The sequence below is a fragment of the Pangasianodon hypophthalmus genome, chromosome 26 (assembly GCF_027358585.1).
Source record: "Pangasianodon hypophthalmus isolate fPanHyp1 chromosome 26, fPanHyp1.pri, whole genome shotgun sequence".
NCBI classification, from domain to species: domain Eukaryota; kingdom Metazoa; phylum Chordata; class Actinopteri; order Siluriformes; family Pangasiidae; genus Pangasianodon; species Pangasianodon hypophthalmus.
This window is the reverse complement of record NC_069735.1, coordinates 1961334-2033422: the sequence shown is the minus strand read 5'-3', so window position 1 is coordinate 2033422 and position 72089 is coordinate 1961334. Positions and strand designations below refer to the sequence as shown.

The window sequence follows — 72089 nt, the reverse complement described above, 5'->3', positions numbered from 1 at the left end:
GTATTTTTGAATATCTTTTTTTATAATAATGCTTTTTATAGAAATTGTTTTTTAATATTGAAAATTAGTGGGGAAAATGCCAATTTCTTTCTAAAGAATTTTTGAAATGCATTTTTATAATATATATTTTATATATATATTTTTATGACATAGAAAATAAATATTTTTATTAAGTGGTAATCTTTTATTATTTTATTTATTGAAAAATAAAATTTTCCAATTATTTTTATTTCTCATATATATATTTTTTAAAGTAACATTTTAGCAATATATGTTTTAAATAAATTCTTTATAATAGTTTTATTTTAAAATCTAAATTATAATTCTTTTATAATGTGGGTTTTTTCAGATTTTTTTCATATAATTTGATATATATATATATATATATAAATATATATTAATTAAAAAATATAATTTTTTATAATAACAATAAGATTACCAATTTATTTTTAAAAATACTTTTTATAATATATTTTAAAAACAATTTTACAAATATTTGCTATACATTTTTATCATTTTTGACATATTTCTTTTAAAACGCTTTACCTCTGACTTTTACAAAGAGCTGACACTGGAGACTCCTTCCATGGGTGTATAAGATCTCCTCACAGAAAACATCTCATTGATATAAAGCTAAAATATAAATATTAATAGAAATCAACAACCTCTGGCCAATCGGAATCGAGAATTTAACAGCGCTGTGGTATAAACAGGTTTATTTACATATTTAACCTTATTCTATGAATGTTTATGGCTCGATTTTGCACCAGTGTTTTAAGTCTGATTTCTTCTTCATTACCAATGAATTAATGGACGAATCTTCATATCTGCATAGCTGTGTCACGCTGTTCCAATACGGCCAAGCTTTATGAGACCTGTCCTCACCCCCCACTCCTTGGGAAAGGCATCATGGGTCAGCATCGACCAAAGCCATCTTATAATGGTCTGAGAAGTTTATGTAGCTTGTCAGAGGGGAAGATGTAAGCGAGACAGAGTCCTACTAAGTCATTATCACGGCTTAAATCTTCATTTTATAGCCTATTATAACCGCAAAAGCAGACATAGGTAGAAGGTTTTTTTGTGTTTAAATACTGCAGTCTCTGCATCCAATTTGCTTTTTTCCCCACAAAATGCTTCAGATTTCACTTTTCTTCTATCGCTTCTCATGGATTCTTTGTGACACCATGTTGAATTCAGTCCTGTGTCATTTTCAGGTGAACACTCCACACACAGAAATGCCCTCGAGCCATAATTCCAACGCCGTGATTTTCAATATGCAATTATAGGAAGGCTATTTACATCACATTATATATAATGGTCGCAAAGAAAACTCAAAAGCCAGACTGCACGGCCATTTTGAAGTCAGAGCTATTCATCTTTGTTGACAGGTGGGCAGAAAGAAAAAAATAATATATGCTATATCATACATACATACATACATACATACATACATACGTATATACATACAGCTATGCTGTGTTTATGTTTGTTTATTTTCGACTGCTGGTTAGGTTATCACTTGCCAAATGTCAACATAAATATATAATTTCTAAAAATATCTCTGCAATCGGATTTGAATAATTGCGTCAACAAACATCATACACATTCCATACGATGTGCTGATTAATTTTCTATAACAGTAACTCAGCTGCAAATCGCAGGTTTACTGTATATTAAGTCGCTCCTTTTGAATACGTTATCATTTCTTATCATTCATAGCAACGTACGCAAACTTGTAAGACGGAACCGTGTAAACAGATCAACATATCATTGATAACGGTGACATTTTCTACGAGAAGATGTTTATTTATGGAAGGAGTCTCCAGTGTCAGCACTTTGTAACAGTCAGAGGTAAAGCTGTAGCTTTTCCAACATCTTCAGGACAGACGAGTTTACGCTTTTTAGGGTTTTTCGGTAACATGACTATCTGTGTTTTTTTTTTTTTTTGTGGCTGTTTATAGCTACTATAACATGCGTGATAATAGAAACTTGTACAAAGTTAATAAGTATAAACAAAGTATAAACAAATAACAATTGTATAAATAAATATCAGGTGTACAAGTATAAACAAATAGCTGTAATCGTTCCAAACTGCTATCATTATAAGAGGAACATGCTGGTATTGGAAAATAATCAACTTTGGAGTGGTAACAGTCTGTCGTTGATTATTTTCCTATAACAGCAAGTCCCTAAGTGTTTTCTGACTTGTAAGGCTTGTAAGGAAGTTGGTGTCAGAGCACAGGTTCAGCCCCTGGAGTAGCTGAGAGTTAAAGGCGCTTGCTCGAAGGTCCAACAGACATGAACTCTCATGAAAACCTTAACCGCTGAGCCACAACTGCCTCAGGGGGCACCTGTTTTGATGTTGATGTATAGCCTATGTACTGTATGTAGTGAATAAGGTGTGGTTTGGGACCCGTCCAAACCGGTGACTGGAGGCATGGACTGATGGTGGTGAGATGTTTGTGATGGTACCACAATTTCCGTTTCGCATGTTAGCATGCTAAATAACGCTCCTGATTTTCCACTATTGAACAGGGTGAGATTTCAGACATCTTTCTCTCATTTGCGTTCCTTTCCGCAAAATTTACATTCTCTTTCTCTTTTTTTTTTCAAATCAGGTATTACATGGCATGTTCTTCCTCCAACACTGCTAATACACTCCATCTAAATGATAGCAGGTTGTACATGTGTTATTCACAGCTGCCTGTTTTTTTTTTTCCTCGACTACGCTTCCTCCAGCCATGTGGAAGGAACGGTGAATGCATTACACCTCATTACACAGTGCTGCTGAATCCAGCCACAAAACACACACACACACACACACACATCGCTAACTACCTTTCACAGCGGCTGATATCATTGAAGCACTGACTTAACTTGATAAAAGGTGCTCAGGTTGCTAAGAAGAGTGTGTGTTTTTGTATTGTGGGAAAGCAGTAGGAGAGGTGCCAATATTTTTACCAATATAGTGTTTAGGATTTTTGATAGCTAAAACAGCAATAAGACCAACTGTGAATAAAATCAACACAACAGGCAAGTCTCTAAAGGGGAAAGGACGCAGGGTTTATAAGATGAACTTTGACCTCGGTTTTGTGAGGAAACAAAATGGAGGAGCTGCTAATTACTAACTAGCTTCACACCAGACTCACTGTTTTTTTTTTGTTTGTTTGTTTGTTTTTTGTTCCTTGGGGCACCTCTGGTAAAAAAAAAAAAAAAAAGCATTTCTCATTCACTGACTTACATTTCGAGTTTCTGTGGTAAAAATTTTGTGGTAAAAAGGTTTTTTTTTTTCTCTCTCTGCCTGCTAGGATTTTTCTGTTAGCGATGTTAGCAGTAGATAAAGCGCAAATAGCTGTTAGCATTTGAATGAAAGCTATGATGCTGATTTGGGAAAAAAAAATGAAGCACAAATGTGAAATAGAAGTGTGTTAGCTGTGTTACGTGTAACCTCTGACTAGCTTGTTTAGCTAGTCATATTAGCTAGCTGTTAAATATGCTGTATTAGCTTATAGCTAATATAAGTTGACATTCCTGTGTCACAAAGAAGTAAATCATCTTTGACACACTATATACAGTATGTACATGTTCACAAAAAAAAAAATAATAATAATAAAACATTTTAGCTTTCTTAGTGACGGTGACTGGGCTTTTTTTAGCACTAATGCTAATTAGAATTCATCGCTTCAAACCTAGCATCTAGGCTAAACTAATTATACGCCACATTTTCCTTAATGACCTCAGGGGGAAAAATAGACAATTCGTTATTCTAACAGCTGAATAGTAAGAAAATCAATTTTCATGATTCCGCCATCTTTCTTTTTTTTTTTTTTTTTTTTTTTTTCAGGTCTCTGAATGAGCAGGTGTTCCAGCAACATTCGAACAGGTCTCTCACACACACACACACACATATCACACACACCTTATCACACACAGTTGCTCTGTGCCCTTGTCTGGCACACACACCGCCTACACACACACACACACACACACACTCGGAGACCCTGTCAACCCACAAGAGTATGCTCATAAATATTTAACATGCTGTCGTCCACGTGTGCTCCGTACGTGTCACCCAACACACACTCTTTACTTCAGAGTGGATTATTACCAGTCAAGGACAGATTTCCAGCCAAACGTTGTTGGGTGTTCCGTGTGTGTGTGTGTGTGTGTGTATCTAGGTCAGGGCAGAGGGCTTTCTAAGCAAGAGGAGGAGGAGGATATTGGCTTTTTTGGAGAAGCAGAATTCACCTGCTGAGGGAGAACGCTCCGTTCAGGTCAAAATGACCCATTTTCAGTTTTTGCTTTTTTTGTTTCCATCGAGAGTGGAAAAAAGTGGAAATTTATTGCGGCTGAAATCAAAAGAATCCAGTTTATTGAAATTTTCAGTCAGCGAGTGAAAACATATCAATCAATTCAAATTGAAAATGCAAGAATAAAAGTGCAAGTACACAAACATAAATCCTGTCGTAAAAATTGAAGTAGTGCTTCACTCAGGTTAAAGTAGAAAAGTATAAACTCTTGAATTTACATAAAGCATGAAAGTAAGAGTACCAGAAAGATTCACAAAAGAAAAAGAAAAAGGCGTCTGCCTCAATTTCAAATCCCACTGATTTTATGATGTTTACTGACGCCAATGAATCTGATACGATACGATTTCAACTCAGTTTTTGACAATACCACTGAATCTGCCATACTGTGATAATATGATTTTGATTCAAAAGGCAATGATTCAATATTTGACATCATCACTGAATCAGATATGATATGATTTTGATTCATAAAGCAACAATTAGATATTTGACGTCATCACTGAATCATATATACGATACAATTTTGATTCATAAGACAACAATCCGATATTTGACATCATCACTGATTCATATACGATATGATTTTGATTCATAAAGCAACGATTCGATATTTGATGTGATTCCTGAATCAGATACGATACGATTTTGATTCATAAGGCAATGATTCGATATTTGACGTCATCACTGAATCAGATACGATATGATTTTGATTCATAAGGCAACAATTCAGTGAATTTGTTCCTTACCATGAATTGAATCTTTTTTTTTTTATTCATACTCAACTTCATACTCTCAGCCCAGCTTAAAAATTAACAATATTAACGTGCAATATTTAGCGATTTTCATTCTGTTTTTTCGTTTTTGCAGACAGTAGCATCTTTAATAAGAAACTTTAGAATACTAGAGGATTCAGATTGCTCTACACCATGGCATCTACCAATGTTTTTTTTTTTTTTTGTGCTCTTTCACTGTAACACAAACCACTTTGGGCGATCCATAACGTCAGGAAAGACATTAGTTGCTCGGTTGCTCGCAGAAATGGGCAGTTCGTTCCAGCCATGTATGCTTTCATGCCCCTAAGAAATTGCATTTCAAAATGGACGTCTTGGGCTCGTGGGGGGACGCTAACCGCTAAGCTGTTCGACCGCGCCGAGCATGGACGTGACAAACCCGAGCTGATGTTACTGTATATATTACAAAGCAATAGAATATGAACATGTTGCTCAACATCTGGAATGTGACGTATACTGTGATAAGAAAATCGTAAATACCTAACGGACGAGTTATTGGAATAAAACATTACATTATAGGAAAATAATCTGACTTTTACAAAAACCTTGACACTGGAGACTCCTTCCATAAATATTAAATAAACATCTTCTTACAGAAAACTTCACCAACAATGACGTTTTTGTTTTTTTTTTTAAATACGTCTCTGAGGAGCGTCCATCATGCATGTCTGTCTGCTAGAAATTTCTCTTAAATAAATAATTTCCATAGTAACAATATTACATATTCTGTGAAAACGTGTTATTACACCATGAATGTTTTATACTGTAACCATTTTTTTAGCTATACTTAAATCAGACAGACCCGTAACGGAAGGGACTATATTTTATTTAAATTCTTAAAATATGTGCTGATAAATATTGATATGAAATATATTTAAACGCATGTAGAAATATTAACACTAGACTCCATTACATATACCTTATATATATTTTTTATACAGCTTGATATACACATGATATATTTGGAATTTTAGTGCTGAATTTTATATGATGTGCTGTATATTACATACATAATGGATGTAGAGAAATAATATGTTCATGTATATATATATATATATACATACACAGTTGAGGTCAAAAGTTTACATCCCCCTTTCAGAATCTGCAAAATGTTTATTATTTTACCAAAATAAGAAGATCATACAAAATGCATGTTATTGTTTATTTAGTGCTGACCTGAATAAGATATTTCACATAAAAGATGTTTACATTATAGTCCACAAGAGAAAATAATCGTTGAATTTATAAAAATGACCCGTTCAAAAGTTTACATCCCCTTGATTCTTAATACTGTGTTGTTACCTGAATGATCCACAGCTGTGTTTTTTTGTTTAGTGATAGTTGTTCATGAGTCTCTTGTTTGTCCTGAACAGTTAAACTGCCTGCTGTTCTTCAGAAAAATCCTTCAGCTCCCACAAATTCTTTGGTTTTTTTGTGTATTTGAACCCTTTCCAACAATGACTGTATGATTTTGAGATCCATCTTTTCACACTGAGGACAACTGAGGGACTCATATGCAACTATTACAGAAGGTTCAAACGCTCACTGATGCTCCAGAAGGAAAAAACTTGCATTAAGAGCCGGGGGGGGTGAAAACTTTTGAACAGAATGGAGATGTGTACATTTTTCTTATTTTGCCTAAATATCATATTTTTTCATTTAGTACTGCCCTTCAGAGGCTACAGAAGATAGTTACATGTTTCCCAGAAGACAAAATAAGTTAAATTTACCCTGATCTTCAAATTCAAAAACCGGCTCTTAATGCATGGTTTTTCCTTCTGGAATTTTTGTTTTTGCTATAATTTGAATTATATTCAGTATCAAGCAGATTCACATACAAGAACGTTTTCCTGTAAACTATTAGCTAAGTAAATCCCTGAAGTCTATGACATGTCAGCCATCATTTCTCTGACATATTCGTTTTCTTTGATAAGATTTCCCACCAAGCCAAATCCCATATTTAATAGAATGTTAATATCTTTGGTTAGGTGATATCGTCAAGCCAAACATAATTGGTTTCGTCACAAAATATTTGATTCATGCCGAGATCAAGGCTTCTAGATATATAGCAAGATAGAGATCCTGTCTCGAACAGGAATGACAGTGTTAGAAGAACAAGGCCATTCTTTATTTTTCGCCAGTATTATTTCGAAATTCTGACGGAGAGATCATGTAACTACCCCCAGGTTGATTCTTTCCCTATAACAACACAGCTCAAATTCTATTATCCTTGGGAGTCTGGGGTTATTTTGTCTGTACTGCAAAATAAATGACATCTTTGCAAGTCAAATGTATCTAGTAGTCCCTGTATGGGTGTTAAACCTATTTCTAGACATGTTTACTGATAGAAATGGTCTAATTTTAAGCACTGATTTCTAGAAAGAAGCAATAGAATGTGTACATGCATCTAAAAACAGGCTGGATGATCTTATATTTAATTTATAATAATCTCATACTAAGAAATAGTAGAATTTCTTTTATTTGCCCATTGTTTTTGTTTGCCATGTAAAAAAAATTTTTAGCATGCAAGTATCGGATTTTTAATAACGTAGCTAATATGATGTGATACTTATTTATTTTTTTTTTACATAAACAAGCTGTTTTAACATACTGGACCCAAAAACAGAAAATCGGCTGTAGAAGATGTTCAAAACAATAAAAAATTGGCAAAGATATTCCAATAAATTCAACAGCTCTCCTGTGGCAATCAAAACAAACATGAGACGATGTTTATATCAACTTTAACTTACGACATCTCCGTTTCTACGTATTGTGTAGACTGACGTTGCAAAGTTAACAAACAACTCGTCATGCTTTGGAGCAAGTTCTCATTTATATTCTCTCTTGAAATTAATAAAACAAAAAACAAACACAGCTTGTCATGTTACCCGAGAAACCACCAAAAGCGCAAAAGTACTGATACTGGAGACTCCTTCCATAATTATTATATAAACGTCTCCTCACAGAAAACATCACAATATTTATACAGTGTTTAAACCATGTTTTATTTTGTTGAAAAACAACACTTTATTATCCGTTTATTAGCCTTAGATTATGTGGCGCGTCCTCTATACAAGTCTCTGTGAATGAGCTGTTACTATAGAAACGATAACATATTAAAACAAGCACTTAATTTTGTTACGTAAACCTGTGATTTATCTTACAGCCGGAGCTACTGGACAAAAATTCAACAGCGCCGTGGTATACGACTCGTTTCGTCTTTACACCACAACATATTGATTGTGTACGCTAAACCACATAGACACAACAACAGCCAAAAAAAACCCAAAACGACACACACAAGACAACTCCAATTACCCAAGCAGCCATCTATCAAAATGGAGTCCATCAGTTTGACTTGTGTAAAATAACATTTTCAGTCTTAGCGTAGAAGGATCGATGCGCTTCACGCTAACTCTAATGTGCTTTCGGCGAGCAAATGCAGTCTAATGGCGTAAGGACACGCGTCAATTAATAAACCCGGCACTGAAATGGACTCCAGGAAAGCACCGAAGGGACATGACGAGCATCAGGAGTGTGAAACATCTCGGCTAATTCCTCATGCAGATCTTTTTCGGTTTCGTGCCGTAGAAGTTGAAAGCTCTCTTTGATCGTACACTGCTGGCTCCCCATGGTGACATTACAGCCGAGCAGGCAATTAGGGAAGTGGAGGAGCGCTGCAGGCCAGACGGTGTGTGCGTGTGTGTGTGTGTGTGTGTGTGTGTGCGTGTGCTGGAAAGTTACAGTCAGACAATCCAGCTGATATGGACAGGAATATGTTTTCTTGTTATCTTGCGACAAACATGGTAATAAAGATGGAGACAATAGGGAGCGCTTTACAGATGCGATCCACGTTTCCAACTAGTTTAAACCCCAAATTATTACGATACATACGACTTTTCTAATAAACAACGTAAAAATAATAAGCTTTAAAGTTTTATATCGCATCGTTAATGTGCTTTTTTTTTAGCACATAAGGTTTTTTTTAGCACATAAGGTTTACGTTAATGTGCTCATACTGATATGTTATCGTTTCTATAGTAACAATGGAAGTTACACAGGAAGTTGGGTTCTCCACGTAAATTCAGATTAACAACGTGTGTAATTTTTGATATGGTGAAGTGTTTTGTAAGGAGATGTTTATTTAACAATTAGGGAAGGAGTCTCCAGTGTCAGCGGTAAAGCCGTAACGTTTCCGTTGTACTTTGTATCTGTTTATAGTTACGTTTAATGTCGTGGAACGTCTGTGAAAGAAGATTTCACTTAAGTCATAGCAGCTGTAAAAAGTCGTTAATAAGAAAAAAAAAACGAAAAAAAAAACGTAAAAAACTCTTCTGTCCTGAAGATGTCAGAAAACTTAACGTGACTTTAGCTTTACCTCTGACACCAGAGACTGTTTCTTTACAAATCAATGATGATACGTGGTTTTTTTTAGTTATATTAATGAAGAATTCGACGTTGAATTCTTCACCTTCGTAGGTTTATTTGCTTACGAGCTATTCAAATCTCTAGGTAGCTCAGGTCGAACAACACGTGATTTCGCAAAGCTCCGAAAGCGCCCTTATCGCACCGAGTCACGTCAGCATGACTTTCACAGCTCGTTCCCTACACAATAATGTTGAGCAACCTGGTGCATGATGGGAACATCAATAAATAAGCACGCCTCGAGCTGTGTGCGAGGGCTGCGGGCAATCAGACGGCTTCAAAAGGACCCTAATAAAGAATGCACACGTTTTGCCTATTAAGGAGGCACACACATACACACACACACACCCTGTCTTTAGCTTCTAAGATAAACAGCACGCTCCGATACAACCCATTACGTCCCCGTCTACAGTGCCGAGTCAGACCCTAATGAACTTCCTCCCTTGGGAGCTCTTATGCTTGGGATATGATCATAAGGGTGTTATAAAGCATCGTTATTATAGCATGCCTATAAAGCTTCTACTTTTATTACGCCATGCATTAATACTGCATGCGCATCACACAGGGTCTGAAAAAAAAACCCACACCAAACCACGCAGCCTTCGTCCATCATTCCTTGCAGCATAAAACACAGGGAATTATAGAAATCTCAGCCATAACAGGTTTTTTTTGCCCCTAGAAATAAAAAATAATTTTACCCTGAAAGACAGCAGAAGTGGGAAAATAAACTTTTCCTCATCATACAGCGTGTGATAACTTGTAGGCTGTTAATGAGGAGGAATCAAAGACCTTAATTCGGTGATACGGTGGATGTACTGTAAAAAGTTTACACACCCCTGTTAAAACTGCAGAAAAAATGTACAATGTATGCACACCCTTTGATAATAAAGGATTTTCTTGGCATCTTCTTGGTTTCATCCACCTGCTGAAGCCACAGAGCTTACAAAGCGTGTATCAATCAGGAGAGGGTTAGAAAAGAATTTCAAAAGATGTCCCATGGAACATTGTGAAGGCCATCATCAACAAGTGGAGAAAATGGGGCACCACAGTGACATGAACAAGAACAGGACGTCCCTCCAAAATTGGCAAAAGGACAAGAAGAAAACTGATCACGCTGACTGCCAAGAGATCTACGGTAACATTAAAGGAACTGCAGGAATATCTGGCAAGTACTGATTACTCTCTGCATGTGACAGCAATCTCTTGTATTCTTCACACGTCTGAGCTATGGGGTGGGGTGGCTAGACGAAAGCTCTTTCTCACGAAAAAAAAAAAAAAACATCCAAATCACCTCCAACCCATGTGGCAAAATGTGTTAGGTTGTGATGAGACCAAGATAGAACTATTTGGACATAATTCTAAAAGATATGTTTGGCACAAAAACAATAACATCATACCCATGGCGAAGCACGGTGGTGGCAGCATCGTGCTATAGTGCTGCTTCTCTTCAGCTGGGATTGCGAGATTCCCTCGCAGTTTGATAGATCTGAAGCATTTCTGCAAGGAAGATTGGAATAAAACTCTCAAATCAAGATGCGCTATGTTTATAGACTCTATTCTTTTATTCTTCCTTCCTTCCTTCCTTCTTTCTTTCGCCATGGTTAAAGGTTTAACAGTGATGCCAAATATATCAACTGAAAATTCCAGAGCTGCAGAAAGAAAGAGTTTTGAGGGCACCAAGTACATTTTCAGTTCACATGCTGGGTTTTGTACATCCTGCAAAAAATCGTTCTAATATTTCACATTCGCTCAAGGCCGTATTCATTACATTTTTTTTCCCCTCTTCTTATTTTTCCTTGTTAGACTGCTTCTGTCAGGTCAGATTCCTTATAAATGAATCTAACTTTTCCTGTAAAAGCAATTCTGTTTCTGAATCACAGCACAGCTCTGACAAACTGAATAAAAACACAATTTCATTTATTCTCAGTAAACACGGCGTCGTGATGGAACAGGAAGCGTTTCCATGACAGCTCCATCTCCATCTCCGCCTCCATGCTGGGTCTGTTTAACCGGCATCCATATAAATGCAGTAAAGGCGGAAACGCTGGCGTCCAGCTGTGTGAGGTAATTTTTTGATGGAGCGGCGCGCCATGAGGTTAATTGATGCATATGAGTACAGCTGGGTGTTTTTTTATGACTTGTTGAGCTCTAGATTACATGAACTACACCAAATTGACATCCATTCACTATATAGTGTGTTAATATATAAGTCCAAAAGCACAGTGAGGAGCATCCAGTAGAGATAATCTGTAAGGAGAACATGATTTGTCTCAACTGCAGGAAGTAAAGCAAACATTTTTGGCTAATATTTTTTTTATATCTAATAGTTTTTTTGTTATCTATTGTTTGACTATTTTTGTTTGACAAAAATTGTTTGACTATTTTTGTTTATTATTTGTTTGTTTGTTTACTGTTTGTTGGTTGGTGCGTTGGTTTTTGTTATTTATTTAATGTTTGGTTGATTGGATGTTTTGTTTGTGTGGTATTGTATTATTTGGTTTTACTGATTTAGTCACTTGTTTGTTTGTTTGTCTGTTTGCATATATGTATGTATTTATGTATGTAGGTTTGTTTGGTTGGTTTTATTCAGTTATCTATTTTTTTGTTTGCTCTGTCTCAAAGCTTTCTGGCCTCAGTTAGTTTCTGTGATGTAAAATCATACATAAAAATTTTTATATTTATTTATTTACTTACTTTTTGTGTTCAGTAGTCAATACAATATTATACTAATATAGAAATTACAATATTATACTAATATAGAATTAGTATATACTAAGATTGGTACTACTAAACTAATATTGTTCTTTTTTTTTTTTTTTTGTTCCTCAAAGGATCTTTGGATGGTGAATCATTCTTGTTATCTAAAAAGGTTCTACTTGAGACCTTTTGTTAAAGGGAGAGAATGATTTGTAAGGTTTTATGTTGAACTTTTTAGGGTTCCGTGAGGAATCTTTTAAGGTGCTAGATTTGTATTTTTTTCTCTAAGTGTATATTACTGTGTTATGTAGTGAATAATATATAATATATATTTGTGTAACAGCAGTGCCTGCCTATCCATCAGCACACTGTCAGGAAAACACACACAGCCAAATTCCCCCAGGTGGAATTAACTCTTACGATGTTCATTTGTGCACCTTGATGAGTCATAGAAATGAAAGTGTTGCCATCAGCAGGACTTTATTTTTTTCTTAACCACAGCTTCCAAGTGAAATTATTCCCGAAAGGATCGATCGCCGTGGCTCTTTCTTTGGACGCAAGCAGAAAGTTCATAAGCGAGACGGAACTGTAGCTCTAAGCTTTATGGTCCGATTGACTATCAGCTCCCCAAGCTCTTGCAAAGTCATCCGCTGCAGAGTTTATGCTTTCATTTCCTCTGAGCCTTCATCATCATCAACATCATCATCCTCCTCGCCGGAGTCACTAACAAACTATCCAGGTTTTAATGCACCCTTAAGGTCGAAGTATTCGGATCTCGATTGTGACCTTCGGATCCGTTCCAGTACTTTCGGATGTGAAAAAAATTGTTACATGATGACACCTTTGAGGCCTGAGGAATTGAGTCAACATAAAAGTCAATGTCAAGAACAGAAAATACGAAGATTGTCATTTCATTACACCAAATATGACAAATCAGTTAGCTAACACGCTAGCTAGCTACATAGAAAGACAGTAATACAAAATTACAAGGTGAAAATTTGGCTTACTTTCCAAGAAAATAGCAACAAAATTAAAAAAAAAAAAAAAAAAGTCAGTGACATTTAGTTTTGCAATCTTTCAGCTAGCGAAAAAGCTAAACAGTGACTAAATTATCCACTAGCAACAGTGTTTATTCAACTACGAAGCTAATTTTAACCATGACATATTAAATAGAGTTGAAATTGAAAGGTAGATTTTTTAACACTCTTTCAATACAAAGGAAAAACATTAAGCTGCTGAACTTTGGTCTCGCTCCAATTCCTTAATCTGGAAACGTGATGGAGTTCCATGTAAGCAGGAGTGAGAGAAGTGTGAAAGGTTATCAGGAAACCTTATTTGACTTTCATCTTGGAGATAGTTGAGTGACATAAGGAACTGTATGAAAGGTGTGTGGAAGCATAATGTGAGAAAAGACCACGGAGAAGATCCAATTTGTTTAGTTTTCTAGTGTTCTGAGAAGACTTTTGTGTCTCTACAAAGGAGATCTTCTTCTATAATAGGAGATCTTCTTTTTAACCAACAGGCAAACTCATAAACTCTAATGAATGATTGTAATTTTGTTGCATTTCATAGAAATTCTATGACTTTCAACCTCTAGTAACTCCTTCTGAGCCGTATTCAAGTTAAGTTCATGAATTCTGTCAAGATGTAAGCAGGGAAAGTTCCTCATATTCAGAGCCGGGTTACGCAGGTACTTTAAGTTGATTCACCTGCATGTAGTTTATACCTCCAAGGGTGCCGGATTTTTCTTTAGTAGAAATACCCGAGACGAGTTTTTTTTTTTTTTTTTTTATATTGTCTAGACAGCCACCTTTAAATACAAGCTTTTAAACCTGAAAAAAATCATGGGGTAGAAAATGCGGCCTGAAGAAGGAAATAATGTTCTTATTCCTTGCTGTTAAATGAAATCCGATGTAATATAAAAGCAAGACACAATTTAAAAATGAAAATATATAGTGCTACATGAATAGTCCTAGTTGTAATTATCATTAATTATATTAATCACTGGTTTAATTTAACAAAATGGCTTCCACTCTCCTTTTTCAGCAGCTTATAGAATAGCACTTGATCCAGCACAAGCTGTGTTGTGCACACAACTTAAAGAAGCCGCGAGATACTAAATCGAGGTCATGAAATCGTAATGTGTGCGCTATTTTATCCCTGTTTTAATTACGAATTATTCTTATGCTTACCCACTTTAAGAGTTTTCATAATTTTATCTATGAAAAAATTCAGGATAATAAAAAGACGATGCCCCTGATTAAGATTAAGATGCTGTCTCTCTTGATATCCATTAACTAAATTGAAAATTAATGAATTGTGTCATACTTATGCATTTATGCAATGGAATTCTATAGTTGTTTTTTTTCTGCCCAAAATGTACATTACAGCGTGACATATACATTATGGTTACATCAAACTTATGCTGGATTTACTACTGCTCCCTGCTCGAGTGTGTTCAAATGTACAAAAAACAAGTGATTTGATCAACAATAATTTGATCAACACACTTACATGCACTTAAGAAATCTGATAATGGTTAAAAAAAGAAGAAGAAGCAGAGCTTTTAGCTTAAACTACATTTCCCATAGTGAGATTAGTGTCGAAACATTTCACATGCACTAGGTCAATTATTGTATCATCTAAGTAGCAGAGTAGCACTGAGAAACGCTATGTGTTTTTAATTTACACAGCAGTAAGGATTTTGTTTCTTTTCGTACACATGCGCAGGTGTGGAAAAAATGAACAATATCAGATTAAGGGTGTACATGCACTAGATAATCTGATTACTGAGCCCTAGTGTCTTTATCAATTTTTTTGAAATCCAACTACAGCTACCACTTGGGGTAATATAGCAACCATTTGGTAACCACCTGGAATACCATGGCAACTACGCAGCAACACCCTAGCAACCACTTGGGAGGGTAGCAGCCAACTGGAGTACCACAGCAACTGCTTCAATTCAGATCAATTCAGTTTTATTTATATAGAAATTTTAACTACAGATATTGTCACAAAGCAACTTTACAGCTTTTCACCTGGGATACCATAGCAACCAACTATCGACACCCTAGCGACCACTTGGGATACCAGAGCAACCAACTAGCAACTCCCTAGCGACCACTTGGGATACCAAAGCAACACCCTAGGAACCACTTGGAATAACATAGCAACCACCTAGTATCACCCTAGCATCCACCGGGCGTACCATAGCAACCGCCTAGCAACATCCTAGCAACCACTTGGGATACCATAGCAACCTCCTAGCAACACCCTAGCAACCACTTGGGATATGGTAATTGACAGCTAATGATTAGATTATGAGTGTGCCTAGATAGATAGATAGATAGATAGATAGATAGACAGGCAGATAGATAGATAGATAGATAGATAGATAGATAGATAGATAGATAGATAGACATTCCGCTTTTCTTAGAATATTGGTGATAACTAACGCCTGTGTTGGTTACAGTGACATTAAAATCTCTGTTTTATACAATTTTCATTGTTAAATTCTTTCATTTTTATAGACGCGCAGTTAACGATATATAGTTTTTTATATTTGAAATGTGAATACCTGATGCATGTTGCGTAAATATCTTGATATGTTTTTTGAAACTTTTCAGAACTATTATTCACTGTCTGCTAATTCCAAAGCTTTGGTATCTTTTCAACATATGTAGTAGTTTTCCTTTTTTTTGTTACTTGTCTAAGCCAGTTGAAAAACAATTAACTGCTGTAATATTATTTATAATGTCCTTTACAACATTCCTCAAGCAGCCGCATCACATTAATGTTAATAACAGCCCAGGCTTTGAGTCATGAATCATTAACTCTCCCCAAATGTCATTTGCCCCAAAGCATAACTGCGATTCAAAGGTATTGATTTGCATACATTAGCATGCACTTAACAAGCTATTGATAATAGATTATGAATGATTGAAGACTGGACGTGCGGGAGGCTTCTGAAACTAATTCAAGCCACTTCAGGGTTGCATATTTTTTTATTGCGCTCACAATATAAAAATAAAATGCATAATAACAGGAGGTGCTGGATCAAGTGCTATTCTATACGCCGCCGAATAATGAGTGTGGAAGCCATTTTGTTAAAGCAGTGATAACTAAAACTAGGACTATCCAGTCAGCAATATACTCTTATTAGACTCCTATTAGATTTTCTTCAATGCTTACCATCCAGTCATTCATATTTAAAAAATATGACTATGTCCTTCTTCAGTCAGCATTTTCTATCCCCTGTTTTTTTTCCGGTTTAAAGCCGGCGGTCTAGAGGTTATTGAAAAACCCAGTCTGGGAAATTCAAGAAAAATCTGGCAACGCAGGTGATTTTAATAACCTGACTCTGAACACAAGGAATTTTCCCCTGTAAATATTGACACAAAACTCACAGGAAGACAGAGAGAGAGAGAGCGCAGGTACTAGACATACGGCACAAGGCAAACGTGTCAAGTGGTCAAATGTTGGTGGGCGTTCCACTGCCAGTCTGGTCGCCCTTCTCCTGCTGAAATGCCATGTGGAAAGCACGGTGCCAGGGCGGCGAGCCAAGCTAGCAGAGCATAATAATGGGATTACAGCACTCTGGGATACTGGGTTGTGTACAATCACATAAGCACACTTCAGCTATATCGTGCAATATTAATAGGAATTGCAATGGGGAAAAATTATTTTGTTGCATGTCATGTTTGGCGAAAAGCTCCATACAGGCCATCAGAAATAGTACAAATTGAAATATTAAAAAAAAAAAAAAAAAAAAAAAGTAAAATGTGAAAATTCATGAATCATATAAAACTGTCAACTGCTGTAAAAATCAGGTGCAAATAAATAAATCAAATGAAAAAAGAAATCACAGGGGAAAATAATATAGAGTCATGTGAAAATGAATGAAAATAAATGATTCATTTGAAAAAAAAAATCACGTGAAAATTAAAAAATCATGTAAAAAATCTATTAATCAAATGACAAAAAAAATCATTTGGGAAGAAAAGGAGTCACGTAAATAAATTCTGGTTCATTTGAAAATTCCCATGTGAAAATGAATCATTTTTGTGTCAAAAATCTAAAAAGGTCAAAAAATTGCACGTTAAAAAAATAAATGAATCGTGAAAATTAATGGATCTTATGTAAAAAAAAAAATAGCGTGAAAATAAATGAATCATGAATCATATGAAAATAAATGAATCATGAATCATATGAAAATGACATGAAAATAAATGAATCATGAATCATATGAAAATGACATGAAAATAAATGAATCGTGGAAAAATACGTGAAAATAAATATATCATCTGAAAAAAAAAAAAATCATGTGAAATTGCACACGTGAAAATGTGTGGTTCCAACCTTCAGAAGATCAACATGACGACTCGGGAAAAGGAGGAAGTCTTTCTAACAATCGCTATCACTGAGGTATTCATGAGATTCACACAGCTCCCATCCACACAGGAAGCAGATGAAAGAAGTGTGATCCATACACACACACACACACACACACACACACCTACTAAACCACACGTCTTGTTCCTACCAGGAACATGAATAATTCAAAATGAGACGGGAAGCTGAAAAGCACAAAAAAAAACTTGTTCCATGATTCCACAGATGATGGGATAAAAAAAAAAAAAAAAAAAAAAAAAAGGAGAGCAAAAAGCAGGAAGAAAGATGGGGGGCTTTTTTTTTTTTTTTTTTTTTTACACAATCCTCTTATCTCATTACACGCTTAAAGTCAGTGAGATCATGCTTATAGTTGATTTTATTTCCACGCGTATAATACCACCAGGAAAAGTGTGAGTGTGTGTGAGTGTGTGTGTGTGTGTGTGTGTGTACTGAGGGCAGGATTTATGCCGTGTAGATGATGTCATTTTATATCGAAAGGAGCACTTCAATCCAGTTTGGTTGATTGAGTGTTTTGTCGGGGCGAGCTGCCAGACGTGACTGATTGCTTTTTCAATAACACAAATGACCTGTCATATTTTTCTCTGTCCATTTAGTCGTATTAGTATGTACGAGACGTGACGTGAGTGTTGGTACGTACGAGACGTGACGTGAGTGCTGTAGGTACCGAGACATAACGTAGGTGCTGGTATGTACGAGACGTGACGTGAGTGTTGGTATGTACGAGACGTGACGTGAGTGCTGTAGGTACCGAGACATAACGTGGGTGCTGTACTTACCGAGACATAACGTGAGTGCTGGTATGTACGAGACGTGATGTGAGTGCTTTTACGTACGAGATATAGATCGTGTGTGCTGTGATTGCTGTACGTACTGAGACGTGACGTGAGTGCTGGTGTGTACAAGATGTGACGTGAGTGCTGGTGTGTACGAGACGTGACGTGACGTGAGTGCTGGTGTGTATGAGACGTGACATGAGTGCTGCACGTACGAGACGTGACGTGAGTGCTGGTGTGTACGAGACGTGACGTGAGTGCTGGTGTGTACGAGACGTGACGTGACGTGAGTGCTGGTGTGTATGAGACGTGACATGAGTGCTGTACGTACGAGACGTGACGTGAGTGCTGGTGTGTACGAGACGTGACATGAGTGCTGCACGTACGAGACGTGACGTGAGTGCTGGTGTGTACGAGACGTGACGTGAGTGCTGGTATGTACGAGATATAGAGCGTGTGTGCTGTGATTGTTGTACGTACCTAGATGTTACATGAGTGTTGGTGTGTACGAGACGTGACATGAGTGCTGTACGTACGAAACATGACGTGAGTGCTGGTATGTACAAGACGTGACATGAGTGCTGGTGTGTACGAGACATGACGTGACGTGAGTGCTGGTGTGTACGAGACGTGACATGAGTGCTGTACGTACGAGACGTGACGTGAATGCTGGTATGTATGAGATATAGAGCGTATGTGCTGTGATCGCTGTACGTACCGAGATGTTACGTGAGTTATGGTATGTACGAGATGTTACGTGAGTGCTGGTACGTATGAGACGTGGAGCGTGTGTGTTATGACTGCTGTACGTATGAGACGTGATGTGAGTTCTGGTATGTATGAGACGTTAACACTCTTTAATGCACTAACACTCTCTGACACACACTGATACTTTGCTCTAATACACACTCTGTCATGCATACTGACACACACACACACACACACACACACTCTAATGCATTCTAACACACAGTAACACTAACACTCTTTAATGCACTAACACTCTCTGACACACACTGATACTTTGCTCTAATACACACTGTCATGCATACTGACACACACACACACACACACACACACACACACACACTCTAATGCATTCTAACACACAGTAACAATAACACTAATGCGCTAACACTCTGACACACTGATACTCTCTGATACACACTTACACTCTCTGTGATACACACTCTATAATGCATACTGACACACACACACACACACACACACACACACAAACACTTGAGTTAATTAGTTAATTAAAATATCAATATCTGTTTTTTTCTGTGTGTAATTAGTAAATAATTGAACTTTTATTAAGCAAATAAAATCTAAAAATAAATGTAGAAATCCAGTGCGCTTTTTGTGTCAGTATGTTTTATGATGCAGACACGCGCACGAGCCTGAACTCAATGAACTCGCGACGTCGGGTTTCTTCTTCTTTTATATACCGCTTTAATATAGCTCTCGGCTCAGGGACGTGATTGACAGCCCATTGTCCAATCCGCTTGCACTATTCCCTTTAGCGCCTCCTCTCATCAGCGTGTGGCCCCGCCTCACGGACTTATCCGGCGATACGGTTCCAACCCCCATTTTTACCTTATTTGGTCACGCACTGAGAGCTGAGTGGCAGGTGCGCGCGCGCCTCCTCTCTGCTCGTTCAGTCGGTACGCGCGAGGCGGCCGGCGCGCGATTCCTCTCCCATCACCACCATCTCCATCTCAGCGCTCTGTGCTGGTACCTCTGCTAACTTTCACTTCGTCTTTTCTGCGTTTATTTTAACGATTTATTCCTTTCATTTGAAAAAAAAAAATCGACCTCCCTTGAGCGTTTAGGGTTTTTTTTTTAGTATAGAGGAGAAAAGTGATGCTGAATGTTCCCGCGGGACTCTGAGGACATTTTTTCCTTGGATTTCTGGCGTCTCGCGTTAGCATCATCAGGAGCATCATCATGGACGTCCTGGCCAACTACAGCATCTTCCAGGAGCTGCAGCTCGTCCACGACACCGGCTATTTCTCCGCCATGCCGTCTCTGGAGGAAAACTGGCAGCAGGTAGGAACTTCTCGTCGTTTCTTTTTTCATTTTTCCTCTTTATCATCCACTTTTTTTTCCTCCCACTCCTTCATTCAGCATCAGCAACTTGTACAGAGATGCTGAGAGTCGGGCGCGCGCGCACGCACGCACACACGCACGCTGTAGTGTGTTCATCTACTCTAAATTAAAGCGGGTGTGAAGGGGACTAAAGGAGCAGGATAGAGAAACAGCTCTAACACACACTAACACACTGTAACACACTAACACACACTGTAACACAATAATGTACTGTAACACACTAACGCACTGTAACACACTAACACTAACTGTAACACACTAACACACACTGTAATATAATAATGTACTGTAACACACTAACGCACTGTAACACACTAACACTAACTGTAACACACTAACACACACTGTAATATAATAATGTACTGTAACGCACTGCAACACACTAACACACTGTAACACACTAACACACACTGTAACACAATAATGTACTGTAACACACTAACGCACTGTAACACACTAACACTAACTGTAACACAATAATATACTGTAACCCACTGTAACACACACTAACGCACTGTAACACACTAACACACACTGTAACGCACTAACACACACTGTAACACAGTAATGTACTGTAATGCACTGCAATACACACTAACCCATTGTAACACACACTAATGCACAGTAACACACACTGACATACTGTAACGGACTGTAACACACACTAACGTACTGCAACACGCACTAACCCACTGTAACAAACAAATGCACTGTAACAAACAATAACGTACTGTAATGTGCTGTAACACACACTAACCCACTGTAACACACTAACGTACTGTAACACACTGTAACACACTAACGTACTGTAACACACTGTAATGCACAATAACGCGCTGTAACGCACACTAATGTACTGTAACACACTGTAATGCACAATAACACACTGTAATGCACAATAACACACTGTAACACACACTAACGCACTGTAACACACTAACACACATTGTAACGCACTAACACACACTGTAACACAATAATGTACTGTAACGCACTGCAACACACACTAACCCATTGTAACACACACTAATGCACAGTAACACACACTGACATACTGTAACGGACTGTAACACACACTAACGTATTGCAACACGCACTAACCCACTGTAACAAACAAATGCACTGTAACAAACAGTAACGTACTGTAATGTGCTGTAACACACACTAACCCACTGTAACACACTAACGTACTGTAACACACTGTAATGCACAATAACGCACTGTAACGCACACTAATGTACTGTAACACACTGTAATGCACAATAACACACTGTAACACACACTAATGCACAGTAACACACACTGACGTACTGTAACGCACTATAACACACACTAACGCACTGCAACACACACTAACCCTCTGTAACACACAGACAGACTGTAACACACAATAACGTACTGTAACGTACTGTAACACACACTAACCCACCGTAATGCACAACAACACACTGTAACACACACTAATGCACAGTAACACACACTGACGTACTGTAACACACCCTAAAGCACTGTAACACAGAATAACGTACTGTAACATACTGTAACACATACTAACGCACTGTAACACACACTAACATACTGTAATGCACAATAATGCACTGTAACACACACTAATGTACTGTAACACACACTGACGTACTGTAATGCACTGTAACACTAACCCACTATAACGCACACTAACGCACTGTAACACATACTAACCCACACTAACGCATTGCAATACACACTAATGCACTGTAACACACACAATAATCCACAGTAACACGCACTAACATACTGTAACGCACTGTAACACACCAACCCACTGTAACACAACTGTAACACACTAACACACACTAAGACACTGTGACATGCACTAACGTACTGTAATGCACTGTAACACACTACCGTACTACAACATGCTGTCATGCACATTAACACACTGTAACACACACTAATGCACTGAAACACAATGTAACACACTGCAACACACTAACACTGTAACACACACTGTAACACAATGTACCATATACTGTAATGCACTCTAACATACTAATGCACTGTAACACATATTAATGCACTGTAACATACGCGGTAACACACACACTAATGCACTGTAACATACGCGGTAACACACACACTAATGCACTAACACACACTGTAACGCACTGTAACACACACTATCACACTGTAACATACTGTAACACACACTAACACACTAAAACGCTAATGCACTTTAACACACTAACACAATGTAACATACTGTAACACACACTAACACACTGTAAAACACTAATGCACTCTAACACACTGTAACATACTGTAACACACACTAACACACTGTAAAACACTAATGCACTCTAACACACTGTAACATACTGTAACACACACTAACACACTGTAAAACACTAATGCACTCTAACACACTGTAACATACTGTAACACACACTAACACACACCAAAGCACTGTAACGCATTGTAACACACAATAACACATTGTAACATACACTAACATACTGTAACACAGACTAACACACTGTAACACACTAATGTAGTTTAAAAAACTAATGCACTGTAACACACAGCAACACACACTAACGCATTGTAACACTGTCACACAAACTAACACACTATAAAACACACTAACATACTGTAACACACTGTAACACACACTTTAACACACACTAACACATTGTAACAGTGTGAGACACACTAATGCACTTTAACACACTGTAACATACACAATCTCAGTGTAACACACTGCAACACACCTGGGTCAGGTAGCTAATAATCCCTTTACAAGTAAGATATTCCTTTATTCCTTTAAAAGGTAAAATGTGTGCACTGTTGTGTGTTAGGGCAGAACACACACTGCCTCTAATACACAATAACACTCTCTAATACACACTAACACACAGTCTCTAATACACACTATCACACACTAATACATGCTAACACACACTCTCTAATAGGCACTAACACTGTCTAATACACACCAACACACTCTCTCTAAGACACACTTACACACACTAATACAAATTAAAACACACACTCTAATACACACTAACGCTTTCTCTAATACACACTAATACATTCTCTCTCTAAGACACACTTACACACACACTCTAATACACACTAACACGCACTAATACATACTAACACACAACTCTCTACTACCCACTAACACACACTTTCTAATACACACTAACACACACTCTAATAGACACTCTCTAATACACACTAACACACTCTAATAGACACTCTCTAATACACACTAACACTCTCTAATAGACACTCTCTAATACACACTAACACACATTCTCTAATACACACTAACACACTCTAATAGACACTCTCTAATACACACTAACACACTCTAATAGACACTCTCTAATACACACTAACACTCTCTAATAGACACTCTCTAATACACACTAACACACATTCTCTAATACACACTAACACACTCTAATAGACACTCTCTAATACACACTAACACACTCTAATAGACACTCTCTAATACACACTAACACACTCTAATAGACACTCTCTAATACACACTAACACTCTCTAATAGACACTCTCTAATACACACTAACACACATTCTCTAATACACACTGTCTACTAGACACTCTAACACTCTAACACTCTCTAACACAATCACTAACTCACACTAACACACACCTTAACACTTTCTAACACACTCACTAGCACTCTTACACTTTCAGTTTCACAAATGCTCTAACACACACACTGTCTAATACACACTAGCACACAATATAATACACATTAACACACACTCACACACTCTCCACTATACCCTAACACTCACTATACACAAACAATCAAACACTTACCAACACTATATGTACACTAACACACTCTTACACACTCACTAGCCCTGTAACACACTCTCTAACATTCTAACACACTCTCCGACACACTCTTACGCTAACACACTCTAACACTCTAAAATTCTAGCACACTATGACACACAAACACTTTAACACTCTTACACACTCTCTAACACTAACACACTCTAACACACACTAACACTCTTACACACTTTAACACACTCTCTAACACACTGTCTAACACTTACACACTGACACTCTCTAACACTAACACACTCTAACACACTTTAACAAACTAACTCTATAACACAATCTTACACTCTCTAACTCACAATCTTACACTCTAACACACTCTCTAACACAGTAACAGACTTACACAATCTCTACACACTAACACACTCTCTAACACAATAACACACTAACACACTCTCTAACACAATAACACACTAACACACTCTCTAACACTCCAAACTGGTATATTTGATTGTGTAATATTAATGAATATGTAATTATTGTTTGATGAATAATGAGTCTGAGGGGTTAACAAGGTTTTTCAGTCAGTTGGTGATTTACACACACGCACACACACACACACACACACACACACACACACACTTCAGCATTAAATGAACTTAAATGTATAAAATTAATTCTTACAGTATTAACCCTTTAAATTCTGAGAACTATACCACCTTGTAGATTAAACCACATGTTTATTACTGGCCTTGAAATCGTGCTTTCATTTCCGGCCCAGAAATTAGCTCCGCCCACACAGGCCCACGGGATCAGTCAGGGGTAAGCACTTACACATCTACGTCTATGTGGATAAAATGATAATAATGTGATGTTGGGACAGAAACTAGTGTTTTATGTAAATAGTTATAAATACAGATAAACACAGAGCTCCTGGGACGCTGGGACGCTGTTTCAGGTTGGACTGGGGGTTTTTTTTGTGTCTATTTTTGGCTCTGAAGGGAAGTCAAAGCCTCTTTTGTTCTCGCTGCATCCATTTCAGAGCGTCCTGTTATTTTTAGATCTCTGAAATCTTGCTGTGGCTGCAGTAACGTGCTGAGGAGACACGTGAGCACCAGAGAGGTTTGAGGTCCAGAAGAAGATCTGCGGTACTAAAGCACTACTCACAGGTCCAACACCAAACTGTGGAAAAATGAGCTTGGAAAAAAAAGTGACAATTTTTAATTAAAAAAAAAAAACTTTATTTCTATTTTCTAGCTTCTTCTGAAAACAGAGATATCTGAATTGTTATTAAGTTGCATTCATTTTTGCACCCTTCCTCCTCTACTCCAGATTTCATTTAGATGTTTTTTCACGTTTCGATCCGATATTGACTTCTGCTCAGGCGTTACAATATTGAAGAGATCTTGTAACCGATACGGTAATGACTTCCCCAGCGTGGCTAGCAATTAGCTCCCAGCTTGCGCAGCACTTTATGTATTCAGAAGGTTCACGTTTATTCTCCCAAAGGAACAGGATCAGGAACATACGTCTTCTTCTTCTTCTTCTTCTTCAGAAAAACATATAAGCTTGATGGTTAAACTGAGCTCTGAAACCTGAGCCATAGGATTAAATGTCTCAGTATTCAATATATATATATATATATATATTTAAATTTATTTATTTATTTATTTATTTATTTTTTCGGACCACATTTCAGTTGTTCAGCACGCACGTGAAAAGGAAGACGTCGGTTTGCATATGAATGCTGTACTTCAAGAAGGGAATTAGACATGCATCAGATAAGAAAAGAAATAACAGTTTGACTTCCCGTAAGTCTACGAAATCCCGCGCTTCTGCTCTGGCAATAAACCAGTCGAGTCGATGTAGCCAGCCCGAAGCTCAGCGCTGATGAGCAAAGACAGGAAAACAGAGGGAAAAGTGCCGAGCCTGCGTTTTTGTTTCTCTGTAGGCCCTCAGAACATTTACAGAAAATAAGAAAACGGAACACGGCGATGGAGGAAATTATTCACAACGTCTGCGCGATCTTTTTTTGACGGATCCCTGAATAACTCCAGCGCATGAGATCTGACCATTTCAGTTTCTTTCCTACTGTTCGTTTTATCAGCTTTAATTCTGACGTCTGGATGAAACTCAGCGTACGCGTTCCACACGCGAGCGTTTTCTCGAACCCAGCGGCGGATATTAACGCCGTTAACGAGCACATCATTCGTCATGACAGATCCTGAGATAACACTCCGTGTAATGGAGCCCAAATGGTGTTGGAGAGGTTGATAAAAATCAGCGCTCTGATTTGATTACATCTGGCACGCAGCCATAATTGAAAACGACAAAGGAACGAATCGCTCGCTCTCGTTACGTTCGTGCAGTCAGCCAGTGCGATATAGTTATCACGGAGATGGAGCGAGGAGTGCTGGAATATCCTTAATTAACACAAAACTATAATTAGAGTCTAGACTGAGATCTTTTTTTTTTTTCCTCTCTACACCCTCTGGCTGTGTGTGTGTGTGTGTATGTGTGTGTTTTATCCCAGTGCGAACAAAAGAGAAGTTTCAGCACAAAAGTGTCTGTATCATTTCTAAAAGTAAGATTAAGATAAGATAAGATCGCTGCATCACTACAAACGCTTGTGTTTCTCAAAATGGCGGCATTTTGCCACGTCTTGTGTTCTTCTTCCTATTTTTTTTCACCTCGCCATATTTTCCAACCATCTTCCAGCTGAGCTCCTTGGCTCTTTATCAGGCCCTTAACATAATGACCGCAATCTTTTTTACACTGACGTGAATGAAGTGTGTGTGTGTGTGTGTGTGAGTGAGAGCGGAGTGCGTGAAGAACTGCATCATCCAATTAGGTGCCTGAAAAAGCGTCACTTTGTAACCCGTAGCTCGCTAATTAGAACCGAGCGGAATGATTGAAGGGGCGATGAAAATGGCAGTGCTCGATACAGCTGAAGCTCCCTGCACACTGCGGCGTATTTTCCTCATTGGTGTGACCCGAGAGCATCCGATCCAATGATTCAAGGAGTTTTACAAGCGTGTATTCCGACTCTACGCGTCCCTAAACTTTTTTTCGTTCGTTTGGTCTGTTTCGTTTAATCACGTGCGGTGATCCAAAGAGCAAACAAACCAAAAGCATCAAATTTCAATTATTAAATGGTAGAGCGAGCATCACATTAAACTCTCTCTCTCTCTCTCTGATATTCTCAACTTTGTGATGCTTTTGGGAAACTGGGAAAAACTCTCTAAGCTAGTGGCTCTAGCCCAGAGAATACTTACGACCATGTCAAGGAGTTTTTTTTTTCAGCAGTTTGCTGTGTTTATTTACATACAGACAGAACCAGGAAGTTAATTAGATGAGGGATGAGAAGTGTCGTACTTCTCACACACACACAGACCAACAGTCTGGAATTTAACAGAAAAGACGTTTTTTTTTTTTTTTCACGTATGGTTCTGCTATGATTCCTTTTCAATCTTTCAAACCTATTACGAGTGGAATGAGTGTGTGGTTTGGATCGGTGTGACCGAGAAGGAAAAATATTCATATTCATATTTCCTCTATGAAATTTTTAATAAAACCAGAGTGTTCTGGTGGCAGCTGAGCAAAATGAAATGCACTACATGAAGCACACTAGCCGCGGTGACTATTTTCACTTTTGCTGATCTTCCCTTCTTTTAAACAAACCCTATCTTCCAAAAATGAAAGCTCTAAGATGATCTTTGACTCTTAAGCCCCGGGATCTTTCTACATTCCTGTAAACCCTGACGGCGGCCGTGAAGGGCTTTAGTAAACACGTCCTCTTCAAGCTACTGATCACTCGCGGAAAGGCTCTGTCTCGAAACGTAGACACAAAATGGCAGCATGCGCTATTCATCAACACTTCACCTGCAGTAACTCACCCAGTCCTGCAGTGAGGAGAGATTATAGTTTGTCTTTTTTTTTTTTAAAGGGACGATCATACATGAGCCTTGACGTCAGGTGTAAAAAAAAAAAATTGTGCCTGATCTTTGGTACACTTTTCTGGCCACGAGCTTCAGAATCTTAAAGCAATCTTATCAGCTCTCAACACTTCAGACTTTTGAACTGCTTTCAAGAGAGGAAGATATAGTCAGTGGAGTTAAAAAAAAAAGTGATACCATCCTATCTTTAAAATTTCTCAAATAACACTCTTTGATGAGTCAAACTTCTTTGTGTGAGTTCAATTCCCTTATAGAAAATAATCAAGTTTGAGGTCTCCACTTTAAAATCCCACCTCGTTGTTGCTTATTTCCCCAAATTTATTTATTGCTTGAAGTGAACGCGCTCAAAAGCATTCGAAATGCTTACGGTAAAATATGATACCGTGTCTAGACTATATCATACATGAACTCACACTTGCTTTAAGAATATTAGATTTTCAGGCTCAGCAGACAGAGCAAAGCCAACCATGTGTGTGTGTGTGTGTGTGTGTGTGTGTGTGTGTGTGTGTGTGTGTGTGTGCTGCTGTGTAGGAGATGCCTTTGCTCAGCACTTCTGCTCTGCGTGTGTGTCGTATGCAAACCCAGCTGTATGTCCATATGTTCCCACTCCACGTTGTACGTGACCGAAAATCTCGTCTCGTCCTAAACGCCCTTACCTCAGCGTGACGATTCTCATCCTCCTCCCCTTAGAACCAGCTGGAAACGTACTTACTGGAATTTTACACTTCAGATACGCATCTTCCTGAACCGTGTGTTGAATCAAGTCCTGATTGATTTCCGTATCAAATTCTCAGTCCTCCGAGAGAGCGCACAACTAACTGGCCGAGAGGTCAAAGGGTCGTATTTTTGAAGTGCCATTTTATATCGATTTTCTGATGCAGTGATGAATGTTGCCTTGAAACTTGCTCTTATTCAGCCATGGAGTTTGGACTCTGATTCTGATTCCCACCATCAGGAGCACGATGAGAATGTTTTTTGGGACTCCATCAATATCACTTATCTCGAGATACATTTACTTTACATTAAAACCCCCGGACATTGCATCCAGCCACATCAAAGCCACAAATCCAGAAGTGTGTGCTAAAGAGAGCGTGAAAACCCCTTTCTCCTGATGTTTTTCTCACACCCCTGGTCCTCTCTCTCATTGTGGGAAATGAAGCCGAAGCGTCATGCTGCGAGACTCATCCTTCTCAGTTCTCCCTGCATGCTAATCACACCAACATGACCAAAAAAGCTTCAGGGGGGGAATTTCGTCTAGCCAGTATTCTCTTTTAATAGCCATAAACAAGCGACTCAACAACCTGAGAAAGAACGTGTTTAAATCCCAAGAAAACCCAATACTGGAACATTGTATGTGTTTGTAAACGGAACATTTTGTTTTATGCTAATATTTTCACTACTTCTCACAATGCAAACCTACAGAAGGAAGATTTTCTCTAGAATCACACAACAACTTAGCAAAGGATGCTGTTCTCCGAGAGGTCTCTACACTAAAGCCCAGGCAATGTGATGCAAATGAAATGCAGAATATCAATCACTGATCCACGATTAGCATTAAAGGAAGGTGAAAGTTTCTTCTAAAATCCACCCCGAACCATTTTAATCTTTATTAATTACGTGATTTTCAGTGGCGTCCCATCATTAATGAAATAACAAGTGATTTTTTTTTCCTCTCTTGGTGCCCTTGTTTCATGTCTACCTAAAGACAGCAATGCAGCAGCGCTTTAGTCCTCACCTCCTCCTGATCAAACAGCTTCCAAAGTTTCAACTTTCATACTAAAACCGCCATCAGTGCCATCGCACTCGTCAGTCTCGTAAATCACTAACTAGCCAACGTGGGTTTCAACAGCATTGCATTCTGGGACTTTTGAGTCCAGCGTTTCCACCAACGTCTCCACTACTTCTACGCTGGAAGAGCTTCTTTCTCATGGATATGCTGTTGAACATCGCTGGAAGATGGTGAATGAGAAAAGAAGCTGTTGCTCTTTTGTTTTTAGGAGGGAACCTAAAAACCTACAGGTACTGAAACTCTCAGCGTCCTCCTGGCACAACCAAAACCATTTTAGCCCTTTTAAACATAACGTAAAATATCCTAAGCTCCCCTTGTATCAAAGCTCACAGGACTCGGTCCTAAATTCTGCCGAAGGTTCTGCTTTTATAACCCGAAAATATCACACATCCTTCTTCTCCTTCTGGAGAGTTCTCATTGGCAAACTTACGCGACCGATCCACTTCAAGGACGTTCCACCTCAATTCATTTAGCATCTCATGGATTTTCTTGAGCTCGTGTCCAGAAATAAAATAATGAACCTTTTCACACCCCTCCCGACACTTGCACATTAAAAGCACCCATCAAACGGTCCTGCGCTGATTGATCCACAGCTATCAGAGCGCTAGTTTTTATTGCTAATTACCCAGCCGTCCCCCCTCGGCACTAACCCAAGCTTAGCTCATTAAAATACAAGAGCAGCAAAAAAAAAAATGCTCGGAGAGGTTTATCTGCTCATAAAAATGTACTGCGGCCCATGTGTGTGTGTGTGTGTGTGTGTGTGTGCGTGATTCCTTAATTGGTGTTATGTCACAGGCGCTACATCGCTAGCGCTTGGTTATCACCCGCAAAGCATGCGTTGCTCCCTTTGAAACAAGCTATTAGCCATTTCAAACAAGCTGAGAAGATGGTGTGCAGAGGTAGCCACAGCCAGAGATAAGCACGCCCATCATAAATTTATTACCATCCAGTATCAACAAGGGAGACGAGAAATTTCCTGATATTAAGCCGAGTCTGTTGTTTCATTCTATGGTCCCCTCCGGCTTTATTAACGCTTATGCCAACAGCCTGTTCAGGATCCATTTCACGAGTGCCGGCTTTGCTTTTTACGGCTGCTTAGAAGTGTCAGCAGGCATTAGGCTGCGTTCAGCTAAACCCTGCATGTGTATAACAGCAATGACTCTGTGGAAACACAAAGCTGACTGGCAGTCAAACAGAAATGCTTTCGCTGTCCCCGAACCGAGAACATTTACGAATACAGTTCACTCTGTTTCCCAGTACGAACTATTAGCCTTTTTTTTAAGGCACCGCAATCCTGACCAGGCAGTTACTAAGGATGCTGTAAATGCATCACATAACACATTAGCATGATTGTGGTCTTCGTTTGTCCTGCAAGTTTCATATCTGACGGCTTCCTAAGGGTCTGAAACTACCTTAGTTTCATACAGTCCCAAAGTCTAATATCAACCTCTACTCCAAGATCGGAGTACTACTGAGTTTTGTTCCCATTCTGTGAACATTAACCGAAGCTCTTGGTACAAGTTCCCAGCAAGCGTACATATTTTATTCGACTGTGTGTACGATTGTGTGTAAAAACCCAGTGTAGTGCCTCTGGTGATGACACACAAACCACCCTTCCCCATCCCCCCAATTTACTGATCTTTGTCTCTCATTGATCAACTGTCAGCCAGCTGGCAATCAGCCTGCTCCTTAACATGCTGGCAGAGGTTCATTTGTCCGTGTGTGTGTGTGTGTGTGTGTGTGTGTGTCCACCTCTTGGCCTAAGTTTAACATTACAGATCGATGAGCTATTGCAGGACTGGACAAATGAGCCGCCCCTGTCCATCCGTCTCCAGCTGGCATGCCTACCTCCAGTTGTTGATCAAACATCTATTGAGCGCTCGAGTAAGAAACTGAGGGGAAACCATTCCGTGGACGAGTGCCATCCATCTATCCATCCATCCATCATCTGTTCATCAATTTTAGACAGAACCTGTAATTCCCATACTGTCTGCTTTACCTGGAGGGAGAAATGAATAATAATGGAGAAATGCTCTCTTTATTTTGCAGGAGTGCTAACCTTCTATGCACCTGGTCTAGACAGTCGAAGATGAACCAGTCATTATATTTGTTGGGGGGGTCAAACATTCATATATTAGAGACGAATTCGATTCCGTTGGCATTTTCGGTAACAATATCCTCAGAATGTCAGGACCTCTGGGTGAACAGTGACATAAAAGAGAGATAAGAAGGAAAAAAGAGCAGCCAATTGGACCTTGCTCCAGCTCTCACCTCAGCCTGGTGGCTCATCCAGAAACACCGTCTGCCCCTTTCTCTGTCTCGAGCTCTATCTACCCCTCCATCTGGAGATGCCACACACTGTCACACTCCGCATTTCCGCAACACACAACCTGACACGCTCGACCACCGACTCGATACTCGAGTCCATACTGCCTTCACTGGTTCATCTGCACGTGTTACTATTGTATTATTTGGGTTTAGGAAGCGAAAACAACCAGAGAGAGAGAGAGAGAGAGAGAGAGAGAGAGAGAGAGAGAGATTCATTCTACTATACATTGCTTTAAGCACGCTTGCTTTAAGGCTGTCATCCTCAATGATACTTTAACATCAGGATATTCCGCGAGCATGAATTTTAATAGTTTAATAGTTTTGGGCGTATCATGTTTATGCGCCTGTTTGAATTCAGTGCCGACATTAAAAAGTTCTTTTATCGCCAACCGGATCTCAAACACACACATTACATTTCATTCCATTAGCAACCGCAGCGCAGCTAAACAGAAGGTGTAATATATCAAATCAGTGATAGAAGCACAGCTAGGGGAAATAAAAGCAGACGAACAAATGAAAATACAATTTAGTATTACAGTAAGCTGGAACAGCAAAAACAACTATGTTGTTTTATTAAATAGAACGCTCCCTTATCATGTCACTGCTGATGGGGCTGCTGAAGAAAAAAAAAACGAGTGTGGAGTTCCAGAAAGGAACAGGATATGCAAAATAGAAAACGTGAAAAAAAAAATGTAACGCTCTGTCGAGGAAAACGAGAACATGATTCTTGGAATAAATAATGGTGTAGCAAGTGTGTCTTTGTGTTGCAGTCTCTCCAAAACTGAGTGTTTGTCTTGTCTTCAGAATCTTCAACATGACTCTATTACATAATCATATTTTTTTTTTCATTTGTGATCATTTTTATCATTTGTGAAACATTTGGAAGTAAGATATGGTGAGTAGAGATGTAAGTGCTTAAACACAGTAGTGTGTTTATTCGAGCAAATCCAAGAATCATAGTCAATTTTTTAGCAAAGGTCAGAACACTTGCAGGCAGGCTTAATACAGAGCAAGTCATCTACGCAAGATGGCTGCCACACATATCCTGTGGTCTTTTGGAGCGTCACTGTTGCACAGCCTTGGAAACTCACATTACGCCGCCATGTGGCACAATACCAACTTTAATAGTGGGGGCACTAAAGCACCATGTGACACTGCGTCCGCAACTGACTAAACAAACTAGCAGTGTGTCTCAAATCGCATAATTACATACTATGCTAGAGTACTAACACTAATAGGTTTTCCTATTATGCTTAGTGTTTCAATTTTAAAAACCTGTCATGTAGCCTTCAAACCTACTATCAGTTTTCTGGATTTTCTAGATTCGTAAATACTTTTGAATGTAAGGTCACGGTTTTCGATTTGAAGTGTGGCTCATGACAACAATCACGACAACAGAAAGTTTCAAAAAGATACAGCGCCTGTCGATATGCAAGAAACCGCTCAACATTTTACACTTTGAAAAACCTGACCTCTGACGTGCCATTTAGTGGATGTCGATTTTAATCCCCCAGATACTGCACATATAAAGTGCTATTGCATAAACCAGGCCTAAAACAGAAACAGGGAACGAGAACTAGGGTCAGAACCAGAAGGTACAAGGCATGGATTTAATGATACACAAGCATGATAAAAAATGTTTGGACTATTCGTTGATACAACACGATGTACACAGACAAATTAAATAAGGACTAACACGGAACAGGCGTACACTCTCAGGTAACAAACCAAAGACAGGACAGGGGAGGAGAAAGGACTAGAACACAATCAAAACTCAAGAGCACCATGGGAATGGTGATGCAAAGCGGGAAACTGTGATAATGCCTAGAAAGTGTTTTAAGGTGAATCACTTCTTTAGTTGTTTACAATAGAGAAGTATCGGAAGATGCATATTTTTGCAAGCTAGTGAGGTGCCTATAAGTTGCTCTTTCTTTCAGTCTCCCATTCTCTGTTTCCATCTGTCTCTCTATACCTTTATCGAACTCTCCTTGGTGCTCGGCGTCGTTCATTCTCTTGCGCTCTCACTCTCTCTATCTCCCTTCTCTCCTTCTCCCTCCCTCAGCAGGTAATTCAGGTCAGTTGTGTTTTTTCAGCTCCAGAGAGCTCCAGTCGCCGCTGTGTAATCAATCACGGTCTAACCATCTATCTCTGAAGACCTGCTGAGGCAAATAACATGCCAGAGAGAGAGAGAGAGAGAGAGAGAGACTCCATCAGTGGGTCAGGGAAGTGGACACACATAACCATTCATCATTGCCATCATGCAGCACTACTGGGACTGAGTTTAGATTGTGGAAAGACTGATTCTTCATCTTTTTTCTGCTGTATTATTTTATGTCGGGGGACCGTGAAAGACTGTGGTGTGTGTTAACCAATGAACTGGGCTTTTTTAACGCATTTGTTTGTGGACAGGGAGGAAAAATAAAGAGTGCGTGCCATCAAATGTGGGTTATAAATGTTAAATGTCATCTATGGAGTCTGTTAAGATCACGTTAAATGTCACCTTTAGCTCTTAGTGATCTGTTTGTCAAAGCTTTCCTTTCTCTCTCTCTCTCTCTCTCTCTCTCTCTCTCTCTGTGACCTCACTGTTGACTTCTGATTCTGAGTCTCATTTTCTGTAACAGCGTCTCTGACAATAGTGCAGCTCATAACAGCTCAATCACAGGGACTTTATACGACAGACGATACACGTGAAAGAAAATTAAAAACGTGTAATCGTTTTTCTGTACTGTTTTCTCAGACATGTCTAGAGCTGGAGCGCTACCTTCAGACAGAACCCAAGCGACTATCAGAGCTCTTCGAAGATGAACTGGACCGCCTGCTCTCTCCAGACTTCATGGAAGGACATGGAGAGGACGAATCGCTCAACCCGTCGCTCTTCAGCCTCACGTCATCCCCGCTGCGCCTCGACGGAGAGCCGCTGACCTCGCCGTCCACCCCGGACCCCTCCGACCTCAGCACAGGGGTCGACGTGGCCCAGCTGAACGCGCTCACCTCTCTGACTCCGCCCTCGTCCCCGGAACTGGAGCGCCATTCTCTCAAGACCGCCCACACTCTCTGTACCACAGCCGACGGGACTCTGATGCTGAAACTGGCCGTGGCGCGGCCGCTCTCGCCCGGACCCAGCGACGGCGAGCAGGCGAGCGGCACCGCAGGGGGCAGAGACTCAGCCGACAGCAAGAAGAGAGTGCACCGCTGCCAGTTCGACGGCTGCAGGAAGGTGTACACCAAGAGCTCTCACCTCAAAGCACACCAGAGGACACACACAGGTAGACCCAACACACACACACAGATATGAAGTCACTTATTGTATAGTCAGGAGAGGTTAGCCTTTGTGTACACAGTGTCTTAAAGGAACTCTCGCGTTACTGCACACAGCACCTACAGAAGCTCATAATTAACACCTCAGCTCCTGCGTCATCGCAGCGTTTCCTCAAGGCTGCCTCAGCACTCCATCACAAGCTTTCAGGAACAGGCCGTAACTCACAACACATTTAATTTCCATCCAGGAAGTAATAGAGATGTGCCAGTGTGTGTGTGTGTGTGTGTGTGTGTGTGTGTGTGTGTGTGTGACAGCAATTATCAGACCACAGCTCGTCCCACTCAGGTCACACGTGATCATATGTTGGACCTAGAGGAGGACACTGGTCATTTACTGTAACGAGCTGCAATTTCCCTCCAGATGTTTTCCTCATTAACAACTCTTTTAAGAGAGAGAGAGAGAGAGACAGATGGAGAGAGACAAACAAACACACAGTGCACAGACAAACACAAGGCAAAGACCTGAAAAGAGAGTGATGAGGGACTGACAGAGCAGAATGTGTGTGTGTGTGTGTGTGTGTGTGAGAGAGAGAGAGAGAGAGCGAGAGAGGGAGACCAACAGAAAGAAAGAAGAACAGAAGCAACAACTGAGAAAGAGACAGACAGGCAGAAAGACAAAAAAGAAACAGGCAGAGAGGGAGGGAGGTAGAGAGACAGACAGAAAGACAGACAGAGAGCTACATAGAGTGAGATAGAGAGACAGACAGACAGAGAAAATAAGAGACAGTCACTAAGGGAGAGGGAGAAAGACAAAAATAGAGACAGAGAGACAGACAGAGAAAGAGCGAGAAAGACACAGAGATAGGCAGAGAGAGAGACAGACAGACTGTGGGGAAAAAGGCAAAGAAGAGACAGAGACAGATATAGAGAGGGAGAGAGAGACAGAAAGACAGAATGCTTGAGAGACATGGAGTAAGAGGAAGACAGACAGATTGAAAATCCAGAGAGAGACAGACAGAAAGAGAGGGAAAGACATGACGAGAGCGTGATCAGAGTGGTACGAGTGACTGAGAGAGAGACACAGAGAGAAGGACAGACAGACAGAGAGACAGCGAGAGAGACAGACAGTGAGAGAGACAGACAGCGAGAGAGAGAGACAGTGAGAGAGACAGACAGCGAGAGAGAGAGACAGTGAGAGAGACAGATGTAGTGTTGCAGTTGCAGTGTTGAGGTTTAATAGTTTCGTTTTAGAGACTTTTTCAGCTGTTCTGTTATTAACACTCTGTATATTTCTATATAAATCCATCATCACTCTCTGCTGTTATACTTTGCTTTGACATCATCTGTCATTATACGAGTATGTGTGTGTGTGTGTGTGTGTGTGTGTGTGTGTGTGTTTGTTTCTGCGAGTTTGGAGTAGGAGTGGTTTCTAAGCAACCTGCACATCTTGGCTGAACAGCCGCTCATTCCCGGCATCGGCGTCACCTTACACCGCTAGCACACATACATACACACACGCGCACACACACACACACACACACACACACACACAGAGCGTGTAGGGCTCCGGTTGCCAGGCGACTGCATCCTCCCTTGGCAGCACAGGCCGTAATTGGCTAGTTCCAGATTGTGCTCACGTCTGGTTGCTAGGTGACCGTCTCCAGCATCGGTGCCACCGTGACTTATAATTGCTGTGAGTCTGAACCTGCACCGTGTGTGTGAGTGTGTGTGTGTGTGTGTGTGTGAGTGGATTACATTCTTACTACCTGTAAACGCTATTGAGAGGCCACGAACAGCTTGACGTTTCCATGGAAACACTTAGCAAATCAAGAACGTTAATTAATCGATCGCTTTTCTCAGAATTACGTCGTTAAGAAGGACCTACAAGGTTTAATTAAAAGTTTAGCATGAAGCCGTCCTGTCATGGTGTCTCTGCATGCTACAGTTTTCTTGTTAGCCACGTCGATACGTCCGTACACGTCTAAAGCACGCTGTAAACGTGGACGTTAGACGCTGAACTGTTTACAGAAACATGTCACGAGAGTGGAAATAATACAGTTTGTTGTGAGATGGATCTATTTCTGCATTTATAGTCACGTCATCAGGAAGAAAAATGGTTTTGAGCGAGTTGCAAAAGCACTAAAAGCAGCTTTGATCCTGATTGATTGTGTGTGTGTGTGTGTGTGTGTGTGTGTGTGTGTGTTCCTCATCCAGTAAGCGTGAGTTCCTTTATTGATATGGGTTTCTCTGAGTTTTCTTTGGTTTATAGAGATGCTGTGTCAAGTGGAACCAATCCATGAACCTGACTCTTGGCTTGTTATATTAGTTCCTCTTTTTTTTTTCTTCTTCTTCTTCTTCTTCTTCTCATTACTCCTTAATCTTATTTATTCCATAAACCAGGTGCAGTGAAATAAACACTCAACGATAGCACTGGGGCTGTTTGGCTCTCGAGGAAGAACGCTGAAACGTGTTTCTTTTTTTTTTTTTTTTTTTTTCTCTGGTTCTCTGGTTTACTGCATCGCTCTTTATCCCAGAGGACTAAATTGATACGCACGCAATTTAGCTTTGATTTGTGCTCGCAGACGTTTTTTTTAAAGGCTTGTTGGGAAGATTTGTGGCTGCGGCTCACAGCTCAGACAGAGGCAGCCGGCTGACAGTAAATATGACGTTCCTCCCCATTAAGCATCATTACCACGCTAATGATCGCTTCCAAATAAGCTCCCCCATCCTTTTTTTTTTTTACTATACAGATAAACAAGTTAACACATGAAAAACACACACACACACACACACACACACACACACACACACTGTGATCTCCCTCCATTGTGTATTTTTATAAACTCTGGCTGTTTTGATGCAGGCTGATTAACACGTACGTCACTGAATTAGATTGTTGCATCAATCTCTTGAGGTCTGTGTGTGATAACCCGCTACATGTGTGTGTCTGTGTGTGTGTGTGTGTGTGTGTGTGTGTGTCTTTCTCTCTCAAGGTGAGAAACCCTACAAGTGCTCATGGGAAGGCTGCGAGTGGCGTTTCGCACGCAGCGACGAACTGACGAGACACTACCGCAAACACACGGGCGCCAAACCCTTCAAGTGCGCACACTGCGACAGGTGAGGCTTTTAGAGGAAAAAGGGTTTCATCGACGTTTCATCATCACGCTTTGACGAGAGAAGTAAAAAAAAAAAGAAAAAAGAAAAACACCTCTGATCGGCAGGATACTGATACCGTCGGGCAAATACCTTCTCCTGCAACGCGGCTAAAAAATTTGTGACTAAAATAAAGCGCCGTGGACGTTGAATGGGAACGTGCACTGAGATCTAATCGCTCTAATAGCTAAGGAATTCAGTGTGTATAGAAATACAGTCTATTTGTGCATATTACTGTCCAGACACAACTGCTACCTGAGACAGAGAGAGAGAGAGAGAGAGAGAGAGAGAGAAGCAGAGACCAAGAGAGAGAAACAGACTGCAGGGAAAAAGGCAAAGAGAGACAGACAGATATGGAGACAGAAAGACAGACAGAGGGACAGAGAGATACATAGAGTGAGATAGAAAGACAGACAGACAGAGGGAGAGAGACAGAAAGACAGACAGAGGGACAGAGAGATACATAGAGTGAGATAGAAAGACAGACAGACAGAGGGAGAGAGACACACACAGGGAGAGGGAGAGAGACAGAAAGACAGACTGTGAAAAAAAGGCAAAGAGAAACAGACAGAGAGAGACACACAGAGTGGGAAAGAGATAGAAAGATAGAGTGCAGGAGAGACAGAGAGAGACAGACAGACAGGGACAGAGACAGACAGAGACACAAGGAGAGGGAGAGAGAGACAGAAAGACAGACTGGTGGAAAAAAGGGAAAGAGAAACAGACAGAGAGAGGGACAGAGATAGAAAGACTGAGTGTGTGAGAGACAGAGAGAGGCAGACAGACATACAGAAAGAGAGAGTGGAAAAAGGCAGAGACGCATTTTGCGTAGGAGCTCAGAATATTAACTCTGAAGACCGCTGGAACGAGTTAGAGCTCAAAAATACACAAAAACACAGACGAGCCAATCGACATATAAATCTGAAATGATTGACAGTTGTGTAGCCGAAGACCCTAACATGTATTTAGTTAACGTATTTATTTAACGCCAGGGATGCCACTAAAAAAAATAGACGAGCAGCAGCTTTTTTTCCCCTGGTTACCGTAAACCCCTGTATATACACGCACTACCAAAGACACGTGACGTGAAGGGACTATAGTGAAATTGAAATTCCTCTTCAGGTGAAAAGAGTCAAATATAGGGGAAAGTAAAACTGAGCTTTTTGTTCAGTTTGGCTCGGCGCCTGCAGTGATAGACACCAAAACAAACAGCTTCTCCGTATCGACCCCTGAGGGGCAATCTGAAACGCAACCTCTCTTTGATGTAAATAAGTCCTTCACGCCTTTTACACTCATGTGTCCTTTCTGGACACCTTCGGGAATCCACTTCTGTCAGGAGAGGCCCAGATTACCATTATAATAAGAGTGTGTGTGTGTGTGTGTGTGTGTGTCAGAACAGTGTCCACAGGGTCTCCCTGCCTAAACTGAGCCTTAAATACAGCACAGTGACACACAGAACCTGTAGGACCTCCTAGACCAGCTGGTACGATGCCTCTTGGCAGCACCATCTGTCCTTCTTCATCTCCAATAAATAAATAAATAGAATTATCTTACATTAAATTAAAAAAAAAAAAAAAACCTCATCCAATAGTAAGTGCTACATAACGTTATATGGTCAAATTTTACGTTAAGGTCTAACGTTATTTATACGTTTATTTTATTAAACGCAATAAATCAGACGAAATATTTACACGCTGACTCCCGAGTCGTTTATCGATTAACATGCTGATTTATTAGTGCTATAAAGTCATGCGCGTACTTCATTAACATTTCCCCAAACAAAAATACATTAATACATGCTTTTTTTGACACAAATAATCCAAAAATGTCGTGTATCTGAGGAACAATGATGCTAACTAACCGAGCAAAACCAAATGCTGTTTGGGTTTCAGTAGCGTGCAAGGTTTTTTTTTTTTTTTTTTTTCTTTAATAGATTGTAACTGTATATTGGACATCTTAAGTTTTATACTGTACAACATCCAAATATCCAGCTAGCTTGTCTAGCTGACTCAAGTGCTGACACTGAAGTGTTGACTTTCAGCAAGTTACAGTGAACCACGTACCTCTAGCGGAGGACATGCGCCTCGTTCGTTACTCTCCACTCCTCCGCTAACCCTATCATGTGCATTCCGTTTCTCTTGCAGGTGCTTCTCGCGGTCGGACCACCTGGCGCTCCACATGAAAAGGCACGTTTAAATAAAAGGACGACGAGTCCGAGAGAAAAGCGGACAAACAGATAAAATATAGAAAGGAGGACTCGGGAACGAGGGGAGCAAATCCGAACGCTTTTTTTACAAGACGAATCAGATTCTCGGTTCCGGTTCCGGTTTGGAGGAGAACTTTATAAAACTGATTAGGAATTTAGACCCAGTAAACACACTGACTCAGCTAGGAGTTTTCTCCTGAACATGGAACGGTGTGGAATGTATTTTCATTTCATAGCTAGTACGTACGAAACCGGAGGACTGTTGACGAACAGGATCACTTCTGGAGCTTTGGGGTTTTTTTTTTTTGTTGTTGTTTTTGGGTTTTTTTTTTTTTTTGAGTGGATAAATACGAAGAACATCTATTGACACAATTCTTTTTTTTGTTTGAGCTATAAGACTCTTCCTGTTTTACGGGCACAATTAAGAAACATTTCTTGCACAAGCAGTCGAGGATCAAACGCCGAAGACAATTTTACTCCATCGGGGGACGAAATGTCAGATTTGTTATTGTTAATGTTATTGCACACATCATGAACAGTGCTATTTATTTATGCTTCTTGTTTGTTGTTTTTTTTTTTTTTTTTTGTACAAAACTGAGATCTTTCCTCCAGGACTAGCATGAAAAAAAAACAACAACAACAACAACAACAACAACAACGCAGCATTATTGAAATGATATGTTTTTAGTTATCGCATCAAGCTGACACTGCTAGCAGAGAAAAGCCGTTGTAAATGTTTTGACATTTCTGAACAGTATATTGCTCTGTTACACTTCATGCTTGCTGAAGCTTTTCACTTCGCCGCAGTTTGTGATTTGAGATATGCTAAAGCCATCTCGCCACCTTCCTAAATAAATAAATGAATAAATAAAGCGCCAGAGCGGTGTGTGATACTGCGATATTTAAGCCCGGGCTCCCGCTGTTCGCTCATCTGTCGCTATCGTGTACTCTGCCCTTTCTAATGAACTAAAATGAGAGCCATCTGACTTCACCGCTCTCAGGCGTCAGGCTCTTCCTGGCATCAGACCGTCCCGGTCACAGTCGATTTCACCCCAACAAAATAACAAAGGCGCAAGGTCATCCCACTGACACACACACACACACACACACACACATTAACATATTACAGTTTCCCGAGGAACTTAATGCATTCTAATCCTAATCCTAACAAGCAACACATTTTCATCCTGAACTGCAAGTAAATATGTAAAGCTTGGAAATATCATCATCATCATCATCATCATCATCATCCTGTATAGAAGAGTAAAGCTTGATGTTTCTTCACATTTCAGGGACTTGCTTCAAGGTTTCTGGAAAAGTGCCAGATGCTGGCTTCTATAAATAAAAAAAAAAAAAAAAAACACATTCTCTTCATCAAGCCAATAAAATGATTCAAGTACAATTTTACCATTTCCTGTTGTGAGAGGGACGTTCCTCTTTACATTCCTTTTAACGTTCTCACACGAAAAATTGCACTCCAATCATTCGGGAGAGTGCTGTTACAGGAAAATAATCAACATCCAGGTGGTGTGATGAAGCAGATTTACTGTCACCATTCAAGAGCTGATTATTTTCCAGTGAACACTGAATCCTGAAGTGGTTTATTCGTCATATACCACAGCAATTTGGCAATTCGTGTGTATTTAATGTCCCGCAAAACGTACGTTTACGTTTACAGCAGCTACTATAAACAATCGTTCCTTCACCAGCCTCTTTTTTTTCCTCTCTTTTTACTGAATAGCAAAGATTAAACTCCTCCACTCCTGAAGACTTTCCAGCTTTACCTCTGACTGTTACAGAAACAGAAAAGCTTACCATATCAACATTTCAATCTGTTTATGTGGAGCGTTACTGTAAAATCTGCTGTTATAGAAAATTAATCAACACCTTCTGACCAATCCAAATCGCTGTGGTATAAAATTCTATCAAAATTAGGAATATTTCAATTTAATTTCTTTTTTTTTTTTTAAAAATCCATTGAAATGCAATACAAATCATAGCCATGAATAAAAAAAAAAAAAATCAATCAATAGATTAATTAATTAATAATATTACACGTTCCTTAACCAATAATATTAAATTTTGGCTTCTTTTCCCTACAAGGCAGTTAAAAAATCTCAAATCGAAAATATCAGTGATTGGATGGCTGAGCTTTAAACGCTCAAGAGTTTTCAAAATGTATTAAATAAAGCTGATGATCTGTGTTACATTTTTCTACCATCGTGTTTTGCGTAACAGTGGACTTCTGCTTGAGATTCTGCTGTGAGAATTCATTCAAACTCCCATTCTGTCTCTGTCTCGCGTCTCTCACGCGTCTCTCACGCCATTTAAATGTTTGCATTTGTGCTTGAGTTGCTGTACAAAGCATTTCCGAATATGATTTTTATTACACGATGTTAGTACAACAATGTTCTATATTAAGGAAGAAAAAAAAAAAAAGAAGAAGAAGAAAAAGAAGAAGAAGAAGAAGAGTTTATTTTTGTTACCGGTTTGTTTCGTAATCCTTTTTTAAAATCGGTATTGTAATATATCTATGCAAGAACTGTTCGAGTGAAGCAATTTTATTTAAGAATGTCATCATGTGTAATAAACGGTAGAATCTTATGAACGTTGCCTCACCTGTGTCCTTTTCTGCTCGAAACCTAGCAACAGCGTGCTCATTTGCGTGCACGGGAGTAGGGCTGAGCGATTATTTTCGACGATATTTTCTGGGATACACGTTATTGATCATTTAAACATTTAAAAATATTTTAAATTGTGTTCGCTGATATGATTATTTAATGTCTACAAAAATTATTTAACATTTTAACGAAGCAGCAGGAGACTTTAACATCATCAACTCAACTGCTTACATTTTGTAATTGCTATTTCAAATACATATATATATATATATATATATATATATATATAGTTATTACGATATCTCCAAAAAGTGTATTGTGACAGAATTTATCACGATATAGATTTTATTTCATCATATCGCCCAGCCCTATAAAATCCAAGAAAACTGTCACACATAAGAGAGAAAGAGCAATTCACTCCTGCGAGCACTGAGCACTTGAGACATGTTTGCGTCTTTTCGCCAGCGTCTACACGCAGCCTTTTTGATGCTACATATGTTTTACAAAGCTACAGTAGCAAGTGTGCTGTTTTATGCTACAGTCTGCTGGGGAGGCAGCGTAAAGCAGAAGGATGCAAGGCGGGTGGACAAACTGGTGCAAAAAGCTTCTTCAGTGACTGGAATGAGGTTTGAGTCACTGGAGGCCGTGATGGAGAGACGCACACAGAAAAAGCTAGAGATGGAGCAGAGAAGCAGCTGCAGTGGACGACTCACCTCACTGCGCTGCAGGACTGAACGATACAGGAGATTCATCCCCACTGCCATCAGGCTCTACAACACCTTAGCCAATGGCAGATGACTAATCACTACTCTCATTACTTTACTACTTCACTACTTTACTACTCGCACTAATTTCTGCTACTCTCATTACTTTTTACTACTCTTACTACTTTCTTTCTTACTTATCTACAAGACTACCTGAATTTCCCTTCGGGGATTAATAAAGTTTATCTTACCTTGTCTTAGATTAAAGATACTGTTTAAACCTAACGTAAGAGAACATGTTGAACGTAAACCGTACGAGGAGTTCATCGCTAGCAGCAGACAGCAGCAAACAACATAAACAGAGCTAGATAAAATGTTCCATGACATCCCTGATTGATTAACAACAAATAAGTTAAGCATTTGGAGTGGAAAAGATTAGCAATATAAAGAATAAGAAATAGATAAGAAGATGCTGGAGCAGCACGGTCTTCGGATAATACGCAAATCTAGCAGTTCGAAGCTTCATTACTAAACTGATGATCCTCACTTATTCCTCTCTCTCACGTTATGTTGCAGTTGGGACCTTGGATAGCCACGCAGATGATGACTCTGCCGAGACAAACGGAAAAAATGGCTAATTCAATAACTAACGGATAATCAGGGTGCAATTATGTACTAGAGAATGGCCTTGTGCACTGTATTAACTCGTGCGAACGCCTCCTGGATGGTTTATTCTCTAAAGCTCGCTCATCTATAACTAATGTACATAATTGAAACGGGCATCCTCATCTCGCCTCTAGCTCGCTGCTATCACTCTGACTTATTGTCTTATCGTTTCGCAATTATACAGACACGATAAGGCCGCATGTGCGCCACTCGACTTCGTGGGTCCGGATAAATCCTCATCCAGATGGAAAGGGTCTTCACGAATGATTTGGTGTTTAATCAGCTACAGCGTTTCACTTTAAAAAGCGACAACTTTGTCAAAAGCTAATAAATGGAGCCACAGCCTGTATTTTGTAGCAACAAAATACTGCATTGAATTTTACTGACGAATTTCCATTCGAAAAAGTCGCAAGAAAAAAAATCTCACCTACTAGTTGAAAGTTGATTATTTTCCTTTAACAGCTCATTATGTCGTGTTTATTCCTCTTACAGCACGTTACAATTTTTTATTTGTTAAAGAACAACACGTGTTACTGTGGTACCGTTTTTACTGTAGTGACATTTAATGTGGTGGAACGTTCACAAAACAAGTTACATCTTATGTTATAGCAGCTATTTTCAGAAAACATGCAGCTTGTTACTGCGAAGCGTAAACTCGGCTGTCCTGAAGACTTTCCTGTGGTGGAAAACATCTGTTACAAAGCGCGCTCCTGGAGTCTCCTTCCATGAATGTTAAATAAAAATCTCCTTGCTGAAAACTACATCGTATTAACGATTATTATTAATTAATTTGTTATAAATCTGTTATAGAAAACTAATCAACACCTCCTGACCAATCACAATCCAGAATTCAACATAGTTTTTATTATAAGCGTATTCTTAGTTACTCTTGTCCTTGTCACACATTTCTCTCTCTCTCTCTCTCTCTCTCTCTCTCTCTCTGTTTCATGTTTCTGTTTTCTAATCGGCTCTGACGGACCGTATCCAGTCTGTTTAGGCTTTAATTCAGCCAGGCGTCAGTGCAACGCACCGGATTCTTCTCAGGCCTAATAGAATTAGTCCTCTATTCAAGCGCCTGATGTGATCAGAATATTATACCCTCGTCTACCGGATCTATCGCTTGTGCTCACAGATCATTAGAGCAAAGCAAAGGTTAAGCCACACTTTAGTCTCGCTAACAGACAAGCCATGGATAGATCGGGTGTTCAAATGGAGTCCCAAATGAAGCAGCTTTATGATATAACACATGACTGCTATGAGAGGACCGATTCGTTTTTAATCAGCCGTGCATAATCCATTCACAACCACGTCCTCATGTAACGCTAATTTTCCGAATGAAACTTGACAGCTTTATTCTTTATTGAACAACTCAACGTTAATAGATAAATATATTCCGAAATGGCGCCACTCACTACTCCTGCCAGTCAGCAATGTGCGTTACGGGTATTTGGTACTCTCCAGGCTACGTCGTTTAGAGAACATACTGCACTGAGTTGCAGGATTTCATGCACAGGGTAGTTCTGTCATAAATACCCCCGGAGAGTTATTATTGCACCTAGTGCTCCAAAATGCAACAAATGCTAATAGAGGCCCATTGGGGCAAGAATCACGCTGCCCCAAAGCTGAGAAAAAGAAGTAAAATACGCCTCCCTTTTCCAATCCCCAGTGTTTTTTGTGGGGCAGGAAATTTTGCTGAAACTTGGCAACCCTGGTGAATGATATCAGCTCTTTGGGAAACTCACCTGCTGTATGGAGCACAGTTGAACAAAGATAGCCTTAAGTGTGATCATCTCTCAAAATCTTCCTTCTTTCATTCTTTATTTATTTGGTAAACTGGTAAAGTGGTGTATTTCTTATTATAATGTAAATTAATGATCTGACTGAAAAGTAAAAGTATGCTTTTGGTGTATTTTTATATATTGGTGTGAGCCAAATGTCCCTGAAAGGATAACAATATGGTTGTGCTTTCAAAACATGATTAAGACTGCCATCTGCTGGTTACAGCCGGTATTGTGTTTGCTTTTCAACACCATGTCCCAGTAAGGAAGGTGTTCATGAGTTCAATCGTCCCATCCCTCAGTGTGTCCAAACATTGATCCGGCTCAAATTATTGCTTATTATTATGTTTATCTTATATGTTCAGAGTTCACTGAAGTCCAGCCAGGAACGAGGATCTCATCCACAACTGTCACTTCTTGCTTACATTCCAAAGAATTTCAAGGAAAAATAAATAAGAAAGAAACAAGCCACTTTTCTTTCTGCTGACCATGCTGTTTTGGCATTTTTTGACATGAATGAATACCTTTCAGCATTATACTGAAGTTTTTCCTCACTATAGGTCACTCTCTCATGCTTTAAATTGATTGCCTTCTGGTTATTTGGAAAGGTAACGTAAGTAGGGCGAGTAAAGGTAACGCTTGCACAGGTGAACGCTGTTAAAATTTGACCATTCGGGTAGAAAGGTCACAGCTATGGGCGAGGGTCGTGTTCATACTATCACTTCCGAGTCTATAAAACGTCACGAAGTTGAGCAATTACAGCATTTTTACTTTTGCAAGTACCATTCCTCTAATTTATGTGTCGCTTGGAAGGTTTTCGTCTGACTCCCCCTCCTACTTGAATAAGGGCAGCGCATGTTTTGCGCAAACATTTTCTGCATTTACTGGACTCGAGCGAAAGTTTGTAAAAAAAAAAAAATAATGTTTCTCTTGTCTTTTGTATTTTGCACATGCTATGGTTGGGTGAAAGTTCGTTTCTACAAAACATAGCCTAATCATTGGTGCGACGCACAAATGAAAGCCGACGTGTCAAAATAAAGGCTTGGCCTCGCTTTCATTTGTTGATCTGTTGTGTTTTGTGATAAGAGACAAAGGTGGAATAAGACTAAGTGCAGACGAAAAGCCGCAGACGAAAATAATAAGCGTGTGTTGGTTAGGCATGGTAACACAATGCCGCACTCTTGTTCCTTCTGCCTGAAATATGAACACACATTGTCCAGCGACTTTGGATTTAAGTAAACAATACCCATTTTCTCCCCTAGCACGAGTCATTTTCATGCTCAAGGGCTCACGTTGAGATCTGCTTGTTAGAACGTGTAGACTACTAGGTAAGCATGGTAATCAGATATAGGGCTTATTGTTCTTTCTCTCACACACACACACACACACACACACACTAAATATCACTGCATTTTGTCAGTTAAAAACCTTTCCTGGACTCTACAAGCGTGGATATCAGGTTGCGTTTGGAGTCATGCGAGTGCGAGGTCAATTTCACTTCACATTAGCAAAGGGCACGCTGGAGCTAACTTAGAAGATGCTAGCTAGCTAGCTGAAGTCAACTTTCAAACGGTCGAATTAGCAAGGGGCAAGCTGTAACGTTACTTTAAAATGGAGTGTCCTGTGACAACGATTTTTTTTTTTGCACTGCGTGCCCATATAGTTTGATAGCTGTTGCTAGTAAAACAAAGCAAAAATGCGGATCACCGATTCTATGTTCAGAGTTCACTGAAGTCCAGCCAGGAACGAGGATCTCATCCACAACTGTCACTTCTTGCTTACATTCCAAAGAATTTGAAGGAAAAATAAATAAGAAAGAAACAAGCCACTTGTTTTTCTGCTGATTAAATACACGTTCAGACAAATAGGAATGAATTTTGCTAATATTTACTTATTCAAAGCGAAAAAAAAAAAAAATCCACACTGGAATGTTTAAAATTCTGTAATGTACAATTTGTCACCTAACATAAATAAACTTTTTGGCTGAAACATATAATCACTGATATGGAGAAGTTTTCCGTAAGGAGATGTTTATTTAACTTTTATGGAAGGAGTCTCCAATGTCAGCGCTTTGTAACAGTCAGAAGTAAAGCTGTAACTTTAAGTTTTCCGACATGTTCAGATGAGTTTACGCTTTGCTATTTCTCGGTATCATGACAAGCTGTGTTTTTTTTTGTTTGTTTGTTTGTTTGTTTGTTGTTTGTCTATAGGAGAGAGAAAAAAGAGAGGCTGGTGAGGGGACGAATGTTTAAAGCTGCTGTACATTAGCATAACATTAAATTTGTATTAAACCATGTATCGAAAAATTGCTGCAGTATAAGAGATCTTATAAGAATAAAGCGTTCTGTAATAGGAAAAGACCAATAACTCCGCATTCCTTAATTCGTCCTGAAAATGATATTATCTGGTAAGTAATCATTTACACACTTCTGGCACTGCATCATTTCTACAGCACCATTATATACCCTATGTAGTGAGCATAAATAGTGAAATAAAGAGCTGTTAAAGATGGAGGTGTTAGAATTCAGCTAAATAAGAGCTACATGAAAACTAAGGCAAAAACATTAACCCTCCTATTATGTTCGGTTCAGATCGTCAAATCAGTCCTAAAACACATTTTACACTACAATTTCATTTGACTTTACTTACCAACTACTCACTCATCAACAACTTAGAGATGAACTCACTTTATTGTATTTTACTGTCCGTAATTTCCTTATTTGCCTTACAATTGGCCATTCCGTTTCATTAAAAAACATACATTTTAGAGCTTATTATGGATGTAGGAGCCATATTTTGTATTTGATTAACTCTTTCTGGTATGGGCGTACTTCACAGATATGTTATTGGTGTTCATGACTTCAGGTTATGAATAAATTCACAAATTATACATATACACTATATAGCCAAACGTATGCAGACACCTGACCACATCGCGTTCCAAATTTATTCCCCCTTTCCACTCTTCTCTGAAGACTTTCCACTAGATGTTGGAGCGTGGCTGTGGGGATTTGTGTTCATTCAGCTACAGGAGCATTAGTGATGTCTGATGTTGGGATGGTGAGGAGGTCTGGGGTTCAGTCGGTGTTCCAGTTCATCCCAAAGGTGTTCAGTGGGGTTGAGGTCAGGGCTCTGTGCAGGACACTCGAGTTCTTCCACTCCAACCTTCACACACCATGTCTTCATGGAGCTCGCTTTGTGCAAATTGATTGCCTTCTGGTTATTTGGAAAGGTAACGCTTGCACAGGTGAACGCTGTGAGCGAGTTAAAATTTGACCATTCGGGTAGAAAGGTCACAGCTATGGGCGAGGGTCGTGTTCATACTATCACTTCCAAGTCTATAAAACGTCACGAAGTTGAGCAATTACAGCATTTTCACGTCTACGCCTTTATTTTGACATGTCGGCATTAGGCTATGTTTTATAGAAACCAACTTTCCACCAACTATAGCATGAGCAAAATACAAAAACAAAAGACAAGAGAAACATTATTTTTTACAAACTTTCTCTCAAGTCCAGTAGAGCGCTGCCCTTCTTCAAGTAGGAGGCTGAATCAGATGAAATCCTTAAAAGTGAAACATAAATGAACAGTCATGAGATAAAAATCATCAAATTCCATGGCAGCCAAACTGTTAGAGCAGATATAAACAGCAAACATTATTGGGCTATAAAACACTTTAGAGATCATAACAGGAATGTTTGTATGTTTTATTATTCAAATTCAAATCAAAACACGGAAATGTAACGGGAAAAAAATTCAAAACTCATGTTTCGATTCACTTTTTGGCTGAAAAAAAAAAAAAAACCCGACACACTGAAATGAATCATCTTGCATGTATCTAGTGCTGAAGCAGATGAATCAACTCTCCTAGGTCGATTCATGTGAACCGGTTCATTCGACAGAATCGATGAGTGTGTAAACGCCGCGCGCGCGCTTTCCATCACCCAGGTGTGTGTGAGTTTGATAAGAACTCTGATAAAATCCCCGTCATCTTTCCTCGGGGTTTTTTTTTTTTGCTTCAAGAACTTCATTCAGAGTGTTTTCCTCGACTAAAGATTGGCTAATTGTGGATAATTCAGTATTACTACGACGGGATACGAGAGCACACCTGATACACCTGGGGATATTTCATTAAAAAAACAAAAAAAACAAAAAGGTAACTCTGTTCTCTTATTCATAAATAAGATTTTTTTTTCTTCAGATGAGCAGTGTGTGTGTGTGTGTGTGTGTGTGTTGGGGGAGTTGGACAGACATGTTTGGAATTTTTTATTGTTTTATATTTTTAAGTTCCATAAAAAAGAGGGACTTAAAAATATAAAACAATAAAAATGTTTTTTTTTCACAAATGATTTTGAACTCATCAGGCCACCTTTAGGAAGTCCACTTGCTGAGGTGCTGTTGTTGGATCTTAGATGCTCTTAGACTCTGAAGACTCGTCGGACAATGTTTTTTTTTTTGTTTTTTTCTACAAGTACACTCAAGTTGTTTCTACAGAAACGCTAAAATATTAGACATTAGTAGGAGCGCATTTGTAACGTAAACCTGTTTTTTTTGCGGCTGTTACAGAAAACAAATCAAGACTATTGAGAATCAGGAGCTGGATCATTTAAACACCATTTTATGCATCTTAGAGATTCAGCCGTGTTGCTCCTCGTCAAAATTCTAAGACTTAATGAAAACCCTACGTTTCTCCCTAAAAGCGAAAAGCTTTGTTTTCCGAAAGGGTTCCCTGGAAAGCTTTTTTTTTTTTTTTTTTTCTTTTTGTTTTTTAAAGTTGTTAAAGACATTTTCTTTCTAATAAATGAGGAACTCCTGAACGCTGGCCTGCACTTTTACCACTTCAGCTGGGAAAGATTCTCAGAAATGCTGCTGCACTAAGAATTGATAACAGCTATTTCTAAAGACATCTTTTAGTTTGTTTACTTAGTTATATTGTTTAAAAAAAAAAAAAAAAAAGGAAAAACAATTCAGCAATAAGTGGAATAATTTAAAAAAGAGCCAAATAAAAATATTTTTAGTTTGTTTACTACTGTTTGGATTCAGGCTTTTTTTCCTTAATGCATTGCAGAGCTATTCAGTTGTCCAGCATATACACTGGATTGATTTTATAACTTTAATGTAAAAACTCGATGATTTCGGCAGCAAAAAAAAAAAATTGGATTGGGACATGCCTAGTTGTTATTGCTTTTTTTGGAAAATCCTGCAGCATTAACTGGCATCTTTACCATAAGAAACACCTTTTTTTTTTTTTTTTTTTTTTTGTTTCAAATAATTTTTATTGAATATTTTGTCAAACATGAGACATATAATACAGTTAGACATCTTTTTCATTTTTTAGATAACATCCCTACCCACAACAATTCCCCCTGTTGCACAATTATACATTTAAGCTTTCTAATATGAAGAAAAAATTTATTTATTTATTTATTTTATTTCTACTCCTCTGAGATAACTGAGGGGTCCGTCTTCTTCATCTGATCTAAAACAGGTTGCTAAGTGATATAAAACATGTTAGTGCAGCCTCTTATAGTGTGCCGTATTTTTTCGAAGGCCATGTAATGTAGTAAGTCCTTGAGCCATTGTTTGAAGGTTGGAGGGGATTTTTTCTTTCCATGTGAGCGGTCATTAACCTCCGGGCTAAAAGCCTAGTAAAAGCAATCCGATTTTTCTTACTTTGATTAAAACTTAAGGATTGTGGTATGATACCAAATATTGAAATTATGGCCTCAGGCTCTATACATGTCTTTAAATACCAACTGCCAGAAATCTTTTAATTTTAGACAAAGCCGAAACATGTGAGATAGCGTAGCTGGCTCAATTTCACACCTATCACAGTTAGGGTCTAAATTTGGTTTGAATTTGGCTAACTTCACTTTCTGTGAACAATTTTAAATTGAACTACTCTATGTTTTAGACAAATTGAAGATGAATAAATATTATTTAAGCCAGACTGCCACATGTCTTCCGAGAGTTCTACATCTAATTCCACCTCCCATTTCCTCTTTAATTGAGCTAGAGGTTCCAGGTTATGAGAATTGATTACCGAATAAATTTTTGTAAATAAATACGATGAGGAAGACACAAAGCTACGAAGCTGAAGATATCTAAAAAAAAAAAAAAAGTGGGAGTCAGGAATTTGGAACTTCATTTTCACTGGACCGAATGATGCAAAGTCTCCATCAATAAACATATCTTTTAGTGTCCTAAGACCTTTCACAGACCAAACATTAAAGGTTTCATCCATAACAGAAGGGGTAAACATGTCATTTCTTGCTATGGGAGCGTAGACTGATAAAATGATAAAAATATTAGTAATACTGTAGTAATACTGAATGTTGGGTAAAGACAGACCTCCAAGCTCTCGGTGTTAATTTTGTTTAAAAAATTTTGCATCTTTTGCGGATGCGTGCATTTTTCCTGTTCCATATGAACGATGCTATTAATTTGTCTAATAGTGAGAAAAAGGATTTTATCAAAAATATAGGTATGCATTGGAAAAGATATAGGAATCTGGGTAGAATATTCATTTTTATAGTATTTATGCTGCCTCAGAGTCTTTTTTAATGGAATCCATCAGTGGGGGGAAATTTGCTTTGTACAAATATTTGTACTTCTTAGTGATCCATATACCTAGATATTTAAATTGATCTTTAGTTAATTTAAATGGTAAAGAGCTAAAGATAATCTGTGTAGCAGCAGAGTTGATAGGCGTAAGCTCACTTTTCTGCATATTTGTTTTGTAGCCTGTGTATTTTCCCGAAAGCATCCAGTAAAGTCAATATTTGTGGCAGACTCTTCAATGGTTCAGATATATACAGAAGGGTGTGATCTGCATAAAGAGAAAAGAAACACCTATTTGAGGACCAACTTCTCTTCTTCTTCTTCCAACTTCTGATGCTCTAATGCTCTACTGCTCCCTATGATTCACTATGCCCCACATGCATGAAAACAGAAACCCTAAGTTCTATTGTCCGCAGATAAAAAGGTGTGCTCATATATCCACAGGATATTATTAGGACATCTAAAATATGGATATTAGTAACATTCAAAATCATGTCACATGACTGAAATTTGCTGGGGGGGAAAAAAAAAGTCTATTTCCTTAGACTTTTAATCTACTGAAGACGGACTGATCCTATGATTAAAAATGGCAAACAAATGACTGGTGAAGTAAAGAATAAAAAAGCAAGCCATCTGAAAAAGGAAGAGTTGTAGCTCTTTCCATTCTCTTCACAACAACACTGAGGCATTTTCAGACTCCTGGTTAACGACATGGTCGGAGTTTTATTCCACATTTCCGTCTGGCTAAAAAGTGTGTTATTTTTCAATAGAAGCGTGCGTCAGCGTCCAGGGTCCGACTCTTGATCTTCTAATATGTAGTGCACGCTTGAAGAACTAGTCAGTCAGAGCAATTATTTAACAGTAGAAGCATAACTTCAGACAGGTTTCCACAGAACCTAGTTTATTGCGCCAAGCACGCACGTGGCACCGGTCCAGAAGGTTCTAATGTCACTGAACCCTCTCAGAGCTCTCTGTGGTACCAGTTCGACTTTACACATGGACACATTCTTCACTGTGATTTACTGAACCTGTCTGTTCAGATTATTTTTAGTATGTTATTAATTTAATTCTGTGGAACTTCCATGCAACAAGATAGTTCATGTTCTCGCTCATTGCCAGCCTCTCTGTTTTTTTCATCTGACTGTTCAAAGTGTCTGCTGTACAACTTCCTGTATAAGTTACTGTTGAAATGATAGCGTATTAACATACAAGTGCATTAGTATAAACCTGTGACTCGCAGCTGCACTATTGACTGCTATAGGAAATTAATCAACACCTTCTGACGAGTCACAATCCGTCAGCTTTACACGCTGCTGCGGAGTCGAGCGAACCTGCTCTCTCAGCTTGTTATAACTGGCGGCTGTGATGGGATCAGAATAGGTTACAGGTCTTTTTTCGTGTTAAATATCTAAATTATTTCATTCCATCAGGTAAGTAAGTGAATCAGTTACTAATATTTTAGCCAGTATAAAGCCAGTGTGGTACGGTGGCTACCTGATTGTGATTTGCATGAGCTAGGTTTGAACTGCCCTGCATAATCAAAGTGCAAATCGAGTCGGCCTTTCACTTCTGCTTCTCTGTCCATGAGGAATGGGAGTCATTGCTTGCTTTGACATTTTAGAACACTGGGCATTGCTGGCGTTAGGATTAGAAATAATTGACCGTTTCATCCCTCTGATCGTCAGATGGAGGGTGAGAAGAAGCCGATGCGGGTGCTGGTGACAGGCGGCAGCGGCCTGGTAGGGAAAGCCATAGAGCATGTGGTGAAGCAGAAAGGAGCGAGTGAAGGAGAGGAGTGGATCTTCCTCAGCTCAAAAGATGCAGACCTGACGTGAGTTCCAAAACCAATCCCTTAACACGTTAACATCCATTCAATCTCGTCACCATTTAAGCCTTTATTTGATCAGCTTATCTTTATCAGCTTAACTGACTCTGCTTGTTCATAGATCCATAATGGTCCTCCTCATGAGTCGAACTCGGGTTATGCCTACGCCAAGAGGATGATTGACGTACACAACAGGTTTGTCACATCTCAGAATTGAAAGAAAAACTCTGTGAGGAGATTTTTGTTTAGTTAACATTTATGAGAGGAGTCTCCAGTGTCGGTGCTTTGTAGCAGTCAGAGTTAAATCCTTACGCTTTCTGAAACGGGTACGTTTCTGTGAGGGGAGTTTGTGCTTTGTGGTTTCTTTGCAGTAAGCTTGTGTGATATTGGTTTTTTTAACGATTTTATTATATGGAAAATGGCAAGCAGGGAAAAATCAATATCACAAACAATTTAGTCAGCTTAAAAAAAGACAGAAAGTAAGCTTTTCTTCTCTTTCGGTTTAAAGAGATTAAGGGATAATAACATTACCAGCTTTTTGATAAGGTTATAATTACGGTTTGATTTAGGTGTAAGTAAGACAAACATGTGTGTGTGTTCACTGCAAACAAAACAGTTTAAAATTGTCTGTTTAACCTTATGGATATTTAGAACCAGTAAACACTGCAGCAGTGTTGAGTTAATATTTTATGTGTGTGCGTGTGTGTGTGTGTGTGTGTAGGGCCTGTTTTCAGCAGCATGGACGCCGTTACACAGCTGTCATTCCCACAAACATTTTTGGCCCACATGACAACTTCAGCATCGAGGACGGTCATGTTTTACCTGCACTCGTCCACAAGACCTACAAGGCAAAGAGTAAGAAGCACTGAAAAAAAGTCTATGCTGTTTAACAGAATGTTTAAAGACGATTGTAAGCAAGGGATCTGACAGACCATCATAAACTTTAGATGAATACCCCTGATCTAGAATATGTACAGTCAGGTCCATAAATATTGGGACATTGACACAATTCTAACATTTTTGGCTCTATACACCACCACAATGGATTTCAAATGAAACGAACAAGATGTACTTTAACTGCAGACTGTCAGCTTTAAATTGAGGGTATTTACATCCAAATCAGGTGAACGGTGTAGGAATTACAACAGTTTGCATATGTGCCTCCCACTTGTTAAGGGACCAAAAGTGATGGGACAGAATAATAATCATAAATCACTTTCATAAAAAACTTTCACTTTTTCACTCTTCTCTTCCCATCACTCTGGTACAAGTTGATCTTGGTCTCATCTGTCCATAGGATGTTGTTCCAGAACTGTGAAGGCTTTTTTAGATGTAATTTGGCAAACTCTAATCTGGCCTTCCTGTTTTTGAGGCTCACCAATGGTTTACATCTTGTGGTGAACCCTCTGTATTCACTCTGGTGAAGTCTTCTCTTGATTGTTGACTTTGACACACATACACCTACCTCCTGGAGAGTGTTCTTGATCTGGCCAACTGTGAAGGGTGTTTTCTTCACCAGGGAAAGAATTCTTCGGTCATCCACCACAGTTGTTTTCCGTGGTCTTCCGGGTCTTTTGGTGTTGCTGAGCTCACCGGTGCGTTCCTTCTTTTTAAGAATGTTCCAAACAGTTGTTTTGGCCACGCCTAATGTTTTTGCTATCTCTCTGATGGGTTTGTTTTGTTTTTTCAGCCTAATGATGGCTTGCTTCACTGATAGTGACAGCTCTTTGGATTTCATCTTGAGAGTTGACAGCAACAGATTCCAAATGCAAATAGCACACTTGAAATGAACTCTGGACCTTTTATCTGCTCATTGTAATTGGGATAATGAGGGAATAACACACACCTGGCCATGGAACAGCTGAGAAGCCAATTGTCCCATCACTTTTGGTCCCTTAACAAGTGGGAGGCACATATGCAAACTGTTGTAATTCCTACACCGTTCACCTGATTTGGATGTAAATACCCTCAATTTAAAGCTGACAGTCTGCAGTTAAAGCACATCTTGTTCGTTTCATTTGAAATCCATTGTGGTGGTGTATAGAGCCAAAAATGTTAGAATTGTGTCGATGTCCCAATATTTATGGACCTGACTGTAGTTATGGAAATTTTATTAAAATAAGAGTGATATCTTCCGTGTTCCACCGAAGAGCGATCTTGTTACAAGTTCACTCAGTTATTTATAGGTGGAAGTCTGGTAAAACCTGTTGTATGCCTGGTATCTGAGGTTGTTCTTTATGGCATGATAAGACTCTTGTGTCTTCACAAGTGGGGAGGATATTGGGTCAACATTCAGGAAGAGATTTACAGCTTCACAAAGGGCAGCAGTAGCAACATTAGAAGGTAATTCTGGAAAATAGGTCATAGTGAGAGCATATTGGTAGGAGGAAATGGTTTAAAAGAATACAAATGGAACCGCAATGTGGTGGAGTTCTTGGTGAAGACAAGGCCATGGATGAGTGAGACCAGAAATCTTATGGGGTGTGGGAGAATATGAAAGGAGAGAGGCATGTTATCTGGCAGCATGGACTGTGATCAAGTCAGCTTTCTGCACGTCTAAAAAGCAGAAGCTGTCTTCTCCAGAAACTGAGACAAGCCAGGTGACATCAAGTCTGTGTTTAGAGTGCCGTAATTAAGGCACCCTTCAAAAGTACACACTGCTTCTCCTTTGTGGACTTATACAGGTAGACCACCTGTCGTTTTTAAGCCGATGGCTGATTTATAGATGCCCGGTAATGCTGAAACTGTTGTGTAATTGTGTGTGTTAGGGGACGGAACAGCTCTGGAGGTTTGGGGTAGTGGTCAAGGACTACGTCAGTTCATCTTCTCTGTAGATCTGGCTCGTCTTTGTGTGTGGGTGCTGAGAGAATACAACGAAATCGAGCCCATCATTCTCTCAGGTACTCACATTTCACCAATAAGATGTACACTAATGCACACTTGTCACAAGACACTACTATGAGGAGATACATAAAGCATTATAAGATACCTTTTATATAGTAATATGCACCTTTTCACGTTTGCACATTGTTTATAGGGAATGCTGATCTTCCTTTGGATCGTAACAACAAATATACATTTGGTGTTCTGTTATGGGCTTGTAAAAAAAAAAAAAGCCTTGACTAGACGATGATTGCTTCCTGACTCCTACACAATAGATATTACAATAGATTTAGTTGGCGAAATTTACATAATGGAAAAAGTAAAAAAAATTTTGGAATAACAGAATTTATTATAGGTTCCCCCTTACTCCTTGATGTGTCTGCTGAAACATCTATAACGTCTATAATGCATCATCCCTAAAAATAGTAAATACAGACGTGGACAAATTTGTTGGTACCCTTCCATGAAAAAGAAGAACCCACAACTATCTCTGAAATCATTTGAAACTGACAAACGTTAATGGCATCAATGACTGTTAATTCCATGTTTAACACAAATCAGACATTACTTTTGATTTTCGATTAAACTGAATATTTTACATAATGAACCAAATGAAAATGACATGGATCATTTGGGTCATTATCCTGTTGGAGGACCCATGACCTGCGACTGAGGGAGAGCTTTCTGACACTGAGCAGTAGGTTTCTCTCCAGGATGCCTTGATAGTCTGGAGCCTTCACTGTTCCCTGCACAGATTCAAGGCCCCCTGTGCCAGACGCAGCAAAGCAGCCCCAAAACATGCCTGAGCCCCCTAGAGAAGGACATTCTCCCAGGAACTTTGTGGCTTGACAACATGCATTTTAGCAAATTCCAGTCTGGATTTTTTATGTTTTTCTTTCAATAATGGTGTTCTCCTGGGTCTTCTTCCATGGAGCCCACTGTGGTTTAAATTGCGACGGATGGTGCGATCAGATAGTGACGTACCTTGACCTTGTTAGAGTTTAGCTTGAATGGTTTTGGATGTTTTCCTTGGCTCTTTGTCTACCATCCACACAATCATTCTGATCAACCTGGGGTTGCATTTCTTCTTGTGGGCACGTCCTGGGAGGTTGGCTACAATCCCATGGACCTTATACTTTTTAATAATATTTGAAGCTGTAGTCACAGGAACATAGCCTTTACCTTTAAGATGGCTATCTACAATCTTCTTTCCGAGCTCCTCAGACAGCTCTTTCCTTTGCTTTCTCTGGTCCATGTTTAGTGCGATGCACACAATGATACCACCATCCACAGTGGCACGTTTTCTCTCTTTAAATAGGCTGATTGGCTGTTACAAAGATTGAAGACACCTGTGACACTAATTCAGGTTAAACAATTAGTTTGAAACATGATTAGATTGCAATGATTTCTAATCTTTTTTTAGGGGTACCAAGAAATCTGTCCAGGCTGTTTTAGATTATCTTGGTAAAAGAAACAATAAGTCATTTATCTTCACAATTTTATTGGTTTAATCTATCATTAAACTATCATATTATGGGCAGGCAGGTATATAGGAGACTATTGCTTTTGGTTTTATTCACTTCTCCGGAGCAATGAATCATTGTTTCAAAGAACTGGAAGGGTACCAACAAATTTGTCCGCGTCTGTAGTTTCATATAGAAATTCATGAAGAGTTAGACTGAATTACGCATGTGGTTATAAGGGGGCCAAGTACCAAAGGTGTATAGTGTTTATTATTTATAATTTGTTATTGATGTCTCAATATTAGGAGAGTACTGATTACAAATTCATAACTCATCGTGATACATTATGCTTCTGTTTATACTCTCCCTGTCTGTGTCTCTAAATAAAGAGTTCAAATAAATAAATAAATAAATAAATACATAGAAGAGAAGAGAAAAGACTAGGAAAAAAACTAAAATGAAACAGAATATGATAGAACAGACTGGAACAGAGTAGAATAAAATAGACAAAAAAAGAATATATATTAAAAAACCAAAAGATAGAAAAGAAAAGGAAAAAAATAAAAGAATATTTTAAAAAAAACATAAAATAAAACTTAACAAAAGGGAACAGAATAAATTTGAAAAACAGAATATAAAATAGGATGCAAATAAAATAAGATAAATAAAATAGGATACAAAACAAAACAGCAGAATAAAAGAGAATAAAAATAATAAAATTATATAATAGAATGTAAAAGAACATCACAGAATGAAATAGTACAAAGTAAAAGTCCTTTTTACATACTGTTTATCTCAGAAAAGTGTCAGATTTTAAAAATAAATAAATAATAGCCAAATAAATAAAAATAAATAAAATCAAAGATCAAATGTCAAGTAAAATTAGAATAATTGCCTTTTTTCATTTTAAAGTTAACATTTATTATAGAGATGCTCAAATGATTTAATTTGACTATTTTAAAACTTTGTTTTATTAAAAACGTTATTTTGTGTGAAGTCTGTTTGTATTAGTTACCTGCATTTAAACGTTTTTTTTTTTTTAAATATACACACACACACACTGTACTGGTCTGTTCGCAGTTGGAGAAGAGGAAGAGATGTCCATTAAAGATGTCGTTGATGTGATTGTGAAAGCTTTCGGCTTCACAGGACCTGTGATTGTATCCTTTACGTCACATACATTCTTGTAAAGTGTGTGTATTGTAACCTGAGGCATTTCGGAACTAAAGCGATTTAGCAGGTTAAACATTAAGTAAACATTAACTAGGTAGTGAGAAAGGAGTGGTGTGCAAATGCTGTGTGTGTGTGTGTGTGTGTGTGTGTGTGTGTGTGTGTGTGCGTGTGTATCAGGAGTGCAGAGAAACACAGTTCTTGGCCTTTACCTGGTGTTCAGTATGACACAAGCAAATCTGATGGTCAGCTGAAGAAAACGGCGAGTAACACTAAGCTGAGACGCTACCTTCCTAATTTTGCCTTCACTCCATTCTATACAGGTGAACACACACACACACACACACACACACACACACACTGAAACACTCATACACTCAAAACACAAATACAGACCTAAATACACCAAAAGACACACACAAACAAACACAGACATGTGCAAACAGACCCCAACACACACATATACTCAGATACACACCCAAACACAGACAAACTTTCCCAAACATATAAAAAAAAAAAAAAGACAGAGCAGTGCTAGAGGACCGGTGGGAGCGAGGTGCAGTGCAGGGTGTGATAAGGTTGAAAACTAGTCTTGAAGCTGCGCTCTAGATCAGTTGCAGAGGACGAATGATGCTCAGAGGCAGACCTGCCAGGAGCGAGGTGCAGTAGTCCAGTCTCAAAATGACCAGGGACAGGACAAGCACCTGTGTGGCCTGTGTGGAAAGAAATGGACGAATCCTTCTGATGTTATAAAAGAGAAATCTGCATGAGAGTGTCAGATTAGCAGTGCGAGAGGAAAAGGACAGTTGATTGTCCATGGTCACCCCGAGGTTGTGTGCAGTAACTGAATGAGAGATCAGAGAATTGTCCAGGGAGTTCGCAAGATGACATGGGGATGAATCAGCCGAGATGAACAGCAGTTCAGCTGATGAGCCGTCATCCATGATGAGATGTCTGCCAGACAGTGAGTGTCTGAGGGAGGGAAGGAGAGGATGAGTTGCCATTCCGCATAGCAGTGGTATGAAAAACCCATATGAGGATATAACCACACCAATACACCAACAGACTCACACATGTGCACACACTACACACACACCATACACAAATATAATCACCCACCACAAGTGCAAACACAGGTGTTGATTCTGGACTCGCTTTTGCTTTTCCTCAGCCGTGAAGGAGACGTGTGATTGGTTTGCTGCTAACTACGACAGCGCTCGCAAATGACCGTTCTGCTCGAGCCGGAGAATGACATGCTTTCTACTCTTCATCGGTACATGGTGTTAAACCTGCTGTGAACTATCTTCTGTCAAAGTTTTATTCTTAACAATCAAGAAAAAAATTCCATCTGATCTCAGGATATCTGTTTACAAATCTGTTTTAATCAACATGCTGTGCCTTTTTAATCTGATGACAATAATAGGAAAATAAAATTCACCTTTGGTTTGCAGTTTGTGCTTTTCATTTATTGTCATGGAGAGGAGACAGTTTTAAGAGATTTGATTGGTTGAAAAAAAAAAACGTGGCATTGTGATGCTTATAGAATGGGCTAGCCCCTCCCTCTCATTCAAGAAAAAAAAAACTGGGGCAGGGGCTGATTTCATTCTGGCCCAGACATGGTAATCAGGTGATTACACAGAGTGACATGCCCCAATCATGTTCCAGCATGACGATTCCCCTGTGCACAAAGCGAGCTCCATGAAGACATGGTGTGTGAAGGTTGGAGTGGAAGAACTCGAGTGTCCTGCACAGAGCCCTGACCTCAACCCCACTGAACACCTTTGGGATGAACTGGAACACTGACTGAACCCCAGACCTCCTCACCAACACCAGCTCCTGACCTCACTAATGCTCCTGTAGCTGAATGAACACAAATCCCCACAGCCACGCTCCAACATCTAGTGGAAAGCTTCCTAGAAGAGTGCAGCTTATTATAACAGCAAAAAGGGGAAATAAATCAGGAATGTGATGTTCAACAAGCACGTATGAGTGTGATGGTCAGGTGTCTACAAACCTTTGCCCATACAGTGGAGCTTAGTGAGATTGGATGATAGTGACTCACAATCCATGGCTCTTGACTTGCCTGTGTGCGCTCGGTTTCAGAATCAACTATTTCAGCTCATCCACACAAGTACATTACAAGAATTGTCCCTGTAAGCTGATGTAATATGATGGAGTGTAGCTGTTAACTGAAGTGGTTTCTTTGCGGCATGAATAAAACAGCCTAAAATTGTTGACGTCCTGAAACAGTTTTTGCTTTAACTTAAAGATTAAAAAAAAAGTCATGGCTCCCAGGTGGCACAACAGGAAAAAGGTTCACCCTATCCTCAAGAGATTGTCCATCCATGGGAGCTGGGAGCCAAGGAAGCAAACCTGGTTGTGCTCTCTGAGTGGGAGGGGCATACTCTCTCGGACAACAACTGTTACACCTAATAAAGTGACTCATTTGACTCGTGAACCTGATAAAATGGCCAGAAGCAGAATAAAAACCAATCCTACAGATGTGTGGTTCTGAGTCCATCATCAGTCCTTCAGCTAAGTGCTCTTGGAGCTGTTGTACGTGAAACCAGTTAAAAGCAACATAATAAATACGTCTTCGTTTATTCAATCAGAATCAGGTCTTTATACTGCTTCAGATGGGAAAATAAGATAGACGAAAACCACAATGTAATCAACATTTTCTTTTTTACTTTCAGATGAGTGCAAAAACAGACAATAGCACTATGAAAAAGTCAAGAAGTGAAGGAAGAGGGACGGGGGGGGAGGAATTTCAGGAAGGCCCATGCCAATCCCTGAACCTTTGGTACATTCAGTGCAATTGAAATAGCATAAATAATGGACTAGAATGTGTAAAGCGCGGACTGGATTGAACCTATCATGATGATGATGATTATTTTCAGTCTTTTTGTACAGACGACTTTGCTTTACTAAAAACATTCGGAAAGAGCCGCGAGCGTATGATGTGCACAGGTGAAGGCAGTGTTGAGAAGAATCCAGGGGGATGTGAGCGTAAGCAGCTACAGCATGAAGCTGTTCCTCACTCAGACGCCCGTACGTCCCGTCTAAAGCTTCTTTTGGAATAGAAAACAAAAAAATTCATCTCTCCTCCTTCAAATTCAGTCAGACGGAGTAGGAACGAAAGTATATTCCTACTCCATTTACTTTGCTTCTCTGTGTAACACATGTATCTGAGGAAAGCTAAGTGTTCATGTGTTCAGACTTACCATACTCTGCGTCATAGACATCGGCCTGCTTGAGTAACCTAAAGGAGGTGTTTACAGGAAGTATAAACATAATTAACAATATAGAAATATGTTAAAGTGTATACATTTCAAACGATGCATTCGGTTTGAGAGTGTGTGTGTGTGTGCGTGTGTGTGTGTGTGAACATGTGGTGATATAAGAAAGCGCTGATATATGGACAAACAAGTGTCATCGTTGTGGTTGATTATAAAAAGACTTTTTGCAGAGGGACTCTCTTGGATCTCTTGCATAACATTCTCCATGAAAAAAAGCCACTTTGATCCGTGTTCGGACGTCCAGAACAGCAGCAGAGCGTTTCCAGCATTTTGGCAGATGTCCTACTTGTGATGCAAAAAAAGAGTTCAAAGGACCCGCCCGTGGCAGGCTTGAGATTTGAACCAACAACCTTCTGAGTGAGCTACAACTCACCCACCGCGCCTCCGTCTTTCCGGTGATTTCCTCCATCCCGTTTTCTTTGATCCCAGGTGCATGCTCTGCTCTCGCTCCCGACCGACTGGGAGGACTGACTACACTCGTCACTGATTGGTGCACGGAAATGGAATCGGAAGTGCGTTTGCTAACAGTTTTGTGGAGGTTCCTGAAGAATCGCGAAGACACAGGGGTCAAAGTTCACTCCAAACCAAAGGTGCTGGTCTCCTCTACTGCGGTCAGCATCTTCTCGTACAGCATGGAGAACGAGGGGTACGGCGGCAGGTCGAGACGATTAAAACACGTGTGAGCCCTGATGAAACAATGAAAGACCACATTAATCCTCAGCAATACTTTTCTCATTACTTTGGCATTTCGCTACTATTTTTTTTTTATTTTTTACATTTATTATTATATTATTGCTATTTCTTGTGTTCTGTCCTGTTTTTGGGATGTATCACATGCTGAGGCTTTTCTTTTTTCATATTTTTTTGAACACCTCAAAATCTCAGAACTGGAGATGACACAAGACCAATAAAACAGTGCAAGGTTTATTTTTCGTAACTTAATTACTTCAAAAGCGTGTCACGCTGCTGAAATACCTGGGTAATGACGTGATCTTGCCCCACTTTTCCACACAGAAGCGGCGAGGGCCATTGCTACCCCTGAGTGAGGCGAAACCTTCATAGGGAATACTGGAGGTCCCTGTTACAAACTAACACAACAAACACACAATATGAAGTGCTGCAGCATAAACAGGTGGAACGTGTGTGTGTGTGTGTGTGTGTGTGTGTGCTCACCTGAAGCAACCTCAGCCTCTGTTCATTATTGAATCTCTCCACTGCTGCCCAGAACCAGCGGATTACAATGTGGTTGTCATGGTAACCTGGACAGAACCATCAATCAGCATACACGTGTGTGCGTGTGTGTGTGTGTGTGTGTGGTGTGTGGTGATACACTGAAGTATTTTCTGTGCTGTGTTACCTCCTCGATATTCTGTGTTGTTCCTCCAGTCGCTCAGATCGATTTCTGCTGTGCCAGCGATCACCAGCTCCAGCTCCCGGGCATCAAACACGGACACGAGCCGAGCGTCCACCACCTGCACACACACACACACACACACACACACACACATTTCTATTTGCTCGATATCCAAAGTGACATACTATTGAGCAGTAAACATCTCTGTCCTGAAAACTTACAGTTTTTACACTCCTTCCATAAATGAAAAGAAAATAAAGAAAAAAATTTTAATGCATTTATGTGGAGTGTTTGTTGTACAACTCCCTGTGAGCTGTTACTATAGAAACGATAACGTAGTAGAACGAGCACACTGATAGAAACTGCACTACTGTCAGAGCTGCTGTTATAGAAAATTAATCCACAGAACAGGAGGTTCATGTACCTCATAGAAACCTCGCACCAAGCTCTCGGTCTGCTGAACAACTCCTCTCTCTATCCTCCACTTCACCATGCGTTCTATGTACTCCTTCTTGTTTTTCTCTGAAACAGGGATGTTAGCGCCGCCAGGCTTTAGCTCTCGCTCGGTGATCTAGAAACACAACACACACACACACAAGCAATAAGATGAAATAGTGTCTAAGCATGTGCTAATAACACGTATCATTTATGACAAATAGCTAGCGTCGCTCGTTAAAAAACAAAAAAAAAGCTGCCGAATGTCTGGGTGCCCCCAAAAGCTTGTCCTTAACAATCTCAAACACACCAACGAACCTGTCCGAACACTTCCTCGTTAACAGTGAAGGTGAGGTCCAACATGTCCTCGATGTCGTTGTCCTTCATCCACTGCAAGCTCTGGTGGAATTCCTCATCCAGGTACTCTAAATCACTGAGATCACATGGACTAGCGACAGACAAACAGGGGAAAAAAAAAAAAAAAGGACAAGCCTGTCTTAAAATGTACAGAGTAGTTGAGTTTAGGTCTCGTGGTTAAGGTTCCCATCTGGTTATCTCCAGTCTCGGGCTTGATTCTCCAGACTTGTGTCACTTTAAGCAAGAATTTAAGGTAAGTTAAGGCAAGACACTACAGGTAGAAATGACACTTTTGGTCACGTCAATTATTTTACACATTTTCTTTTACAGTGTACTAATTTACATATCAGAAAACAGAAATAATATTTATTTCACTGCTTTTATCCAATCACGATGACCACTTTATCTGAAACGTAGCAACTTTGAAGAAGGCTTTAAGCTCTGCCCACCTGGCACAGTCATGTAATATATCCCTGAAAAGCTGTCCAGTTTAATAGGAACACCTGTACGCCTGCTCATTTATGCAGGTATCCAACCAGCCAATCATGTGGCTGCAGTAAAATGCATAAAATCAAGCAGATACAGGGCAAGAGCTTCAGTTCATGTTCACATCGAACATCAGAACAGGGAAAAGGTTTTTCCCAAAAATAATATTTTTCTATATTCAGAAGCAAACTTTATATGTACATGAAACTTTTGGAATTTCCCAAAATGTTAATTATTGCTGGATTAAAGTTAGATTTTATACTGAAAAATGGCATAAAATCACTTTTTATAACAGTCATAGTTCTCTTGAGACACTGTAAAATTAACATTTTTATTCTAACATCATCCAAAAATCCACTAGATGTTTTTGGTTTTTATTAAGTATGCAAATTTAATGTAGGCATATTTAATTAGAAGCCTCATTTGCATAAAGAAATGTCAATTGATAGCACTTATGCTGACTGACAGAATGCATGAAATCTTTGGCTATATTTTAAGCTATGTGACAGTGTGGGATTTGTCCTACTTCAGCATAAATGAAAGACCATTCCATAGGAAGTTTAGTGGATATGCTACGTACAGAACAGTGTATTAAATATATATCTTTAACTTTAGCTTAACTCTGAAGGAGAGAGCCAAGGCTCTCAATCATAGCCGATAATCTCAATCAAAACTTTTTGCCCTTGGTACAAAACGCTACACAGCATGCGGGAAACACAACACTGCTCTGCACCCTAAGAACACCATCCTCGCAGTGAAGCATGGTGGTTGTAGCTAATCCCTTATTCTGAGCTTCATTGGGTGCTTCGTTTAGTGCTCGTGTCCACTCACATGCGCAGTAGGCCCTTGTAGAAAGGTCGTGTGAAAAAGGCATCAAGCAGGTACTGATGGATAAGAGCCAGGCCGAGGATGCGGCCACTGAACCGAAACCTTGAGAGAGGCAGATCGAGACGTATAATTATAGACATTCTATACGGCTCAATCAGTTAATGTAATTGCATAATGCCAAAAATTACTACTGCAATAAACACTGCTACAAAAGATACAATAAACCATAAAATAACATAATAAAATTATACTATGTTTCTAAATAGTGACATTCCTTAAGTACTTCTCAATAAAACAGCTACAGCTGTAAGTTTCTCAGACCATTCGTGATGATTGTCGACGAAGGCAGACATGGGGCTGATCTGGACGGTGTAGGTGTCATTGGCTGAGTACTCGAACAGGCCGTAGTAAGGGTTAAAGAGCTCGCGTGACACCAGGAAAAAAAACTCTCTCGAAGGGCCGCTGTAGTCCAGCCTGTGAACACAACAACAAATTTAGCTCATTTCACTTTGACCTCCATCAAACAACATGGATGCTTCACCTGTATAGACCTGAACAAATGAATTACATGCAGTGGTCTAAACTCACTGTCACTGGATGGTACAGGTTGGAAGATATCACATCATGACATTTTCTATGATACACGATATGCATGATGAGGTACAGGGCAGATAAAAATACAAATTCTATTAAAAAAAATCTAACATCTAATTACCTGCTTCCGGGGTTGGAGATATTATACATAAATATTGACAATATCTCAGAAAATTATCTCAGAAAATAATCATTGTATTGACACAGCAGAATTATTCTACTATGAAGTTACAACTGTTACTGTTACTGTTTACTTCCTGGTGCTCCAGCTCTGCCTTGAACATGCCCTTAATCATGATGTTCATTCTCATTTCTCACAATGATTGTCAGAGCCAAACAAAAAAAAAAATACAGTAATTATGGAACTGTAAGGAAAGAAGAAACAAGTCAACCCGGTTAAACCTTTACCAACAATGTGACACAGTTTTTTCTTCCCTCCTTGTAATACATCCATTTTTTCACTAACCCCTCCTCTCCGACGAAGCTGACGTAAAGTTTACTTCGCTGCAAGTCCTTCCTGGAGTAGCACATGATCTGGTTGAACGCATCTTCAAGCAAGTGGTCTCTGCGCATGATCAGCCTGAGATGAAACACAAGATCAGCGTGAGCGTGTGCACTGACGTGTGAGAAGGTGTCTGTGGCGAGCGTAATGTAGGTTGCAGGTGCTTACTTGACTTTCCCCGGCCCCTGGCCGTAGCCCTTGGTCTCAAGCTTGCGGTAGAAATTGCGGAGTTTGGCCTCGAAGTCTCGCTTGTATGGCGCGGGAGCCCTCGCGTTGGCTCGTTGTGTGCCTGAGAGAAAGTTTACATTTTATAGTACAATTAAATTTGCGGTGTCAGTCATTACGCAGGTGAGACAGAAGGATACATTGGAACGAGCTTTTAGATCGGCATGGAAACGCATTCTCCCCAGTAACATGTTTTGTCTGAAACTGACTAGCAGTAGTTTAGGTAATGTAATCACTTCTCCCAAGTGCATTAACACAGACCAATAATCATACATGTAAATATACATTGATCATAAATGACTTCTAACAAAATTTCTAATGTAGCACGGCATGTTTGCACCCTTTAGAAAAAGTCAGCAAGTCGTCGATGGACGTTTCGGCTATGCGATTTGGCATTCTGTCCTTGCTTTGCACGTAAAATTGTTTCTCGATAAGATGACAAGCTGTATTTTTTTGGTCTGAAAATAAGACAAAAGAGGTTGATAAGAGGAAAAAACAACTCTTTATATCTCTTTATATCTGCTACAACAGACTTGTTTCTCAGACATTTAAAAATACATAAAAAGTACTTTGGACTTTATTATGTGTAGCTTTACAACAACCAGTAGCTACATGTGACAACCTCAGATAAGGTATTTTAAAACTGCACTGCTGAACTGTTTTATTGCACATTACTACTCTATGGTCACTAAACTGAGCTTTGTTGCAGACAATAAGGGCCGGTAGTAGTAGGTGTTTGCTGTCTGAACGTTGACCCAGCTTTTACTAGTATTAATAAAATGTTCACAGGCTGTGGAGATGTTTGTGTTAATGACAGACAGATACCTGAGACAAAAAAAATCTTTTTAATAGATATCAATCAATCCTATACTTCACCGTGGACATGAAGATTTTTGTGATTTGACTCAATTACTGATTCCACCAAAGAACAACAATTAACCCTTAGGAGCTGAATTTACTTTTGAGAGTTGTAATGCAATCGATCATGCAATGATCCAATCAGCCAATCACGTAGCAGCGGAGCAATGCATAAAATCACGCAGATGCAGGTCAAGAGTTCAGTTAATGTTCACATTAAAAAAAAAGAGAGAATGGGGGGAAAATGGTGGAAATGCCCTGCTGATGAGAGCGGTCAGAGGAGAATGGCCGAGCTGACAGGAAGGGAAGGCTACGGTAACTCAAATAACCACTTTTTACAGCTGTGGTGATCAGAAGCGCATCTCAGAATGCACTGATTTCATAAAGGCATGAATGACCAGGTGTAAAAGTGTTCCTAATAAAGTGGCCGGTGAGTGTGCTTACCAGATATGTAAAGGAGAACCAAATTTTTTGTTAGGAACCCTTTTTTTTGTTGTAATTTTGCATTCTTTTGCTATTAGTACATTGCTGTATGTGCATATATGAAAGAAAGTGTGCTCATGGACAGGAAACACTCACCAGGCGAGTTCTGCGGGGAAGAAACCGGAGAACCCCGTGGAGACTGACAGTAGCTGGGGTGCAATAAGGCATGGGGGGGCACGTACGACATCACTTCCTCTTCAAACAGGCTGGGGAATCAAATACGAGAGCGGTCACTCTCTGAATGCTGAGGAAGTGTTCGGCACGGCGGACGTGGAAACCTACCTGAGCAAAATGACCAAATCTGCATCGCTGGAGAGACGCACCAAGCCGGCTGCGCCCTCGTTTCGGATAAACTGCACCTTCTCCCTGCAAACAAAAATATGTGGATTACAGGATTACAACATTTACAACATGACATGAGAGGATTCCCTGATAAAGAAATCACACTACTAAACAGAAGGAAATTAGAGAATTCCATGTAATTATGTTTCTATTTTTTACTGTTTGTACTAGCCAGGTAGCTAATATACGCTAATCTGACAGGATTCCTGTGAGGAGGTTTAAGTCACATTCACAAATGGGTTTTACCTCACTGACGATGCTAACAAATTTCTGAGAGGATTTCTAAGCCATATTCATAAATATTTATAGTTTTTACTGATTATACTAAGTTGTTAGCTAACTAACTCATCTGACAGAATTTCCTTGAGGGATTTTAAGACATAATCTTACATTTTTATAATTTTACTGTTTATCCTAGTTAGCTAGCTAACATAAGCTAAGCTGACAGAATTTCTGAGATGATTTCCAAGCCATATTCAGAAATATTTATAAATGTTACTGCTTATACTAGCTACTTAACTAACCAACTACTCTGACAGGGTTTCTGTGAGGGATTTTAAGCATTAATCATACATTTTTATAATCTTCCTAGCAAACATGATCTAAGCTCACAGGATTTGTGAGGAGATTTCCAAGACATTCAGAAATATTTCAAATTTTTACTGATTAGTTAACTAACTCAGAACAGTGACAGGATATTGTCAAATAGTTATACCCTCACTGACTATGCTAGCTAGCTAACTAACATGAGCTAAGTGACAATTTCTGAGAGGATTTTTAAGCTATAAACTATAATTTTTACTGCTTAATAAACCTAGTACTAGCTAGTTAACTAACTAACTAACTAACTAATCTGACAGGATTTCTGTGAGGATTTTTTAAGCCATATTCATACATTTTTATAATTTTATTCCTAATATTCACTATCTAGCTAACATGAGCTAACCTGATAGGATTTGTGAGAGTATTTTAATCCATAGTCATACATTTTTTTTAAATCATTTTTACTGCTTAAACTAGCCAGATAAAATAAAATAATCTGACCGGATTTCTGAGAGAATTCAATAAAAATGACATGTTTTTAAACTGCAGACTCTCCTGTTCGTGGCATAATTATCTATATCTTTATATATCACATGATGGATTAAGTACCTGAGTGAGTGATTCCTACTGAACTCGGGCTGTCTCTCCTGCAGGATCTCAAATATGTTCGGCTGCCTTAAAAAGGCCACAATCTTATCGTTGTAGGCTGCAAATATGAAATGTATGAAATGAAAAGTTTTCAAAAACAAATTCAGTCTTCAAATAATCGATTATGTCTGAAATAGGGATGCATCAATACTGTAACTAGTATCTGCTGTCAGTCTGCCAATGCACTTAATTACTCATAAAAGATCAAACAGTACTATGTTCTATGTAGTACCATGTACCTAGTTGTTGTGCTAATGAACAGACGACACAAAAAGACACAATTATTTCACAATTAACGATGGCAATCAAGTAAACTGTGCTCTGAACATGTCAACAGAAGGAACTACAGCACCTTCCTACAATACAGATAACCGGATAAAACATCAACTCAGTTTACAGTTTACAGCCAATGCAAGGTATGGGAAAATAACAGCTCTCTAAAAAACA

The 72089-nt window shown here is 39.3% G+C and overlaps 3 protein-coding genes across 11 annotated transcripts in view; 2 read left to right on the top strand and 1 right to left on the bottom strand.

Moving 5' to 3' along the window:
* The first annotated feature begins 20027 nt into the window (after positions 1–20027).
* Positions 20028–41657, top strand: klf7a (Kruppel-like factor 7a). The gene is made up of 4 exons (XM_026929215.3): positions 20028–20460; positions 35138–35666; positions 38652–38775; positions 40956–41657. The coding sequence occupies exons 1-4, from the start codon at positions 20359–20361 to the stop codon at positions 41005–41007; spliced, it is 807 nt and encodes a 268-aa protein (XP_026785016.1). The 5' UTR covers positions 20028–20358; the 3' UTR covers positions 41008–41657.
* Positions 41658–47834: 6177 nt separating this feature from the next.
* Positions 47835–62138, top strand: LOC113535707 (GDP-L-fucose synthase). Of its 4 annotated transcripts, XM_034300370.2 has the most exons (8): positions 47835–47948; positions 48049–48114; positions 55033–55178; positions 55894–56027; positions 57941–58072; positions 60599–60678; positions 60912–61011; positions 61860–62138. In XM_034300370.2, the coding sequence occupies exons 3-8, from the start codon at positions 55033–55035 to the stop codon at positions 61913–61915; spliced, it is 648 nt and encodes a 215-aa protein (XP_034156261.1). In that variant the 5' UTR covers positions 47835–47948; positions 48049–48114; the 3' UTR covers positions 61916–62138. The 4 variants fall into 4 exon arrangements, with proteins under 4 accessions (XP_034156261.1, XP_034156262.1, XP_034156260.1 ...); XM_034300371.2 differs by lacking the exons at positions 47835–47948; positions 48049–48114 and adding an exon at positions 49170–49193; XM_034300369.2 differs by lacking the exons at positions 47835–47948; positions 48049–48114 and adding an exon at positions 50720–50942.
* A 1218-nt stretch (positions 62139–63356) lies between these two features.
* Positions 63357–72089, bottom strand: part of hecw2b (HECT, C2 and WW domain containing E3 ubiquitin protein ligase 2b) — a 41079-nt gene continuing 32346 nt past the window's right edge. For 3 of the 6 annotated variants that reach the window (XM_053230059.1, XM_053230057.1, XM_053230058.1), the window contains exons 18-30: positions 71604–71700; positions 70392–70475; positions 70206–70315; positions 68712–68832; positions 68508–68621; positions 67769–67921; positions 67451–67549; positions 66095–66224; positions 65766–65912; positions 65345–65459; positions 65161–65246; positions 64963–65075; positions 63357–64673 (exon numbers count right to left, since the gene is read on the bottom strand). In XM_053230059.1, coding sequence (XP_053086034.1) covers positions 64562–64673; positions 64963–65075; positions 65161–65246; positions 65345–65459; positions 65766–65912; positions 66095–66224; positions 67451–67549; positions 67769–67921; positions 68508–68621; positions 68712–68832; positions 70206–70315; positions 70392–70475; positions 71604–71700 — 1481 coding nt within the window. In that variant the 3' untranslated portion in view covers positions 63357–64561. The remainder of the gene's footprint in view (positions 64674–64962; positions 65076–65160; positions 65247–65344; positions 65460–65765; positions 65913–66094; positions 66225–67450; positions 67550–67768; positions 67922–68507; positions 68622–68711; positions 68833–70205; positions 70316–70391; positions 70476–71603; positions 71701–72089) is intronic. The other 3 variants (XR_008301058.1, XR_008301056.1, XR_008301057.1) reach the window with 3 other exon arrangements.

Coding starts and splice junctions, on each gene's coding strand:
- klf7a (XM_026929215.3), top strand. CDS start 20,359: ATGGACGTCCTGGCCAACTACAGCATCTTCCAGGAGCTGCAGCTCGTC. Junction 35,667..38,651: donor ACACCAGAGGACACACACAG/GTAGACCCAACA, acceptor TTCTCTCTCAAG/GTGAGAAACCCTACAAGTGC. Junction 38,776..40,955: donor AAGTGCGCACACTGCGACAG/GTGAGGCTTTTA, acceptor TTTCTCTTGCAG/GTGCTTCTCGCGGTCGGACC.
- LOC113535707 (XM_034300370.2), top strand. CDS start 55,033: ATGGAGGGTGAGAAGAAGCCGATGCGGGTGCTGGTGACAGGCGGCAGC. Junction 58,073..60,598: donor CGAGCCCATCATTCTCTCAG/GTACTCACATTT, acceptor GTCTGTTCGCAG/TTGGAGAAGAGGAAGAGATG. Junction 60,679..60,911: donor GCTTCACAGGACCTGTGATT/GTATCCTTTACG, acceptor CCTGGTGTTCAG/TATGACACAAGCAAATCTGA.